The sequence below is a fragment of the Panthera uncia genome, chromosome B1 (assembly GCF_023721935.1).
Source record: "Panthera uncia isolate 11264 chromosome B1, Puncia_PCG_1.0, whole genome shotgun sequence".
Classification (NCBI taxonomy): domain Eukaryota; kingdom Metazoa; phylum Chordata; class Mammalia; order Carnivora; family Felidae; genus Panthera; species Panthera uncia.
In genome coordinates, this window is record NC_064811.1 from 175,723,393 (window position 1) to 175,795,481 (window position 72,089).

Here is a 72,089-nt window from a genome sequence, read left to right on the forward strand (position 1 = left end):
CTGGCAACCACCATTCTACTTCCTGTCTGTGAATTTAGCTACTCCAGGTACTTGACATTAGTGGAGTAATAAACTACCTGTCCTCGTGTAGCGAGCTTATTTCACTTAGCGTAACGTCCTCAGGTCTTATCCGTGTTGTAGCATGTATGAGGGTTTCCTTTCATTTTAATGAGGAATATTTTTCCAAGGGTACGTATTTCCACATTTTGTTGATCCATTCATTCCTAGGAGAACACTTGAGTTTGGCGATTGTGAATAATGCTCTCGTGAGCCTGTGCAAAGATCTCTGTGAGCCCTTGCTTTCCCTTCTTTTCCATTCACAGTATTGAGTTGTAAATGAGGAAATTAAAAATGGAGGGAAAAAGAGCATTCTTTTCCTTGACAGGCTCTTTCTGTTCATCCTTCTGTCAGACTGGAGTCCCGCTATGCCTCTATAGAACTCAGCAGAAAAATCAGCGGCTGCAGATAATCTAAAGAAACTGCCTGCTGAAAAAAAAGCATGCACAGGCTCAAATTCCATCTCCACACAAGGAAGAAAGCTAGTTTTTCTGTCTTCACTACCATATGCATTGATCATGGATTTTGCAAGTGAAAAGGGCTGGCATCTAGAACATCAGAATCTGAGTCAAGTCAATGGCCTTCAGCAGCACAAAGAACCAGGAAATCAGCAGCAGGAGACTGAACAACAGAAGGCTCCATGTGACCAAGAACATCTTTGTAACACAGGGGAATGAACTTCCTGGAAACAGGCAGCAGAACCAACCAACAGCCATCTGTTGATTTGGAAACTGAGATGAAAGGAGACAGGCTACAGGACTGTGGGCCTTCCAGATACTGAGAAAAATGTTCTTTTGGCTGTAGAAGTAGATATCAAAGTCAATGTCAAGAACATTGGTACATCTGATCTCAGCTTAGATAATCCCTTTTTATAACTTAAAAAAAATTTCTTTAATGTTTGTTTATTTTTGAGAGAGACAGAGACGGTGTGTGAACAGAGGAGGGGCAGAGAGAGAGGGAGACACAGAATCTGAAACAGGCTCCAGGCTCTGATCTGTCAGCACAGAGCCCGACACGGGGCTCGAACCCACGAACCGTGAAATCATGACCTGAGCCGAAGTCAGACACTTAACTGACTGAGCCACCCAGGCGCCCCCAAAGTATAACTTTTTACCTGAAAATTTAAGCACCTTTATTTCCACTAGGGATTTATAGTCCTGGAAAGTAATGTTGACATGTCTGGAACGAATAAGGGATTGCCACCTCTCCCTCTCTAAGTCTCTGTGGCATATGTCAGCCCTCTCTGGAGTCAATAAAAAAACGAATTCATTTGTAACACCTTGAAGGAACTTGATAAACTTTTGGTCATTAGTAATAACCAAGCTTCAGAAAATACATCTGCAGAGGTTAATCTGCCAATCTCTCAGAAATGGTAGCTGAGAGCCCAATAGGTATTAAGGAGCTTTGAGAAAAATGGACCCAAAGTGAATATCTTACAGCTTTCCAGAATGAACAGTGCCCACAAGTCTGTTCTCACCAGACCGCAGCTGTATCAGTGGGGACTGAAATATTAACAGGCAAGTCCACACGAAAACCTGCACACGGACGTTTACAATATAAACACTTTTAAACTGCAAATAACCAACACATCCTTCAGCAGGTGAATAGATCAACAGTGGTATATCCATATGATAGAATGATATCCAAAGATAAAAGTATCTTTTAAGCCATGGAAAGACATGGTGGAACCTTAAATAAATATTGCTAAGTAAAAGAAATCATCTGAAAAGGCTAGATACGATATAATTCCAACTGTATGACATTCTGGAAAGAATAGTGTGTGATTCTGGACTGAGACAATAAAAAGGCCAGTGATTGCCAGGGATTTTTTGAGGGGGGAGAGGAGATCAATAATGGAGCACAGGGGATTTTTAGGACAGTGAAACTATTCTGAGTGGTACTATAATTATGGACACGTGACATTTTGTATTCAGCAAAACCCACAGAACAGTACAATACAAAGAGTGAACCCTGATATAAACTATGGGCATTTGTTAATAATAATGTATCAATATTGGTTCCTCAGTTTTAACTGATGCTTCCCAGCAATGCAAGATGTTAAATTAGGAATTGCATAAACTACGTCTTAAAAAAGTAATGCACGCTTTGCCTGCTGCTAGAAGATGCTGAAACTGTTACCTTCAGGGGTCCAGGTGATGGCATGTCAAGTGTAGGGAACATAGCTCCAAGTCATTGAAATGAACAAATGAGAGTTCTGTCATTTGTTCCCAGCTGAAACAGCTAATCAGCTACACTGAACCTGAAGTGCGAACTGTTCACCCAGGCTCTCAGCAGGTGAGGAGGATGCACGCAATGAGACTTCTGAACAAGCTACTTCCTTTCCATAGTGGTTAAAGACTTGGGTCAGTGGAGGCGGGGTGGGGGGTGCGGCGCCTGGCTGGCTCAGCTGGTTAAGCATCCGACTCTTGATTTCGGCTCAAGTCGTGATCTCACAGTTTGTGGTTTCAAGCCCTGCATTGGGCTCTGTGCTGACAGCATGGAGCCTGCTGGGGATGCTCTCCACCACCACCCCCCACCCCCTGCCCCTCCTCTGCTCTCTCTTTCTCTCTCAAAAATAAATAAATGTTAAAAATTGTTTTTAATTTAAAAAAGACTTGGGTCCGCGCTCACAGGATCCATCGATGGACCTGAAACCAGAGAAAATGCTGGTCCTGAAGCTGCACAGCCAATCACCTAGTCCCTCCAACTGTCTGCCATTAATTTTCCCCACTGCAGACATTGACTGGATTCTCCATGCTGGCTCTCTTCCACAGGAAGCTCTTAAGGCCTTGCATCAAGTTGGCAGAAATGCAGACCGAGCTCTTCTTGCTTTTGTAGTGAGGCATGCTATAGTTCCTACAGAACTATGGCAAAGTGGGCTAGACCATACACCTTAAAAAAGCTATATAGATACCCACGCACACCCAGATGTATGCAGCATATAGAAACCAGCGAGCAGAAGGTCGAGCTGGATATTTTTAAAGATATTTTTTTTAGCCAAAGTAATCTGTGACCTTTTGTCTGATAATTTGTTCCACTCATGCAAATTTGGGCCTCTTGAAATGTACTGGCAGTGCGTGCATACGAAAGCTTTTTGTTCTTACGAAGATGACATATCCTTGCGTAAAACTGATGGTTTTATGGGGCGCATATCACCTTACAGTGATAGTGAATCTTTGAAAAGCAGAAGCCACTAGAAATCGCACCACTGGTAGAGCTGAAGGCAGATCAACGTAATACTGGCTCTCTGTGCTGCAGGCAGGGTATGCCCTCTTGACTCAGCGGTGAGCTTGTAAACTTTCAAGCACACAGTTTGGTGTTCTCAATGATTCCCAGTGCTCTGTGTATTATGATTCATCCACTAAAACAGGACATCGAAGAATACTTGAACAATAAAGCAGTGGAGGAAAACTCTGTTCTATTTTGACGTGGAAATTTTGATCATAGGTAAACAGTAATCACTAAAGCATTTATGCAGGTTATTGAATACTTTGTGCACCAACTACTCTGGACAAAGCCTGTTTTCCTGGATCTGTTTATTTAAACTAGACTACAGTGTGGTAAGCTGGGCCACTGGGCTTGGAGAATCAGTACATGTGGATTCTAGTCCTTCATCCTTGAGAAACACAAGGGCGCCTGGGTGGCTCAGTCAGTTAAGCGTCCTTAAAAAACTCACATAGGTTTTTTTTTCCTTAAACAGTTGACTCTCAAGTATTTATAAGTGACCCTAATGGCATTAGTTTTCGCCTACGATGACATAGAGCCTAAACTTCTTTCCACGCGCAGCTGACGTTTTCCTCGACCCCACCTCAGCACGATGCTATTCCCTGTTGGCCTTTATACCCTGCCTGCCCGCCTCCCAGGTCTTGCTCAGGGTCGGTGCCCTTCACTGGGGCAGCACATTAGCTGTGCCAGGCTTCCTGCCTGCTGGATGACCAGCGGCTTCAGAAAGAGTACATTCTGGTCCGTGTGCTAACGGTCAGTCCCGGGGGTGCCAGCGGAATGACCATCCTGTGCAGTTCAACCACAGCTGTTCTGAGACCTGTGATGCTGCTGTAAAACCTGGTGATGGAAGCCTGTGGCAGGAAAACCCGAGAGACTGTTGAGATGGAGTGGTGTTCCAGGGCAGGGAGGCCGCAGCGGGTTGACAGGCGAAGGAAGGCCAAGGAAGTAGGCAAGGCTCGCGGACCCCTCTTGGAAAGGAGGAGAAGGGGCGTCTAACGCTGGCGGGCAGATGCAGGGCTGGGCGTGGCTTGTCTTGGTGTGTGGTTTTCTGTTCCTGGTTCAGGAGAGGAGACGGTGGCTGTGTGGGCGAGGACAGGAGGCCACTGGGGGAGAGGCTGCAGAGAGACAGAGGGTTGGCTGACGGCCAGGAAAGAGGAGCTCAACAGAGAGATGCTGGCCTTTGAGAGGCAGCCGGTAATTCTGGGGGGCGCGGGATGGACAAGACTTGGGGTGGCAAGGAGGGAAACTGAAGAAATGTGCATTTTCTCAGCAAGGTAGGAGCAGAGTTAGCCTGATAAGGCGATGTTTTGTCAATAGCTGAGGTTGTTCCGGGGAAACTGAGTTAGGTTCCCAATGTAAACAATAAAACTTTAAGCTTTGGTTTTAGATCTACTTGCCCATTTGGGGCCCTCACTTTCTTGTGCATGAGCTCTGCACCATCTCCTTTTCTAACAATTTAGGAGGCCATAAAACAAAGATCAGGTGACTGAAGCAGACTATTGGCCTTTTTCTGAGGAAAAGCTACATTAAAAAACTCCAGTCGGGCGTCTGAGTGGCTCAGTCGGTTAAGCGTCCGACTCCCGATTTCAGCTCAGGTCAGGATCCCCGGGTCTTGAGATCAAGCCCTGCATGGGGCTCTGCACCGAGCATGAGGCCTGCTTGGGATTCCCCCTCGCCTTCTGCCCCTCCCCCACTCCTCCTGCTTGTGCACAGCACACTCTAAAAACAAAAACAGAACTAAAAACCTCCACTCATTACTGTCACCTTCACCGTTTGTGCTTTTTAAAAACTACCTTTGTAAAATATTGTTAATTCACCTTTTTTTAACCTTTCGGGTTTCAACATCATGGGAACTGGGGGTGTGTGTTACAGCTGATGGTGTCTCATCAGCTTTCTTGGCAAAATAATTGTGCCTATGACAAAATAGAAGGTGTCTTAGGATGGGCTACCATAAGAGAACACCACAGACTGGGTGGCCTCAACAATAGATACCTATTTCTCACAGTTCTGGAGACTGGAAGTCCCAGATTGAGGTCCCAGCCAGTCTGGTTTCTGGTAAGAGCCCTCTTCCTGGCTTGTGGATGGCCACCTTCTTGCTTGTCCTCACATGACCTTTCCTCTATGTGCACATCAAGGAAGAGTTCTTCAGTGTATTTTCTTGGATTTTTTTTTTTTTAAGTAGGCTCCACACCCAACATAGGGCTTGAACTCTTGACCCCAAGATTGAGAGTCATATGCTCTACTGACTGAGCCAGCCAGGTACCCCTCTGCTCTGTTTTCTTATAAAGATGTAAGGACATTAATCCTATTGGATTAGGGCCCCACCCTTATGACTTCATTTAATCTTAGTTACCTCCTGATATATAAGCCCCAGCTTCAAACACAGCCACATTGGGACTTAGAGCTTCGACATATGAATTTTGGGAGAGACACAAACATTTAGGCCATGCTATATAGCCAGCACTAAGATGGAGATAACTCCATCCACCACAGGAGTTTCAGGTTAAATCTTTTGTCATATTTACTCTTAATTTTTTAAAATTTAGAATCAGAACTCATATTGACTTTTTAAGGAGATTATGATAAAACCCTGCGAAGGTTAAAAAAATGGTATTTCTAATTCTAAATGAGAAATAATAGACTGTATCCTTATAGGCTTATCTCCGAAGAGACAAACACGGTTATAAAATGGGGGATGAAAATTGGAAAAAAATGAAACTTTCCAGAACAGTCTGGTTTATTCTGGGCACAGACTTAATAACTCCTGCTGCTAGAAGAGGTACAATTTACTGCCACAGCAAAGCTTAAAATGTCAAACATATTCTTACAAAACACAATGCAAGCTGCCTGCAAATTAGACCATTCTTTCAGCTGGTATGTCTCCTATTTCTGTGCATCTTTCATAATTGCGGCACTTAGAACGGAGAGCCTCTGTGCGTGGTGTAAACATTCAAACCCTACCACCACATCACTTTTCATATGCATGAAGCAGGGGTGGGTCGCTGCCGACAATACAGGGAACTCCAGGATCAGAGCTATTAGGAGCTCAGTGTAAAAGAAACAAAACTATCCTTGAAGCAAAGGCACAGCAAGGAGAGTGTCAGGGAGCTCTGGTTACAAAGCAAAAGCCTGCCGATCAGACGGCCAGGCCCCGGGGACTCAGCAGGAGGTCACCCGTGCTGCCAGCCTCTGCCAGCATCCAGGTCACGACTCAGAACCAAGAAGGCAGAAGAGCGGTCAGTACAGATGTCACCAAATTGGCTTATCCAGAAACGGTCAAGAAGTACTCAAAACCTAATCCTATTTAATGTAGATGCACTCTCCTAAGCCCCAGAGAGCAAAGTTCTCATACTCAGCCTCTATGTGACCAATTAAAAAAATATGTTATTTATAGGATATTTAGAAAGACAATAAAAATAGGTGGTATATGTTAGTAAGGTTATGTAAGGCGAAATCGCCTTACATAAAGGCGATTAAAATAAATAATATCTTTGTCAACCTCCGCTAGTTTTCATTTTTTAAAATTTTACAGGGAGAGAGGGGCAGAGGGAGAGAGCAGGTTCCAAGCTCAGTGATCCTGTGACCCTGGAATCATGACAGGAGCTGAAATCAAGAGTCGGATGTTCAACCGACTGAGCCACCCGGGCACCTGAACCTCAGCTATTTCTAATGTTAAATTATGTGATATAGGTTTTTATTAAAATTGATCTACATTGGGGGTGCCTGGGTGGCTCAGTCGGTTAAGCCTCCAACTTCAGCTCAGGTCATGATCTCGTGGTCTGTGAGTTCGAGACCCGCATGGGGCTCTGTGCTGATAACCCGGAGCCTGGAGCCTGCTTCGGATTCTGTGTCTCCCTCTCTCTGTCCCTCCCCCACTCATGCCTCTGTCTTTCTCTTTCTCTCAAAAGTAAATAAACATTAAAAACAACCTTTTCTTTTAATTGGTCTACATTGGAGTTCAGTCCGTATTTATTTAGCACAGGACTTCTCAGCCTAACACAGGAGATGGATGGCGCATGCTAATCCCTTCCACCACTCTGGCTTCAGGGGGATGAATCATCCTCTCCGAGATGGGCTTAGCCTGTTTGTTCAGGAGTTGGGCACAGTGGGAAGGTGCCTGCTGGAGGACTCAAGGCCTCCTTTCTCCAGATCACAGGAGCGAGAAATTGAGTTCACAACATGTTCATTACCTTGTTTACCTTTTACAGTGTCTCTTTCGATTTTTGCATTATGTGAATATAATCCTCATACAACAAAACGCATTTTAGGATCACGTAGCATTCCTCCTCAGTACAGACACCAGTGGTTAATAGTCCTGAGGTATGGGAGGTGTCTGTAATAAAATTCTAGATAGCATGAAAATAAACTTAAGGTACATGAAAAATCGGATCAAGAAGCAGGAATGTTCTATGGGTTTCATGTTAAAAAAAAAAAAAAACTGCTTCACTCTAGGGTTCTGAGTAAATCATTTCCTGTATTTGTTTTCTCTCTGAAATGGTCATCTAAAGAGATATGTGTGGTGCCCAGAAATCTTTGCTGAGTTAAACTTAATACTGGTATGTTGGGCAAAAGCATATGTAAAAAACCACCCAAAGGCTCAGGAACAAATGGATTCCATAATGGGACCAGGCACTGTCACAGCTCCGTCTTTGCCTCAGGACCCTAAGGCATCAAAGTCTTGTGCTCGACTCCTGCTTTCCCCTACCATGTGCACACAGCCTGAAGCTCATCAGACCACAGTGAAGGTATAGGGACAAGGACAGTGACCATGTGCTCGCCCTAGAGGTTTTTCTTGTGATAGAACTGACATTAAAATGTTAACATTTGACCGATTTCGATTATATTGAACTTTTCTTCACTAATGCACTACACCTAAGTGTATTCCTTTCTACAGAAAGCTGCCCTTTACCGTTGGTAAATTCTGGGGAAGACAAGGCCTCCTGAGTTTTCCGCTTTTCTTGTTAATTAAGTGGGAAGTTGTCACTCTCAAAGTATTAGAATCACGAATCCACTCAGAATGCCAGAAGAGTATTAAATACATTTTCAGAACACTGTCTTAATTCCATAGAGTGATTGTCAATATGAGTGTAGTAACGGGGACTAAGCTGCTAACAAATCTTAAATTTGTTTTGAAGCATTGTTACAAGTCATTGTATAGGCTGAAGGACCTTGCGTGTAATACAGCTTCTCAAAAAAGACAATAATAAAGATGAGTTTCTATTTTATTTTTTTAAGTTTATTTATTTTGAGAGAAAGGAGGAGAGAGAGACAGTGAGGAGGGGAGGGGCGGAGAGAGAGAGAATCCCAAGCAGGCTCCCCACTGCCAGCACAGAGCCTGACGCGGGGCTCGATGTAGGGTACGAAGCCACAAACCGTGAGATCATGACCTGAGCCAAAACCAAGAGTCAGACGCTTAACCCACTGAGCCACTCAGGCACCCCTAATGAATTTCTATTTTAAATGAGATGTCACCCCAAACACAAAAGACATACACACTAAAAGATTATAAAGGCCTGCAGAAGATGAGGCTGGGAAGAGGAACAGAGTGGACAGACCTTCCTGATTTCGGTTCCTTTAATCTAGAAAGCCACTGGCTTGCTCTGTGGAATTTTCCTCTCACAGGCAAACATTAATCCTTTAGAAATTTCTGATTGCTTTGTCCTAGAGAGCTACTCTAGCTCCTAGTTCACTACCCAAGTCTCTACCTGTTCTCTACTCTGAGGTCTGGGGACATAAGAAGAAATTCGAGTCTGGCATAGAATGTCAGTGCTTGAAAGTTATGTTGCACTTTGGGGATGTTAAAGTATGTTTCTATATGGCAGTCAGTCTTAGACGAGGAAGGGCACTTTATACCTAAGACAAAGTAACACATTCCTGGAGAAGCTAAGCAACTTGCCCAAGGTCGCGCTGAAGTGACAGACCTGGGCCCTGGGTATTCTCGCAGTACAGTATTTTCCATCACACCAAAATGCCCTGAGTTCTACTTCTGAAGTTTTATTTGTGAGGTTTAATGTATTGATGTTCCAGTTTTCGAGCTGCATATTTTATTGACTGAATGAATGTAAAGGAAAAACACGCTCCTGGGAGTCTTCTCTACTCTGAGTACAATGACTTCACCATTTCACTTCTCCTCGCCAGATGTGATTCTGTGACAGCAGCTGGGTGCCCTACAATTTAGCTCAGTTGCAAAAACATCTACCTGGAGGTAGCCTCAGATCCCACACGTTAAGGGTTCAGTCCCACAAGATCCCCTGTCCCCCACGTCAGGTGCCAATTACAGGTCCAGCTTGTCACCTGTGCTTCTGACAGGCTATACGTGAGGCGTTCCCACAACCCCTTCTTGCTGGAGTAGCTCATAGAACTCAGGAAGACACTTTATCTACTAGATTACTGGTTTATTTTAAAAGATATAACTCAGGAAGAGCCAGATAGAAGAGAGACTGAGGGCATGGCCCAGACCTCATTAAGGCGCCAAACTTCTGTCCCCTCGGAGATTGAGGTGCGTGCCCTCCTGACACATGCCCTCCTGACACTTGTCAACCAACCTGGAAGCTCTCTGAACTGTATCCTTCAGGTTTTTTTGAAGGCACGATTGATGAAATCATTGGCCATTGGTATTTTTTTTCTTTCTAAGGTTTTATTTAAATTCAAGTTAGTTAACCTATAGTGTAGTATTAGTTTCCGGAGTAGAATTTAGTGATTCATCACTTACATACAACACCCAGTACTCATCCCAACACGTGCCCTCCTTAATGCCCATCATGCACCTAGCCCATCCCCCCACCCAGTGCCCCTCCAGCAGCCCTCAGTTTATTCTCTATAGTTAAGAGTCTCATGGTTTGCCTCCCTCTTTGTTATCTTATTTTTCCTTCCCTTCCCCTATGTTCATCTGTTTTGTTTCTTAAATTCCATATATGAGTGAAATCATTATGATATTTGTCTTTCTCTGGCTGACTTATGTCACTTAGCATAAATACACTCCAGACAGGAAACCAACAAAAGCATAGAGGACAACACAGGCAGCAACCTCTTTGACCTCGGCCATAGCAACTTCTTTCTAGACACGTCTCTGGAGGCAAGGGAAACAAAAGCAAAAATGAACTATTGGGATTTCATCAGATGAAAAGCTTCTACACAGGAAAGAAAACAACAAAACTAAAAGGCAACCTACAGAATGGGAGAAGATATTTGGAAATGACATATTGGATAAAGGGCTAGTATCCAAAATCTGTAAAGCACTTACCAAACACAACACCCAAAAATAAATAATCCAGTTAAGAAATGGGCAGAAGACGGACATCTGGGTGGCTTAGTCAGTTAAGTGTCTGACTTTAGCTCAGGTCATGATCTCACAGTTTGTGGGTTCGAGCCCCACTATGTGCTGACAGGTAGGAGCCTGGAGCCTGCTTTGGATTCTGTGTCTCCCTCTCTGTCCTTCCCCTGCTCACACTGTCTCTCTCTCTCTCTCCTAAAAATAGATAAACATTAAAAAAATTATTGAAAAAAAAAAGAAATGGACAGAAGACACAGACACTTTTCCAAAGAAGACATACAAATGGCCAACAAACACATGAAAAGATACTCAACATCACTCATCAGGGAAATACACATCAAAACAACAATGAGATACCACCTCACACCTGTCAGAATGGCTACAATTAACAAGTCAGGAAACAACAGATGGTGCCAAGGGTGCAAAGAAAGGGGAGCCCTCTTATGCTGCTGGTGGGAATGCAAACTGGTGCATCCACTCTGTAAAAGAGCATGGAGGTTCCTCGGAGAGTTAAAGATAGAACACACAATGGCCCAGGAGTCACCCTGCTAGATATTTATCCAAAGGATACAAAAATACTGATTTGAAGGGGCACATGCACCTCAATGTTTACAGTAGCACTATCAACAATAACTCAAATTATGGAAAGAGCCCAAGTGTCCAGTGACTGATGAATGGATAAAGAAGATGTGGCGTATGTACAATGCAAATTACTAAGCCCTCAAAAAGAATGCAGTCTTGCCCTTTGCAGTGACATGGATGGCCACTGATGTTTGAACTTAACCTCCGTTCCCTCTCTCTTCTCTGGAGGTCTGGGGGATGGGCCTGTAGTTCCAACCCTCTCCTCCCCTGGCAAGCAGCCCTTCCTTAGGGGCTTTGCAAAGGTTACCTCGTTAACATAAACTCAGGTGTGGTTGAAAGGGGTTTGGTATTTATCAATAACAAAAGATACCCATTTCACCTTTAAGCTCTGGAGCCACTGCAGGAATATCTCGGGGAAAAAAACTAAATATTACAACAAAAGATGTCCCCAGGGCTCTTATATAGGAAATTACAATGGTTTTAGGAGCTATGTGTCAGGAACAGTAGTCAAAGACCAAGTATATGGTTTTTTTTTTTTAATTTTTTTAACATTTATTTCTGAGAGAGAGAGAGAGAGAGAGCAGGAGCGGGGGAAGGCCAGAGCAAGAGAGGGACACAGAATCTGAGGCAGGCACTAGGCTCTGAGTTGTCAGCACAGAGCCTGATGGAAGCTCGAACTCAGGAGCCGTGAGATCATGACCTGAGCCGAAGTCGGACGCTTAACCGACTGAGCCACGTTTCTTATTATAAATCACAATATCACACCGAATGACTATCTCATGGATTATATGCCCTAACGTACAAGAAAAAAAATTGGAGAAACCCCCACTTACAAAATTACTAAACAAGAAAATGGGGTGGGAAAGAAGGAGGAAATGGATATTGCGGAGAATTTTATAAAAGTCAACTCTTCATTTTCCCCTGAATCTATTGGCAGGTAGTTATAAAATTTATATATTATAAGCCTATTTTCATGATCAGATTTATTTTGTGTTTTATGTTTAAATGAAATACTTCCTGTTCATTTATCCAACCAAGATGATTGGGCACCTGCCATACGCCTGGCCATTGTGCAGAGTGCTGTGTGTATCCATAAGTGAACCAAAAACATCGGATTCCATGGTGTTTACAAACTAGTTGGGGGAGGCAGGCAAGCAACAACTCCAGCAGGGTGTGGAAATGGAATGTTCTTGTTTTCACTAATGCCAGAATAGAGAAGTACTGGTGTCAGGTTGGAAAAATGGAGGCCTCACTACTTACGTGAACAGAGGGAATTTGATACAGGGAGCTGGTTAAAGAGAGATTAGAGAGCTTTACATGCACAGTGGGGACAAATGAGGTAGGACAGCAAGAGGACCTGCAGTTGCCACCGAGTGTTGGGGGAACAAAGAGAAGGGAATGGGCTTTTCGGAACCCGGCAGCTTGGAGGAGGGCCCTGGACCTGGGGCCAGACCTGGGTGGGAACTCAGAGGGGCCCGGAGTCGGGGCCAAGACTTCCGAGAAGGGGGCCCTGGCCAGCTAGTGCTGCCACCTCAAGAGGTCCTGCAAAGGGCCCTGAGCAGTCGGGACACAGATCTCTTGGCGAGGCCACGGCGTCTGGGGTCGAGCGTAAGCCTGAGCAATAGAAAGGTTGGTAGAAGCAGCCTGTGGCAGCAGGCCAAGGGGGACTGTTTGGGAAGTACCAGCGCTCTCCCTGAGGGTGGATCACAGGTGTTTGCCTTAGGGGTGCCTCAGTGGCTAAAGGGTGGGACTTCAGCTCTGGTCATGATCTCTTGGTTTGTGAGTTGGAGCCCGGCATCAGGCTCTGTGCTGACAGCTCAGAGCCTGGAACCTGCTTCAGATTCTGTGTCTCCCTCTCTGTCTCTGCTCCTCCCCTGGTTGTGCGCGCTCTCTCTCTTTCTCTTTCTCTCTCTCTCAAAAATAAACATTAAACATTTTAATTCAACAAACAGTTCAAAAATTTTTTTAAAAAGGTGTTTTCCTTGGACCAGATGTGGGCCACACAAGACAGATGGCATTGGCCCACCGGCTGCACACGATCTCATCCAGAGGGGCAACAAGACGGCAGGTGAAAACGCAGGAGGCGTAGAGCAGGTGACCAGCTGCCGAGGGGCCCTCGTAAGCTGCCAGTGGGACGGTGCACTCGTGTCGGGAAACTGCAGGTCTGAGGTCTGCAGCAACGAGGGTCTGCAAAGAACCAAGGAAGTGTTCCATGGAGGCCATCAAATGCTCCAGGAAATAGAGAAGCAGCCGTTAGTTCCCACCATGCCAGGAGATCACAGACACCAGCTCACACCAGTCCCTGTCAGAAAGGGACTTTTCTGGCTCCCCGACATCTTCTTGCCAGGAGATGCCACCACAGCACTAAAGGTGTGAAGCCAGCTGGACCTGGGAGTAACAGAGGAGCTCCAAAACAGAGGCCACCACGCTCCATCTTTCCTGCCACTGGCCTCATGACGACAGCAGGTCCGAGCCAGCCATGAGAAGCTTCAGATTGGAATGAAATGCGGACCGTGATCTTCTACTGGACGAGGAGTCTTCGTTTCAGAAGTAAGGCTATTTGAGAACAAAGAGGCTTGGAGAACGAGAGCAGCGGAAGTATGAGTGCCACAGAATGGGTCTCCAGGGACATCAAGTCACCTGCAAATCCCCCTTGTCCCACCCGACAGTTCTGCAAGTAAATGTTTCAGGTGGCGGCGAAGGCTGTGGCCGTAACAAAGCAGAGTGTTGCCGTCCGCAGTGCTGTCTGCTCTGTAGTCAAAGCAATGACTTGGGGTCAGTGGAAAGTGAATGGCACTTCGATGCCACTGCATTATTGGTAAAACAAAAGCATTTAACCTCTTTCTTGCATAAAAGGGGGACAACAGCAGCAAAGCTTTTTTTTTTTTCCCCCTGAAAGTAGCCCCCCTGACCACTCCACTTGCTGGTTCTAGTATTGTGGTCTAGGATTGACAGTTGTTTTATGATCAGCACGATGGCAGAAAATTGTGCAATAAGAGGGAAGCCAACAGACAGACACAGTGTTTTTGAAGAACTTTGCCATAAAAGGAAGCAGCGAAATTAGGGCTTAAACTGGGCAATGATCTGTGGTCATGCCTGGAAGGGTTTTTTTTTTTAAGTTAAGAGATATTGAAGCATATTTTTATACCGATGGGAAAGATACAATAGCAGAGGGAAAATTGATGGTTGGGAAGCGAGGGGAGAGACCTGCAGGAAGGAAGCGTTGAGCTGTCAGCATACAGCTGATGGGTTTGCTTTATAGGCAAGTATGGACAGCTCATCCCTTATCTCTCTTCCAGGAAGACGGAGTTTATTAGAACAAATGCAAGTAGGTTAGCAGCTGTACTTCCGTGAGCCCATGGAAATCGGAATGTTACACATGCACACCCAAACAAGTTACTTCGTAGGGATAGCAAGTATTTTGTTGAACATATCACTGTCGAATATATGTATTCCCCAGTCTAAAATTTAGAACTCATTTGGGACTACGTCAGATTTAAGACACAATCCTTTCTGCGTCCAAAGACACAATCAACAGAGTGACAGGGCAACCGGTAGGATGGGAGATGTTATTGGAAAGCACATATCTAAGAGGTGTATAGCCAGAATATATAAAGAACTCCTACAACTCAACAAGGAAGAAAGAAAAAAAAAAAAAACCTCAATTGCCTGACTTTGAAGATGGGCAAGAGATTTGAAAAGACATTTCTCCAGAGAGGATATAAAAATGGTCAACGTGCATGTGAAAGATGGTCAACATCACGAATTATTAAGAGAGATGCAAATAAAAACGAGGTATCACTCCACACCAATTAGATACTATTTTTTTTTTAAAAAAGAACAGAAAATAACTTGTTGGGAGGATGTAGAACCCATGCACACCATCAGTAGGAATGTAAAATGGTGCAGACACAATGGAAAATAGTATGGAGGATCCCCAAAAAATCAAAAATAGAACTACCCTGTGACCCAGCAGCCCATTTCTGGGTTTTTATCCAAAAGGATGGAAAGCAGAATCTTGAGGAGCTTTTGTACACCCATGTTCTAGCAGAATTATTCACAATAGCCAAAAGGTGGAAGTCACTCAAATGTCCATTAAGGGATGAGTGGATAAACATTGAGGCATGTACATGCATTGAAATATTATTCAGCCTTAAAAAGGAAGGAAATCCATGGATGAACCTTGAGATCATCATGCCAAGTGAAACAAACCAGTTACCAGACAGGGGCGCCTGGGTGGCTCAGTTGGTTAAACGTCTGACTTCAGCCCAGGTCATGATCTCACAGCTCGTGAGTTTGAGCCCCGCATCGGGCTCTGTGCTGACAGCTCAGAGCCTGGAGCCTGCTTTGCATTCTGTGTCTCCCTCTCTCTTTGCCCCTCTCACACTCATGCTCTGTCTCTGTCTCCTTCAAAAATAAGTAAACATTAAAAAAAAAAAAAACAAGACAGATACTGTATGAGCCTACTTATATTAGGTATCTAAAGTAGTCAAATTCTTAGAAGGAATGGTGGTTGCTAGGGATTGGGGGTAGGGGAAAAGGGTAGTTATTTAATGGGTAGAGACTTTCAGTTTTGTAGGATGAAATGTTTTGGAGATCTGTTGCAGAACAATGTGAATGTACTAACACTACTGAATTGTACACTTGTAAATGGTGAAGATGATAAATTTTACATGATTTCATCACAACTAAAAATAATAAGATTTTTTTTTAATTTATAACTTAATTTATAATTGTAATTAATTTTTTTAAATTTTTTTAATTTATAACTTTAAATTTATAATTTGCCTCTTTCTTTTTAAAAGTTGTGAATCAGGGGCTCCTGGGTGGCTCAGTTGGTTAAGCGTCCGATTTCGGCTCAGGTCGTGATCTCGCAGTTTGTGCGTTCGAGCCCCGTGTCGGGCTCTGTGCTGACAGCTCAGAGCCTGGAGCCTGTTTCAGATTCTGTGTCTCCCTCTCCCTCTGCCCCTCCCCTGCTCACGCTCTGTCTCTCTCTGTGTTTCAATAATAAATAAATGTTAAAAAAAATTTAGAAGAAAAAAGTTGTGAATCAAACAAAAACACTTTTTAACTGATGCTTCTAGCTGTTTTGGGAGCTCATTCATTCCTTTAGTTGGCAATTTTCTGCCACCACCAGATCTGCCGGATACAGTATTATGTGTTAAGAGATATTATGGATGAAGAGATACGTCAGGTATGGTCATACAGAGCTGAAAGTCAAGTTGGAGGAAACAAACACATAAACTAGTGAGTGCCAGGTTTTTCCAGTTCCATGTGACCCATGGTTCCTAACTGTAAGCAATAGAAACTGGCTCTGGCACTGATTAGGAATTTACTGAAAGCATATGGACGTCCTAGAAAGAGAACCAGACTTGGAAAGTAAGTACACCTTAGTGCAGCTCCAGAACTCAAGACCATGAGGTCCAATTGTCAGCGTGACCAGTGACCGGGACCTACTGCCACAGATTCAGAGTTCTGCCACACGAGGCTCCCCTGCCATGGTAATCCCTTGTGTGTGAAAACCTCTAAACCCGCAAACCCAGAGGCATAACGGAGAGAAAAAATTTAAAAATTGATTAGATTGAATTATTACTGGCATTGCTCTACATTTTCACTCCACTCCTACCTCACGTTTCCTGGACCGAAGACCCAGAGGAAAAAGAGTGCCACATATCACATAGATCAGAATAATATATACAAAGCCACATCTCAAGGTCAGAAGATGTTGTTTTCCACTTGTACCTTAAATGAGTCTTTCTTAGGCCATCCTCCCATTAGAATAGCCAAGGATTTCTAGGTGATTGGGTAAGATCAGTGATGGGGCATCATTTATTACTTTACTTCTTTCATTGTAAGGTAAATTTTTTGGTCCAGAAAATTCTTGTGTGAAATACCATGTATTTGTTTCATTAACACCATGTGAGGCACCCAGAATGGACCAAACAATGGCCACCATGGGGCCAGTACTGATGTGTATCTATGTAATAAGGGGAGGTACAAGGGAGCATGGGGAGGTCAATCCAGCTGGGGAACAGGAAAGGCTTCGTAGAGAATATGGCACAAGCTGACCCTTCAAAGTTAATCATGTCTTTCAGGAAGTCTATGGGAGCAAGGTTTATCCAGGCAGAGGGAACAGATGCACAAAAAGCATGAAGACATCAAAGGTCTAAAGCATTCAGAGACTCTTAGGTCCTAAAGGTAGAGCAGTGGCACTGGATAAGGAGTTTGTCCTTGACTACAAATAAGCTAAGTCACTGAACCGATTTCCTTAACCTTTATCGTAGCAAGTTTCTCAATGAAAGAAACAATCATTGATCTATGTTCTGGTACAAAGTTGCTGTTTGTACATGGTACAGTTTGCTGACTGGCTACTTTGAGTGGAACATCATGGGGGGAAAAGCAGGGTAGTGGGCTGGGGTCAGATCGCAGAAGGCTTTGGGACATGCTGAGGTATTTGGACTCTCTCTTCCAGTCTGAAGAGGAGTGAGACATGACCATGATCGTGCTGTTGAGGTTGAATTTCAGAGCACAGAGCTGTGAAGGCTGAGGGTCTGGTGGGTTTGGAAACCGTTGTGTTAATCTGATCCCCAAAACTCAGTTCTTTATTCCAGTGTTGGTTTGCGATCAATCTGTAGTAGCAGAATGAAAAAATTAAAGGACGTTCAGCCAGTTTCTCACAAAACTAAAGTTTATTCAATTTTAAAGGACTTCTTTAGTTCGAAATTATGGCTTCCCAACTTTTGGGGGGGGGGTAAATTATCCATTCTTCTGTGCAATTATGGTGACAGTAAATAATAGCCTTTAAAAATGTGTGTGTGTGTGTGTGTGTGTGTGTGTGTGTGTGTGTGTGTCCTAGTCTTCGAGAAAAGAACCAACTGGTCCCTCTTGTTCTCCAGATGCCCTTCTGAGTTTTTGTGGGTTTTTTTTGAGGGGGGGGTTGTCTGTGAAATCCACAAGAGTGGGAACTCCAAGCTGAGGCAATGGAGAAGAAGGTGGGAGGCACATGAGAGGAGAGATGCAGGTTCAATCTACAGGATAAGATGTTTGACATTACAGATCTTACTATACTTCCTATGCATGTAACTCTCTTCCTGAACCTCAAATAATCAGATTTCTTTTCAGAACAACCTCATGCATACCTCTTTTGAATCAATTATATGATAAACATATTTAAGACTATATAATTGTCCTCACATTTATCCCCTTAATTCTGTTCTTAGAAAGTCATCGGATGTTGTCTTCTTTTATATTGATACTGTGGTCCTCATGTCAAACTCCTTCTTGCACAGTCATTTGAGCAAGAGGAGTGTGGGATTTCTCGTCACCTGACCTGCTGAAACCTTCTTTCCTTAGAGGAAGGAAGATGGGTCATGTTCCACTTCTCCACTGATGTTGCCTTCCGTAACTCTGGAACAATCCTCTTGCAAGCTGCCATTCTGGAGATCCTATATTACCTTTATCTGAACACAGACTAGAGCTGGTTTTGTCAAACCACCAGCAGCAGCAAATGCCTGGCATAAGCAGGGTGCTGTGTTTTCCTTTTTTCTTGAAGCTCACACTTGATTTTCTGGCAGTCTCTAATCTACAAAATCAAAATGAACTGTAATGGAGTTCAATGAATCTGGCCTAGTCGTTCATTGCCTGTAGACGAGCAATCTTCGACAATGGATCTCATCATCAATATTGTGCTGTGAGTTCTTATTTCCTACTTTGTATTCTCCTCCTGTGACCACCCCTCTCCCTCGCATACTCATGCTCCTCATCCAGATATCACCTTCCCTTCCTTCACTGAGATGCTGGAGATAGTATCTTGCTCCTAAATGAAGTCAACTTAGACATGTAATCTTTGAAATTTTTCAAGGAAAACAAAGTATTCTTTGGGAATATGTGCCCTCTTTCCCCTTCTTAGATATACTTCCCTCAATGTCCACATTCTTTCAACATACATTTACTCTGGGGTAACCTTTGGACCCTGTTGGGCTTACAGAGAGGGTCATATTCTCCTACTGCTACACATTGTGTTATTTGGAAGCCCTGACTTTGTTCTGCTCATGAGATTTTAATTGGAAATGCCTGTTGTTCCCTTTCCTACCATTTCTACTGTAATCTCTCTGGTGTATCATTAAGGGGTTCTGTATAGGGTAGGGAATATTCATGAGAACAGCATCCTCTTTCCCTTGCCTTATTACAGAGAGGGGATAATACTCAAAGTGTCAGTACAAATCATGAAAGCTAACACCGCTTGCTGTCTATATTTTTCTATCAGTAAAGCATGTGCCTGCCTTGTACTGTTATCATTCAGCTTTTCTGTGTTACTCTCGTGTTAGCCTATAGTTCCTTGAGAGGAGGGACCACCCTCTCCATCTTCTGCTCTTCTCATAGCTACCAAAGCAACTGTTGCCTAGTCAGGACTCAGTCAGTATTTCTTGAATTAAATTTAATTATGGTGGAGCTCTAACAGCAGCCCATGGCTAGCCTTTCTTCTACACCTGTTGTTTCTTGTTTTGTTAATTTTAGCCATTCTGACAGGTATGAAGTGGTAGCTCATTATGGTTTTGATTTGCATTTTCCTGATGATGAGTGGGCATTCAGCATCTTTTCATGTGTCTGTTGGTGATGTGTATGTCTTCTTTGGAGAAGTGTCTGTTCAGGTCTTCAGCCCATTTTTAAATCGGATTGTTTTTGGAGGTGGGGTTAGGGTTAGGGTCAGTAGGGTTAGGGTGTGGGAATGCATAAGTTCTTTATATATTTTGGATACTAACCCTTTATCCGATATGTCATTTGCAAATATCTTCTCCCATCAGTAGGCTGCCTTTTAGTTTTGTTGATCATTTCCTTTGCTGAGCAGAAGCTGTTTGATTTTGACGAAGTCCCAATAGTTTATTTTTACTTTTGTTTCCCTTGCCTCAGGGGATATATCTAGAAAAATCTTGCTATGGCTGGTGTCAGAGAAATTACTGCCAGTGCTCTCTTCCCAGAGTTTTATGGTCTCAGGTCTCACATTTCAGTCCTTAATCATTTTAAGTTTAATTAAGAAAGTGCTCCAGTTATATTAGTTTACATGTAGCTGTCCAGTTTTCCCACCACCATTTGTTGAAGAGACTGTCTTTTTCCATTGGATGTTCTTTCCACCTTTGTTGAAGACTAATTGGCCATACAATTGTGGCTTTATTTCTGGATATTCTCTTCACTATTTGTCTATTTTGTGCCAGTGCTATACAGTTCTGATTGCTACAGCTTTGTAATAGAGCTTGAAGTCTGGAGTTGTGATACCTCGAGCTGTGCTTTTCTTTTTCAAAATTACTTTGGCCGTTCAGGGTCTTTTGTGGTTTGACACAAATTTTAAGATTGTTTGTTTTAGCTCTGTGCAAAATGCTATTGGTATTTTGATAGAGAATGCATTAAATCTGTAGAAAGACATTTTAACAATATTTGTTCTTCCAATCCACGAGCATGGAATGTCTTTCCATCTCTTTGTGTCGTCTTCAATTTCTTTCATCAGTGTTTTATAGTTTTCAGAGTACAGGTCTTTCACCTGTTTGTTCCTAGGTATTTTATTGCTTTTGATGCAATGTAAGTGGGACTGTTTTCTTAATTTCTTTCTGCTGCTTCATTATTAATGTATAGAAATTCGACAGATTTCTGCACATTGATTTTGTATCGTGAGACTTTACTGAATTCACTTATCAACTTTGGTAGGTTTTTCGGTGTAGTCTTTACGGTTTTCTATATCGAGTATCATGTCATCTGCAAATACTGGAGGTTTGACTTCTTTACCAATTTGGATGCCTTTTATTTCTTTTTCTTGTCTGATTGCTGTGGCTAGGACTTTCTCCTGTACTATGTTGAATAACAGTGGTGAGAATGGACATCCTTGTCTTGTTCCTGACCTTAGGGGGAAAGTTACCAGTTTTCCCCCTTGAGGATGATGTTTGCTGTGGGTTTTTCATATGCAGCCTTTATTATGTCCTCTTACAATTGTATTTTTGTGGTGTTGGTTGTTATTTCTCCTATTTCATTTGTAATTTTACTTCTTTGAATCTTTTCTCTTTGTTTTTTGATGAGTCTGGCTAGAGGTTTATGAATTTAGTTTATCTCTTCAACGAACCAGCTCCTGGTTTCATTTATCTGTTCTACTCTGTGTTTTTTTTGTTTTGTTTTTATGTTCTATATTATTTATTTCTGCCCTAATCTTTATTATTTCCTTCCTTCTGCTGGTTTTGGGTTGCTTGTTGTTCTTTTCCCAGATGCTTTAAGTGTAAGGTTAGGTTGTTTATACTGAGATATGTTCCCTCTAAAACTACTTTGTTGAGTGCTTTTATCATGAATGGATGCTGTACTTTTTCAAATGTTTTTTTTCCGCATCTATTGAAATGATCATATGGCTTTTTGTCTTTTCTCTTATTGATGTGATGTCTCATGTTGATTGATTTGCAAATATTGAAACGCCCTTGCATACCAGGAATAAATCCCACTTGGTCGTGAATGCCTTTTTAAAATGTATTGTTGGATATGGTTTGCCAGTATTTTGCTGAGGACTTTTGTGTCTATGTTCATCAAAGATATTGGCCTGTAAATCTCTTTTTTCCTGGTGTCTTTATCTGTCTTTGGTATTAGGGTAATGCTGGCCTCATAGAATGAATTTGGAAGTTTTCCTTTCTCTTCTCTTTTTGGAATAGTTTAAGAAGAATAGGTATTAACTTTTCTTTAAATGTTTGGTAGAGTTGGCCTGTGAAACTGTTTGGTCCTGGACTTTTGTTCATTTGAAGTTTTTTGATTACTGATTCAATCTCCTTGTTGGTAATCAGTGTATTCAAATTCATTGTTTAGTAGCATATTATTTAGCCTCCATGTATTTGGGTACTTTCCAGACTCTCTTGTGGTTGATTTCTAGTTTCATAGTGTTGTGGCTGTAAAATATACATGGTTTGACTTCAGTCTTCTTGGATTTGTTGAGACTGTTTTGTGGCCTGCCATGTAAACTATTCTGGAGAATGTTTCGTGTGCCCTCGAAATGAATGTGTATTCTGCTGTTTTAGAATGGAATGTTCTGAATATATCTATTACGTTCATCTGTTCCAATGTATCATTCAAAGTCACTGTTTCTTTATTGACTTTCTGTTTTGATGATCCATTAATATAAATGGGGGTGTTAAAGTCCCCTACTATTATTGCATTACCATTGATTACTTCCTTGTGTGTTATTAGCTGCTTTATGTATCTGGATGGTCCCATGTTGGATGAATATTTACAATTATTATATCTTCTTGTTGGATTGTCCCCTTTATTATTGTGTAGTGTCCTTTGTCTCTTGTTTCAGTCTTTGTTTTAAAATCGATTTTGTCTGATATAGGTATTGCTACTCTGGTTTTCTTTGGACATCCATTTGTATGATAAACGTTTCTCCACCCCCTCACTTTCAATCTGCAGGTGTCTTTAGGTCTAAAATGAGTTGTCTGTAGGAGGCATATAGATAGGTCTCATTTTTTTATCCATTCTTTCACCCTGTGTCTTTGGATTGAAGCATTTAGTCCATTTCCATTCAAGGTTATTATTTTATTACTTGTTTTGTCATTATTTCTGAAGTTTTTCTCTGATCCTTTCTTCCCCTTTTTTCATGGTTTGCTGGTTTTCTTTAGTGATAGATTTGTCTTTATTCTTTGCATAGCTGTTGCTGATTTTTGATTTGTGGTTACCATTAAATTTCTATATAACCTCTTTGGCATGTAGCAGTCTGCATCAAGTTGATGGTTAAGTTTGAATCCATTCTTTACTCGTCTCCTCTCCAGGTTTTAGGTATATGGTTTCATATTTTACATCTTTTTCTGGTTCCTTGACTGATTTTTTACAAAAATATACATTTTCATTGCTTTTGCTTTTCCTCCTTTTATATGTCAGTTTTGGTCTTCCCTTTCCACTGAGAGTCCCTTTTAATATTTCTGATAAGGTTGCTTTAGTAGTCATGAACTCCTTTAGTTCTTGTTTGTCTGGGAAACTCTTTATCTCTCCTTCTATTCTGAGTGATAGCCTTTTTAGATAGATACTTGGCTGCAGGTTTTTACTATTCCACACTTTGACTATATCATGCCACTTCTTTCTGGCCTGCCAGGTTTCTGCTGAAAAAACTGCTAGTTTTCCCTTGTAAATGTCTTCTTTTGTATTGTTGCTTTTATTTTTTTTCTTTATCACTACATTTTACCTTTTTAATTACAATGTGTCTTAGTGTGTATCTGCTTTTCTTGATTTTTGTGGGGGGGTTGTCTGTGCCTTTGGATCTGGATGTCTGTTTCCTTCCCCAGATGAAGGAAGTTTTCACCTATGATGTTTTCAAATACATTGTCTCCCTCTTTCTCTTTTTCTTCTGGGATCCCTATAATAGGAATGTTATTACATTTGATGGAGTCACTGAATTCCCTAAGTCTATTCTTGTTTTGCATAATTCTTTTTTCTTTTGTTCAGCTTGATTACTTTCCATTACCCTGTCTTCCAGATCATTAATTTGTTCTTCTTCTTCTTCCAGCCTGCCATTCATTCCCTCAAGCCTGTTTCTTGTTTTGTTTATTGAACCCGTTCTCTGCTGTGTTATTCTTAATCTCTGTGTGAAGGGTCTCACCAATGTCTTCCACTCTTTTCTCAAGTCCACTGAGTACCTTTCTGATCATTACTTTAGATTTCCAAAGGAGACTTTCAAATTCCAATAAAATTTTGTCGTTTCTCTTGTTGAAATACTTAAGTGGTTCCTCATTATGTTCAGGACAAAATCCAGACTCCCTAGAATGCTAAACTAAGACCTATGAGATCTGACTGCTACCTACTCTTCCAGTCCCTCCTGTCCTTTCTCCTTTCCCCAAGATGGAGAGTTAAGAGTGTGAACTCTGGAATCTAACTTTCTAGGTTGAGACCCTGGCTCTGCCACTTACTGGCACCGTAACTTTGGAAAGTCACTAATATTCTCTTTGCCTTGGTTTTCTTACTGTAAAATGGGGGACATACTAGTTCCTGTTTCATATAGTTATTGGGTAGATTCTTTTTTTTTTTAACTAAGGCACCCAGGTGCCCCTTTACAATTATTTTTATTTTTATTTATATATTTTTTTCAATATATGAAATTTATTGTCAAATTGGTTTCCATACAACACCCAGTGATCATCCCAAAAGGTGCCCTCCTCAATACCCATCACCCACCCTCCCCTCCCTCCCACCCCATCAACCCTCAGTTTGTTCTCAGTTTTTAAGAGTCTCTTATGCTTTGGCTCTCTCCCACTCTAACCTCTTTTTTTTTTTCCTTCCCCTCCCCCATGGGTTTCTGTTAAGTTTCTAAGGATCCACCTAAGAGTGAAAACATATGGTATCTGTCTTTCTCTGTATGGCTTATTTCACTTAGCATCACACTCTCCAGTTCCATCCACGTTGCTACAAAGGGCCGTATTTCATTCTTTCTCATTGCCACGTAGTCCTCCATTGTGTATATAAACCACAACTTCTTTATCCATTCATCAGTTGACGGACATCTAGGCTCTTTCCATAATTTGGCTATTGTTGAGAGTGCTGCTATAAACATTGGGGTACAAGTGCCCCTATGCATCAGTACTCATTTATCCCTTGGGTAAATTCCTAGCAGTGCTATTGCTAGGTCATAGGGTAGGTCTACTTTTCATTTTTTGAGGAACCTCCACACTGTTTTCCAGAGTGGCTTCACCAATTTGCATTCCCACCAACAGTGCAAGAGGGTTCCCGTTTCTCCACATCCTCTCCAGCATCTATAGTCTCCGGATTTGTTCATTTTGGCCACTCTGACTGGCGTGAGGTGATATCTGAGTGTGGTTTTGATTTGTATTTCCCTGATGAGGAGCGACGTTGAGCATCTTTTCATGCGCCTGTTGGCCATCCGGATGTCTTCCTTAGAGAAGTGTCTATTCATGTTTTCTGCCCATTTCTTCACTGGATTATTTGTTTTTTGGGTGTGGAGTTTGGTGAGCTCTATAGATTTTGGATACTAGCCCTTTGTCCAATATGTCGTTTGCAAATATCTTTTCCCATTCCGTTGGTTGCCTTTTAGTTTTGTTGGTTGTTTCCTTTGCTGTGCAGAAGCTTTTTATCTTCATAAGGTCCCAGTAGTTCATTTTTGCTTTTAATTCCCTTGCCTTTGGGGATGTGTCAAGTAAGAGATTGCTACGGCTAAGGTCAGAGTGGTCTTTTCCTGCTTTCTCCTCTAGGGTTTTGATGGTTTCCTGTCTCACATTCAGGTCCTTTATCCATTTTGAGTTTATTTTTGTGAATGGTGTGAGAAAGTGGTCTAGTTTCAATCTTCTACATGTTGCTGTCCAGTTCTCCCAGCACCATTTGTTAAAGAGACTGTCTTTTTTCCATTGGATGTTCTTTCCTGCTTTGTCAAAGATGAGTTGGCCATACGTTTGTGGGTCTAGTTCTGGGGTTTCTATTCTATTCCATTGGTCTATGTGTCTGTTTTTGTGCCAATACCATGCTGACTTGATGATGACAGCTTTGTAGTAGAGGCTAAGGTCTGGGATTGTGATGCCTCCTGCTTTGGTCTTCTTCTTCAAAATTACTTTGGCTATTCGGGGCCTTTTGTGGTTCCATATGAATTTTAGGATTACTTGTTCTAGTTTCGAGAAGAATGCTGGTGCAATTTTGATTGGGATTGCATTGAATGTATAGATAGCTTTGGGTAGTATTGACATTTTGACAGTATTTATTCTTCCAATCCATGAGAACGGAATGTTTTTCCATTTCTTTATATATCTTCTTCAATTTCCTTCATAAGCTTTCTATAGTTTTCAGCATACAGATCTCTTACATCTTTGGTTAGATTTATCCGTAGGTATTTTATGCTTCTTGGCGCAATTGTGAATGGGATCAGTTCCTTTATTTGTCTTTCTGTTGCTTCATTAGTGTATAAGAATGCAACTGATTTCTGTACGTTGATTTTGTATCCTGAAACTTTGCTGAATTCATGTATCAGTTCTAGCAGACTTTTGGTGGAGTCTATCGGATTTTCTATGTATAGTATCATGTCATCTGCAAAAAGTGAAAGCTTGACTTCATCTTTGCCAATTTTGATGCCTTTGATTTCCTTTTGTTGTCTGATTGCTGATGCTAGAACTTCCAACACTGTGTTAAACAACAGCGGTGAGAGTGGACATCCCTGTCGTGTTCATGACCTCAGGGGGAAAGCTCTCAGTTTTTCCCCATTGAGGTTGATGTTAGCTGTGGGCTTTTCATAAATGGCTTTTATGATCTTTAAGTATGTTCCTTCTATCCCGACTTTCTGAAGGGTTTTTATTAAGAAAGGGTGCTGAATTTTGTCAAATGCCTTTTCTGCATTGATTGACAGGATCATATGGTTCTTATCTTTTCTTTTATTAATGTGATGTATCACGTTGATTGATTTGTGAATGTTGAACCAGCCTTGCATCCCAGGAATGAATCCCACTTGATCATGGTGAATAATTCTTTTTATATGCTGTTGAATTCGATTTGCTAGTATCTTGTTGAGAATTTTTGCATCCATATTCATCAGGGATATTGGCCTGTAGTTTTTACCGGGTCTCTGTCTGGTTTAGGAATCAAATACTGGCTTCATAGAATGAGTCTGGAAGTTTTCCTTTCCTTTCTATTTCTTGGAATAGCTTGAGAAGGATAGGTATTATCTCTGCTTTAAACGTCTGGGAGAACTCCCCTGGGAAGCCATCTGGTCCTGGACTCTTATTTGTTGGGAGATTTTTGATAACTGATTCAATTTCTTCACTGGTTATGGGTCTGTTCAAGCTTTCTATTTCCTCCTGATTGAGTTTTGGAAGTGTGTGTTTAGGAATTTGTCCATTTCTTCCAGGTTGTCCAGTTTGTTGGCATATAATTTTTCATAGTATTCCCTGATAATTGTTTGTATCTCTGAGGGATTGGTTGTCATAATTCCATTTTCATTCATGATTTTATCTATTTGGGTCATCTCCCTTTTCTTTTTGAGAAGCCTGGCTAGAGGTTTATCAATTTTGTTTATTTTTTCAAAAAACCAACTCTTAATTTCATTGATCTGCTCTACAGTTTTTTTAGATTCTATATTGTTTATTTCTGCTCTGATCTTTATTATTTCTCTTCTTCTGCTGGGTTTAGGCTGTCTTTGCTGTTCTGCTTCTGTTTCCTTTAGGTGTGCTGTTAGATTTTGTATTTGGGATTTTTCTTGTTTCTTGAGATAGGCCTGGATTGCAATGTATTTTCCTCTCAGGACTGCCTTTGCTGCATCCCAAAGTGTTTGGATTGTTGTATTTTCATTTTCGTTTGTTTCCATATATTTTTTAATTTCTTCTCTAATTGCCTGGTTGACCCACTCATTCGTTAGTAGGGTGTTCTTTAACCTCCATGCTTTTGGAGGTTTTCCAGACTTTTTCCTGTGGTTGATTTCAAGCTTCATAGCATTGTGGTCTGAAAGTATGCATGGTATGATTTCAATTCTTTTATACTTATGAAGGGCTGTTTTGTGACCCAGTATGTGATCTATCTTGGAGAATGTTCCATGTGCACTCGAGAAGAAAGTATATTCTGTTGCTTTGGGATGCAGAGTTCTAAATATATCTGTCAAGTCCATCTGATCCAATGTATCATTCAGGGCCCTTGTTTCTTTATTGACCGTGTGTCTAGATGATCTATCCGTTTCTGTAAGAGGAGTGTTAAAGTCCCCTGCAATCACCACATTCTTATCAATAAGGTTGCTTATGTTTATGAGTAATTGTTTTATATATTTGGGGGCTCCCGTATTCGGTGCATAGACATTTATAATTGTTAGCTCTTCCTGATGGATAGACCTGTAATTAGTATATAATGGCCTTCTTCATCTCTTGTTACAGCCTTTAATGTAAAGTCTAGTTTGTCTGATATAAGTCTGGCTACTCTAGCTTTGACTTCCAGTGGCATGATAAATAGTTCTCCATCCCCTCACTCTCAATCTGAAGGTGTCCTCAGGTCTAAAATGAGTCTCTTGTAGACAGCAAATAGATGGGTCTTGTTTTTTTTAATCCATTCTGATACCCTATGTCTTTTGGTTGGCACATTTAGTCCATTTACATTCAGTATTATTGAAAGATATAGGTTTAGAGTCATTGTGATGTCTGTATGTTGTATGCTTGTAGTGATGTCTCTGGTACTTTGTCTCACAGGATCCCCCTTAGGATCTCTTGTAGGGCTGGTTTAGTGGTGACGAATTCCTTCAGTTTTTGTTTGTTTGGGAAGACCTTTATCTCTCCTTCTATTCTAAATGACAGACTTGCTGGATAAAGGATTCTCGGCTGCATATTTTTTCTGTTCATCACATGGAAGATCTCCTGCCATTCCTTTCTGGCCCGCCAAGTTTCAGAAGAGAGATCAGTCACGAGTCTTATAGGTCTCCCTTTATATGTTAGGGCACGGTTATCCCTCGCTGCTTTCAGAATTTTCTCTTTATCCTTGTATTTTGCCACTTTCACTATGATATGTCGTGCAGAAGATCGATTCAAGTTACGTCTGAAGGGAGTTCTCTGTGCCTCTTGGATTTCAATGCCTTTTTCCATCCCCAGTTCAGGGAAGTTCTCAGCTATGATTTCAAGTACACCTTCAGCACCTTTCCCTCTCTCTTCCTCCTCTGGAATACCAATTATGCGTAGGTTATTTCTCTTTAGTGCATCTCTTAGTTCTCTAATTTTCCCCTCATACTCCTGGATTTTTTTATCTTTTTCTCAGATTCCTCTTTTTCCATAATTTTATCTTCTAGTTCACCTATTCTCTCCTCTGCCTCTTCAGTCCGAGCTGTGGTCGTTTCCATTTTATTTTGCAGCTCGTTTATAGCATTTTTTAGCTCCTCCTGACTATTCCTTAGTCCCTTGATCTCTGTAGCAATAGATTCTGTGCTGTCCTCTATACTGTTTTCAAGCCCAGTGATTGATTTTATGACTATTATTCTAAATTCACTTTCTGTTATATTGTTTAAATCCTTTTTGATCAGTTCATTAGCTGTTGTTATTTCCTCAAGATTCTTTTGAGGGGAATTCTTCCCTTTGGTCATTTTGGATAGTCCCTGGAGTGGTGTGGGACTGCTGGGCACTTCCCCTGTGCTGTCTTGAATAACTTGTGTTGGTGGGCGGGGTCGCAGTCAGACCTGATGTCTGCCCCCTGCCCACCACTGGGGCCACAGTCAGACTGGTGTGTACCTTCTCTTCTCCTCTCCTAGGGGCAGGATTCACTGTGGGGTGGCGTGGCCCGTCTGGGCTACTTGCACACTGCCAGGCTTGTGGTGCTAGGGTCTGGCGTATTAGCTGGGGTGGATCGGCAAGGTGCACGGTGGGGGGGGGGGTAGCAGGCTTAGCTCACTTCTCCTTAGGTGATCCACTTCAGGAGGGGCCCTGTGGCGGCGGGAGGGAGTCAGACCCGCCACCGGAGGGGTGGCTCCACAGAAGCACAGCGTTGGGTGTTTGCGCAGAGCAAGCAAGTTCCCTGGCAGGAACTGGTTCCCTTTGGGATTGGGCTGGGGGATGGGTGAGGGAGATGGCGCTGGCGAGCGCCTTTGTTCCCCGCCAAGCCGAGCTCTGTTGTCCGGGGCTCAACAACTCTCCCTCCGGTCGTCTTCCAGCCTTCCCTCTCTCCAAGCAGAGCTGTTAACTTACAACCTTCCAGATGTTAAGTCCCGCTTGCTGTCCAAACACACTCTGTCCGGCCCCTCTGCTTTTGTCAGCTGGACTCAGGGACTCTGCTTGGCCAGTGGGCCGCCCCTCTGCCCCGGCTCCCTCCCACCAGTCCGTGGAGCGCACACCGCCTTTCCGCCCTTCCTACCCTCTTTCCGTGGGCCTCTCGTCTGCGCCTGCCTCCGGAGACTCCGTTCTGCTAGTCTTCTGGCGGTTTTCTGGGTTATTTAGGCAGGTGTAGGTAGAATCTAAGTGACCAGCAGGACGCGGTGAGCCCAGCGTCCTCCTACGCCGCCATCTTCCTTATTGGGTAGATTCTAAAAGTTAACGTAGGTTATATGCTTAAAACAGCCTGGATGATAGTAAATTATGAATGCGTGTGTGTGCGTGTCTTGCTATTATTAATTTACTTGAAGTTCATCAAAGAGAGTGTAATAGGTCTTGTTTCTTTTTTGCATATGCTGTTTTCTATGCCTGGAATCACCCACTCCCCCTTTATCTGACTTACCCTCTCTCTTCTGAACTCCTGCTCTGATGCCAGCCTTTCAAGGGAACCCTCACTGTCTGCCCCTGCTCCAGGCTGGACGAGTTACCTGTCCTATGCGCTCCTATAGTACCTGGATCATAATATTCATTACACCAGATATGGGACCAAGGTGTTTGTGGTTTTGAAGAATTTTAAGTGACCTAAAGGGCTATGATGTTTAGTAATTTGTAGTGGGGTTAATTATATATATCATAAGACTATTAGGATTAAATAAGGTACAGCATACGTTTGGGGATTCAGAAGCTCTCAGGATATATCCATTCCTAAAGTCAAGTTTCTACCACATTTTCGTTTTCTAGTTCTTTGTATTGTTTCTCATATTAAATTTTGGGTTCCTGAATGGACAGATTGTTTTATCTCTATCCCTAGTGCCTTATATGTACCAGAAACTTAACTAATATTTGCTGAGTGAATGTGTAAAAGAATGAATTTTTATGTATCTCAAAACTGACTTGGCCCTTAAGCCATAATTTTGAGGTGCTGACCCATTTCCCCAGGGAAGAGCACACATGGCTAACTGCAAAATTTCAGAAGGTTTGAGTTACAAACCTTTGCCCTAGAAGATAGTTTCCTATTTATTCAGGAAAAAAGGAGAAGATATACATTTTTTAATACTAACTACTCTAGAGATAGATGGCTAATATAGTTAAAGGACTCATCTGAATTCAACATTTTAAACGGAATATACTACCCTCTTTTGTCTTTGCCCAGCAACTTCTTGGAGAAGATAAAATGATTCACACATTTTTAACAGAAGCAGATTTGGATCATAACTTAGTAAACGTGAGGAAAGTCAGTTATATGTATAGGTGTTGGAAGGATGATTTGGGCATAGAGAAATCTTCCCCACCCCTGGTCCCACCCAAGTAGTTAACAGATGCCTTCTGCACTGTCTACAATTCCTTTCGTTAGCTACTTTTACTGACCCATCTTCAGTGGTGTATCTGAGAGGGTTAATTCATTTAGGCACTAATGCCTGAAGGAAAGGCATAGCCAGCCAAGTTGGCCGATGACAATGGAGTGTTTAGGTCAGGACATGGAAGGGTGAATCCTAGCAGAGAGCACTTATTTTGGGGACCGGCATGAGGGCTCGGTAAACAAACGTCATCTCCTTTAGGATAAAGGTAGGCTTTAAAACCGCATGAGGAAAGATGAGATCCTTTAATAGCTCTTTCAAGACCCTTCTTAAATGTTCTTCCTAAAAGTCAGGGTTTGTGGTTCTCGGTGGCACAGAGCATATACCTGATATGACTGAGAGATGACTGTGGCTTAAATGTATAGGCATATTCTGAAGACCCAGAAGCTTTCCAGAGCACATCCCGATCAGTGATAATTAGATCCGGACCAAGATTGGGGTGGAGTGGAGAGCAGGGGGAGGTTGGGGGAAGCCACATGCATGCCCCACCCCCCGCCATCCTAAGAATCACTGTATATAAGAGGTGCAGCGTGTGGTAGTGAGGTATTCACACAAAGAATACGAAGACTAGGGAAAATGGTGGAGAACTGTGAGCTACATTAAGGTCCATTTGCTTCATTTACAGATAAGGAATCCGGCCCGAGGTATTACAGAATTGGCTTTTCTGCCACACCAGGCATCTCTCCAGACCTTATTTTATACCCCAAGACTTATACATTGCAAAATGCTTTTTGGCATACAAGGTCCTTTTAAGTAACTAAGTCTTCTGATGGGTTTCATGACAGACCCACTGTACTATGTACTATGAAAAAAGAAAAATAAATGGGAACAACGAAGAATAGGAGTAATTCTTAAAGTGATGTGGAAGTAGCTGGTATTCTGAACAAATACTGAGCAAACAGTACTGGAATGATTTAATGCAGTTTAGTAATACTGTCTGAAATAGTATCCATTTCATTAAGCCATGGGATTCAGAGTTGACTCTCCAGGCTGGTAATTTTTCTAGGAACCAGATGAAATCATTCAATGTAATTTGGGGAGACAGTACTGTATATTTTATAGAGAGCTTAGGAATTAATTCAGAAACTGCTCTTACAGTTCTGGCATACTCCATGTATGAACAGTTCTTTCTAATCCCATCTTCCCTGGGTAGTTTATGTGGAGGTCAAGAGGTCACCCTGGGCTGTAGCTGGTTCAATATTTTTGTTACGTAAAACGACATTCAGTATTTGTGTTTTTCCTAATAGGGCTTGTGTTCACTTGAACGACTCATGCAGAATTGCTTCATCGCGTGAAGGACCCCGCTGTTTGATTTCCCTCCTACTACTTTTCCTTTACATCACACACCAAGAAAGTCATGAGCAAAAATCGTCACTCTCTGAGGGTAGAAACTACCATGATTCACAAAGACAAGAAGTAAGTTTCCTGTCATCACAAGATGACTCAGGTTAGTAGCTTTTGTTATTGCAATTCAAATAACATGAGGGTGTAGGGCTGTATGCAAACCTAATTAGGCCCCGTGTCTCTACTTTTAAATTTATGATGATGTGATATAAAGGAAGCTGGAGTTTATTTTTGCACTAGGCAATAAAAACCAGTTTGAAAATAGTTGTACAGGGTAAGTTAAAATTGCAAGAATATATTTAGTATCTTTTTAGAGAGGAAAATGCTTTTCTCGTAAAGAGCGTTATTAAATGATCATTTTTATCATAGAAAAGTTTGCAAGCTGTACTTGGAGGTAATATGTAGATGTTAAGTTTTAAGGATTGTGGATTAAAAGGTTAAAAAAAACAAACCACAAAAACTCAAGTATTTTTTTATAATCAAATCTTTGAACTGTCCTGACCCAACTTGTGTTGTTGTGTTAGAATTGCAGTTTGAGTAGGTCTTTGAAAGTTAAAGCAGTGTTGTGTTCTCTTTTTTAATATTGTGTCTTCTGTGGGATTTAGAAATAGGTGAACAATTTAAATGCTTATGCTTGCTTTTAGTTACAAAAACGTGACTTCTGCATGCCTACGGTAGGTCTGTAAAACAAGGGTCTACCGGGACAGGAAATCCTGAAATACAAAACACAACTAGGAAAGCTCGGTCTTAGCCCTGTTTCCTCCCAGTGCCTGTTGCCCCCTGCAGGGCATTTATGATTTCCGATCAAAGACTCGAGCACCTGTTTGTCTGGAGTAAAGTATTGTTGCCTTGCAGAAGGAGCGAAGGAAAGAGCTTAATGATACATTGATTCTATGGTTAATATTGAGTGTCTGCTCTGTGTTGAGCATTATCCCAAGCACTCTGTGATATACACAAGAGGTCATGTTCTAGTTCCTGCCCTCCAAGAGCTTCGAATCTAGTTGGGCACATATACAAAGCTGAGAGTTCAAGATGGTATCAGAAATGTCCTAAGAGTGACAGAGATAATAAATATGCAGAACACAGAAAGAGTGGGGGAGCTGGTTTATACCTATGGCTCTCCATGAAGTCTTTATGGAGGCGGAAAAAGCTTGCTAGACATTGAAGGCCAGGTAAGATTTTGGAAGGGGAAGGTGATAGAGCATTTCAGATGACAGAGAACAGTCTGTTGGCTTTAGCAAAGACCTGAACGAGGAGCTCTTTTAAGACCCACTCAGGGAAGGGCGAGTAGAGGTCTTTGGGTAGAATCCAAGAATTTGAGATACGGTAGCACCAAGATATAAGACCTGGGAACACAGACTGGCACCTGGTCATGGAGGGCTTTGAATGCCAGACTAAGGAGTGCAAGATTTTTCCTACAGAGAGCAGAGGCCCCTGAAAGGTTTTCAACAGGGAGGGGATATTATTAAATGGCCATGATTAGAAAATTATCCAGCATTGGCAGGAAACAGAGATTCTAAACTGCTTTTCTTGGGTTCATGGAGGGAAAACGACAAGCTGCAGCCATGAAGCCAGGAGTAACACATATGCTGGGTGGTCCCTGCAGCCACCTCTTACTACAAGAGCACACAGTGTCTCCAGCAAGTTAATGAGGAGGAGGGGTGCAACTCCCAGTGTTATGGATGCCTGAGATGATGGGGGTGGAAGGCAAGGGGGACAGAGAGACCGGAAAGTTGTAACAGCAACTCATATACTAGGTTGTGGCAGAACAAAACAGAAAGGCAGGAGACGGAAAAGATGGCGGGACTACTGCACCCGTGATCTTCTCTTAGGCTAGCGTGGTTCCCACAGGACGCTGCCATCCCAGTGTCCCCAGTGCCCCAGGGCTCCGACAAGGGTCTCTGCATCTGTTTATGGCAAGTCCTGTCGGAACACCGGTGACCACGGTGCACTCCTCCACTGTGGCACCCCGAGGTGCATGTTGTGGTCGCAAAGACACGTTCAAGTCCGTAACGAAGTCCGTTGGCAGCAAACGTCAAAACAAACTCTCCCTCAGGCACGAAGGACGGATTTGTTGGGAGTGTACCGAGTAGCTGATAGAAGAAAGAGCTGCAAACCAAACCTCAGGAAAGGCAGCCCTTGGAAAAAACCCCGAGGATCTTTCCTTTAGGCTTGTGCCCTAAGTGATTGGGCTCCGACTACCTCTTATCAGTTTCCCAGGGGAGAGAGGAGGACTGTCCTAGATCGCATCACATGTCCACCCCTGGTGTATGTGACCAGCGGACCCCAGCATCACTTGGAATCTGAGAGAGGGGCAGTTTCTCAAAGGAAGAAAGGATAAGCAGAAGTTTTTAAAAGTATTTAACCTCTAGGGGCGCCTGGGTGGCTCAGTCAGTTGAGCGTCTGACTTCGGCTCAGGTCATGATCTCGCGGTTTGTGGGTTCGAGCCCTGTGTGGCACTCTGTGCTGACAGCTCAGAGCCTGGAGCCTGCTTCAGATTCTGTGTCTCCCTCTCTCTCTGCCCCTCCCCTGCTACTACTCTGTCTCTCAAAAATAAATGAAACATTAAAAAAAAAAGTATTTAACCTTCTAAAAGTTCTGGGATTTCAAATAATGGTCATAAGTTCATGGCTTCAGGCTTGGGGAGAAATCAACTCTTTTGCAGAATCTCAGATTCCCAATATTATTTTTCCACAACTACCTTTGGCAGACCCTCAGCTCTTCCAAACTGAAGTTTTACTATTAAAAAACAGACAGACAAATAAACAAGTATTAACCAGAAAATCACCTCCAGCAATCCCTTCATGCTTTAGGGTCCACACATTAGTGTCCTTTCTCCCTCCCACTCTCCTTTTTTGTCCTTTGGTAGCAGTCCATTCTTCTGCTACCACATCAAGTGGCCTGAAGCGATTTGATTTTTATGCCCTAGCGGTATTAGAAACAGGGCCTTAAGAAACATAGTGCCGTGCCCAGCTTTGGGTGATCTTTGAATTGATGCTTCTTGTAAGTGCACTTTAACTGAGTTCTAGGGCGGCGATCCCCACTTCTAGTGCACTCATTTGGGGAAGTGTTACTTTACATACAAGCAGGGCTCACGATTTCCTTTTTAACAATTTCCAGTTACACTGGAAATGAACATAATATATTAAACGCCAACGTAATACAATTCCAGACTTCTAGAGCAAGGGTTTTTAAGCTTCTTTGGCATTATTTTGAACGTTAATTTTTTAAAACAAGGGTCCAAGCAAATCTCAGTTACAAGTTGTCAGAGTCTAACTTCTATGATTAATGGTAATACATTCTATGAACAATAAATATTAGAATGTATTAACTTTGTTCTGAGCCCTAATTGAAATAGATATAAAATTAATAAAAACATAAAATTCCATATTCTATCTCTTCTTTCCTATTTTTTTTTTTTTTTTTTTAACATTTATTCATTTTCTGAGAGACAGAGCGAGACAGAACATGAGCAGGAAAGGGGCAGAGAGAAGGAGACACAGAATCTGAAGCAGGCTCCAGGCTCTGAGCTGTCAGCACAAAGCCCGATGCGGGGCCTGAACTCACCAACTGAGAGATCTTGACCTGAGCCAAAGTCAGACGCTTAACCGACTGAGCCACCCAGGCACCCCTCTTCTTTCTTATTTTTATCCCTATAAAATTGGACTCTTAGATCTTTGTCTACTTTTCCTCCTTTCCATGTCTTGATTCTTTTGTATTAACATATAGGAAGCACACAGTCATCATTTGATATATATTTGTCTTCCTTTTTCTTCTCTTTTTCTCTTCCCCTAGTGCCTTTCTCCTTTTCCTTGTCATTCTGTGTTTCTCCTTTAAAAAGAAAAACTGTATTGGCACATATTTCTGGCTCCTTTCTTTGTTTTGGGGGAGAACCCTGTTTCTTCTGTTACGTATGCGTTGTTCAGGAGATTAACTGTCCAAGTATCAGGCTCCAAATTGCTGTTTCCTTGGTTCCAAGGCTTATAAATATTATGAAATCATTCAGAAAGATTTTATTCTCCAATAAGCTCAGCAGGTTTTTCCAATAAGTGTACTCACAGACAGCCACATAAACAACTGGCTAAACATTCCAGCTGATCGACATAGGAGTAATAAATCAGGGAGTTTCAGTTTGTCCAAACATTTCTAACAAAGTACTGAAGTAGCTGAGAAGTGTGCTAATGACTAACAGTCACAACAGAACGAGGTAATTAGAGAATGATGGTAAGTAAGAATAGGACCCACACACTGTTATAAGCTGAGGATAAGGCAGCATCCTTCCTGGATTCTTTACATAATTTCTGTTCCCATCCATTTATTGAGATCCCTAATCCTCATATATCAATTAGTTGTGACTTGGAGGCTGTAGCTAACATAATTCATCCTTAATTTCACATCGAATGTTTAGAGAAAGCTATTCAGTATCTAGTAAACACACGAATCTAATGTTGGTAAAATGAGTTTCTTTTCTTGAGTGGACCAATGGGGTCACTGACCTGCTGCCATAATATCACATCCTTTCTAAGAGCAAATATACTTTTTTTTTCACTGGTTACTGGATAATCTGACATCAGACATCATCTTAAATTATTAAGAAATCCTCAGTTAATTTCCCTATACTGTCTCCATAAGGGTTGCCAGCAAGGTGTTTGTGAATCAGAATTATTGTGTGGGTTGTTGAGGTCATAGTGCTTGGGTTCACATCGCAAGCACTGGGTTTATCTATGTTTCGTTAGGTCTTTTTTATGTTCTTCAATAAAGTTTTATAATTTTATTCCAAGAAAAAAGAGAAAAGAAATCCTCAGTTAAATTTCTTCTGAGCTAAAAACGCGCTCCGCAGTTTTTTGTACATACTATTACATAATCTAATTTCATGGGGATACTGCCTTGAAATCAAATCCCCACTCATCTTTGAACCTAGTGATCTCCAGTTTCTAGGTGTCCCCAAGAAGGCACTAACTGAGTGGCATTCATTCATCCTGGGAGTGGCAGGACACAGCTGAGAAAGAATACTCTGCTCAGCTTTGAGTTTTAAAATGCTTTAAAGTACATAGTAAGACAACTGTCTGAAAGTGAAAGGGTTTTCTTAAATTGAAATATAGAGAAAAGTACATGTAAGTGTACACAAAATAAGCACACTTGTGTAACCAGAACCCAGATCAAGAAATAGAATATTATCCGCACCCCAGGATGGTTCTTCCATGCTCCTTTGCAATTACTACACCTCCTGGTAACCATTATCCCACTTCTAATGGCAAAGATTTGTTTTACCTGGTTTTGTACTTTCCATAAATGGAGTCCTACACTTGATACTCTTTGTGTCTTTCTCTTTTAACATTACATTTATGAGACTGATCCATCTCATTGCATATAGTCACAGACTTTTCATTCTTGTTGCTCTACAATATTTCATTTCATGAATCCATTACAATTTATTTGATCATTCTACTGATATTAGGCATACAGATAGTTTCCATGTTTGCGCTGTTTTGAAGAGTGCTATGTGGAAATTCTGTCTCTTGGTGAACATGTGTGTGCATTTCTTTTGGATATGTATACACATACATAAAGAGTAGAATCTCTGAGCCACAGGATATGCATAGGTTTGGCTTTGGTTGTCACTTGCCAAATAATCTTCCAAACAGGCTGACACAGTTTACACTTTAACTAGAAGCATATTCTAATTCTGGCAGCCCCATGTTCTCACCAACACTTCATATTCGCCATTCTCTCATGTAAGTGTCACACTGTGGTTTTATTCTGCAACTGCCTGTTATGAATGAAGATGAGAACCTTTTCATGTGTTTCCTGCCCATCTCCTGCCCACTGTGAAGTTCTGGGGGTGGGGGGGAGGGTTGCCCATGTTTATATTGATTTATCGGTCTCTTGATTAATGATGTGGAAGAATTCTTTGTATTCTGGATACAAGTCCTTCGTCAGATGTACGTACTGTGACTATCTTCTCACATCCTGTGGGTTGAATTTTCACTCTCCTACTAATGTATTAGTTTTAATACAGTCTAACTTATTTATTTTCCCTTTTATGGTTAGTGCTTTCAAGGACCTGTTCAAGAAATCTTAACCTACCTCAAGATTCTATAGATGTTCTCTTCTTCTAAAAGCCATATTGTTTTACCTCATAGCAAGAGGCTTTAATTCAGAAATATAGTCAGTAGGTATTTTGAGATGGAATTAAATAAGAAAAAAAAAAAAACCAAGTGTGTTTTCCATTGAGCCAAAACATGGAACACTGCAGAGAAAATAACGGTGCAGAAGGAAACTCAGGATAAAAATGTAACAGAAGTTCCCGTCACAAACAAAAGACAAATCCCTTCTGGTGATTGGGCCATGAGTTTAGAGGCTATTAGCTCAGTCTCTGAGCTGACTTTCCAGGAATGGTTACTATAGACACTGTTCTGATGATACGCAGCTATAGTGAATCCTCCCTAGGGACAAGGAGCCACTCCTGGGGATGAGACAAGGTCTCTCAGAGTTCCCTGTGTTCTCTGTAGGTCAAGTGCAATGTCTCATCTCCTTGATGAGAGGCTAGGAAAATCTTTTTTCGTGAAGCCTTTTCAACTCCTCTGAATATTTTTACTGTTTATACATTTGTGTGGTAGGTGTATAGTTTGACAACAATCGCTAGAAGTATTTCATCTTTCGGTGCTCACATCAAATCTCAAGGTTGCGTTTGGAATTGTGGGTATTGGACATATGTCTCGGTGTGCACCCATACATCCCTGTTTCTTTACCCAGAAACATGGCATTAAGAAAAACTAAAAGGTGGGAGGGATGGCTTACAGAGGGGCGCAAGGAAACTGTGTGGGTGATGGCTATATTCATTATCATAATTGTCTCATGGTGCCCAAGGTATGTCCATCTAAAACTTACCAAATTGCACACGTTAAATATGTGCAGTTAGTCATATGTCAGTTGTACCTAAACTGTTAAAAATAAATAAAAAAAATTAAAAAAATATATAGTTTATTTGGCTGGAGTTTCATTTTCCATTTACTCATTAAATGTGGTTAGACCTGTTATACTTAAATCTAGTGCTAGGCAAAGATGTATATTTAATGTTGTTTCTTTAGTTCAGAATCTGGTAGAGTTACTTAAGTCATTGTAATACTTGGTAGACTATGAAACACATCGATTTAGGGATGAAGGAAATTACATTTATTTGAGAAGTTTGGAGAAAACCACAGGCAAAAGTCACTTCTTGGCTCACAATATTAAATTAAGTTTTAAAAAGTGGGATATAGTACTATATCCTGTTTTCTCCCAATTTTGTTATATCTATAGTAAAGAGGAAAATGTTAATGTGTATGAAGAAAAAAGTAGGATAGACTCACATAGTCACAAGGTCCCTTTTAATAACATAGGATTGATAGTCTGTTTTATCATTACCTATTCGGCATTTATGATGAGCTGTTTATTCCCCCCTTTTTTGGCTTAAAACATACATCCTGTCTGTCCATCAAGAGAAATCGCTCGGGGTGGGGGTGGGGGGGTGTCCTACATCATGCTATTTCCATGATTTTGCAGAGACACGCAAAGGGTACTGGAGCTATAGGCCAGCTCATAAAGCTTCTCCCCAGGTGTAATCCACATCTTTTCTGATATTTAATGGTCAAAACAAGACACATGGCTTTGCCTGAAGGAAGTTGAGTGGGGAAGTGCTATCCTGATCACATGCCCAGAACAGGACATCTAAACATTTGTGACTTCTTAATGATGACCCGGTGGCTAGAAGAATTGCTGATGTCCTTCTCTTTGTACCTCTCTCCATGGGAAATACATCAAGGCACTGACCTCTTTTGTTAGTTTCCTATCACTTTCTCGCCTCTCTTCCATTTTCTAAGGACTACAAACTAGAAGTAGAACAGAAAAAGAAAGCTCTTGGTAGAAGTAATGCTGAACGAGAGAGGACTCTTGTGCTGGCCAGGTCAGAAACTCAACAAGAGTAAGCACAAAGGGGAACAGACGGACCCTGAGTTGGGTAGGAGGAGTAGCCCCCAGGACTGCAGGAACCAAAGTTTCCGGGAACAGAACCAGGATTTTATGCTTGCCATGATTCTTTTTCCCACCGCATTGGTCTCTCGTCTATTCACTTTGCCTCACTTCATTCTCTTCTACCTAAAGACAGATCTTTGCTATGTGGGGAAAGTTAGCCACTGGCAGCCCGACCTTCACATCTTGACAGCTCTGTGATGCCAGAGGTGGGGCCACTTGTTCTTTAGCTCCACACGGAGCTATCTCAAGGAAGGACTCTGATTGGCTCACCTTGCTCGCCTTGAACCAATGATTGTGTCCCGGGATAGAGATACCGTGATTGGCCAGGCCTGGGTCCCCTGCTCATCCAGGGAGGACAAGATACCAATTATCGGAAGAAAGGGGGTTGTGACAAATAAAATAATAGCTACTCTAAAAGATATGCCTAGGGGCGCCTGGGTGGCGCAGTCGGTTAAGCGTCCGACTTCAGCCAGGTCACGATCTCGCGGTCCGTGAGTTCGAGCCCCGCATCAGGCTCTGGGCTGATGGCTCGGAGCCTGGAGCCTGTTTCCGATTCTGTGTCTCCCTCTCTCTCTGCCCCTCCCCCGTTCATGCTCTGTCTCTCTCTGTCCCAAAAATAAATAAAAAATGTTGAAAAAAAAATAAAAAAAAAATAAAAAAAAATAAAAGATATGCCTAGAGGGATCTTTTAAAATTATAAAACCAGGGGTGCCGGGGTGGCTCAGTTGGTTAAGCCTTGGACTCTTGATTTTGGCTAAGGTCATGATCTCACCGTCATTGGAGGAAGCCCAGAGTCAGTCTCTGTACTGGGCATGGAGCCTGCTTAAGATTCTTTCTTTCTTTCTCTCCCTCCCTCCCTCCCTCCCTCCCTCCCTCTGCCCCTCCCTTACATGTGTGCACTCTCTAGAAAAAAAAAATTAAAAATTAAAAAAAATTTTAAAAATTGTAAATCCAAACATGTTACCTACCTCCCCCAACCCATCTACCAACTTAAAACTATTTTCTACTTTCCATTGCACTTAAAATAAAATCCAAATTAGTGCTTTGAATTTTCAGTGCATTACTACATCTGACTTCTCCTTACCTTTCAAATTATTTTCCCTTCTCTCATGACTCACCAACAAGGCATCAGCTAGCTACAAGGGCCTAGAATTTGACAGCCCACAGGTTAAAAAGCCTGGCTAAACCTAACCCTATCTCCCTAGCTTCACCCTGAACCCCACTCGTATTTTATAGTACCAACCTCACTAGTTTAATCACATGATCTAATCCACAAGGAATTTGCTTATATGCATAAAATTCATATGGAAAATATTGCAGGAAATTTAAATCCAGTGTTAAAAATGTCACCTTGGATAGTCCCAGCTCCACAAATCAGTTTCACAGCTAATCATTCTGCAGTATATACTCTTAACTGTAAAATACAATAAAAACAAAGTGGACTTACATTGTTCACACACTTTAAAAGAGCTCCTTGTTTACGGTAGAGGCCAGGCAGTTTGGAAGAGGACTTAGTGAAAGGTCTCCAAGGGGTACTGTTCAGATACTACAAATTCTGATCTTGCAGGTAGAGCCAGATTGAAGATAATTATGTTTATGTTGACTGCCAATTACCATGTGCAAGTAAAAGAAAGTAAAATTTATTTGTTTTAGGGTTCCTCCAAATTGTATTGCCAGATCTGATTCCTTGAGGGAAAAAAAAAATTTAAGCAGACGTAAGTCTACTGAGATGTTGATTAAAAAGAAAAGCGCTCAGTGTTTGGGTTTTTCTGGTGTGTAGGCAGTTATAGCCGGCCATATGTTTACTTTGTAAATTCCAGTTGAGGGTGCAATATAAGCTGTTTCAGTTTGGGTGGAAGTTTTGTCAGACCTCACAAATGAGATTTGTACTCTGTTAGGAGTTTGCCAGATTTTCTGCAGGGGCTGTGGGCAGCCCGTAGTAATTAAGGATAGTCTACTGCTCATTTGCTTTCTTAGGAGTCAATCCTGAAAAGCTCTTCCTTGCCATAGAATGGATGATGGAATTGAAATATCATCATTTGGTGATAATTATAGTAATAACTGTTTGGGGCAAGCATCACCAATGGATAGGATGCTACAACTAGTGGATGAGAGTATGAGAAACAGGATATTTATGTTGTCTCAAAGTATCTCTCCACAAGATATTTCTTTCTTTCTTTTTTTTAATGTTTATTTTGAGAAAGAGAGAGAGACAAGTAGGGAGGGGCAGAGAGAGAATCCCAAGCAGTCTCTGCTATCTCGGTGCAGAGCCCTATGCAGGGCTCAAACTCACGAACTGTGAGATCAATGACCTGAGCTGAAATCAAGAGTCGGATGCTTAACCGACTGAGCCGCCCAGGCACCCCTCTCCACAAGAGATTTCTTAAATGCAAAGGAGGGTAAGAAGGGAGGTACTTTGCAATAACTAATCAGATACCATCTTGCTCAAGCGCTTTCTACTTTCCAGGGTGGGACTGGTGAGGGGGACGGAGGGTGGGGAGCGGGACACACAGGCTGTCTAGAGTCTAGAGACTGTACCCCTCTCTTGTCACTCTTTCATCTTCAAGTTTGTGAGTGTATCTCTTCCCACACTCCCCAGGGTCACTCCCTTTTCTACCAAACCCAGTGCCACCCTCTGGACTCAGGATTAGTCAGTTCTGCTTGTGTTTGTTCGTTATTGAGCATCTGCCGTGTGCAAACTCTGGCAGATTCGGCATTAAATAAGGCGAGCCCTTGAACTCTAGCATCTTCCAGCCAGTGCTAGAGGCAAGTATCCAGTCAATGATTATAGCCCTCTGTGTCGGTGGCAGCGTGCACGGGATGCACGGGAGTAAAAGGGGCAGGAGCAAACTAGCTGATACGCACCAGTGGGGCCAAATGGGTTCTTAAATGATTGAAAATACTTTCATATTGATTGGTAAAAAGCTACAAGCTGAGCCCCTGGCCACTTCCCTGGGATACTCTTCACTCACATGCCACAAGAGAATAATTCAAAGATTAAACCTAACCCAGCAGGGGCCTCTAAGACTGCTCTTTCATTTTCTCACTCCTTTCTGATTTCCTGATCCTGCATGAGAGGTCAGAGAAGGCTTTCTGCAAGAGGTGATGCTCGTGTCAAGAATGAACGGAAGTTAGCCAGGCAAAGCATAAGTATCCGTTCAGGCCCCTGGATGAGAGAGAGTGTGTCGCGTCTGAGAAACCATGGGGCACTGAGCAATACAGCCTCATCTGATGCTAGGGAAGGGCGGTGAGAAATAGCTTCAAGAGATAAGTTGAGGCCAGATCAGAAAGAGCCTTGTATGCCCTACTAAGACACCTGAACTTGACTGGACAAGCTATAAAATGCCTTTGAAGAAATCTAAGGTGGAAAACAACGTTATTAGATTTCTGTTTTAGGAAAACAGTTGTGGATAGTTCCTTCCATAAGTGAAGGAAAGGGATTGAGGGGCAACCAAAATCTGTCCCCCCAAAATCTGTTTACGGCTATGAAAGTAATTCAGACAAGAGGCGAGCACCTTTTCTAAAGCTGGATCAGTAGGGAGATTGAGAAATGGTTAGCATCCAAAGACGTTAAAAAGGTCGAATCAATAGGGCTTTGTGATTGGATTGGAGTGATGAGCTACCTGTTATAAAATTTTAAAACTTCTGTAGCATTAAATAGAATGATTTTATCCAGGGTGAACCATTTGGTGAACCTTTTGTATATGCTTCCAGAATTAAGAATTGATCTTGTACAGGAACTCACACTGACTGGCTCATTTCCAAACCATTATTTTCTGAAGATATGCAGGTAAAAACTATGCATTTGCTAGTCTTTGGACAATTATGGTGGGGTTACAGTGCAGATTTTGTTATTTTCAGTTAAAAAAAAAAAGTATAAGGACAGTATGACCTTGGCAGTTGTAGGTTCCTAATCTTAGAAAATCTGCATCCTCCTTCAGCTCCTTCTGCTGTGTACTCTGACCGGCATTTCTTGGGGGCGGCCCCATTCCCAGGATGGATCATGAAGCTGCCCAGCTGGAAAAGCAGCACGTACATGATGTGTATGAGGGCACCGCACCTTACTTCAATGACCTGCAGAGCAAAGCCTGGCCTCGCGTCCGCCAGTTCCTCCAGGAGCAGAAGCCGGGCAGCCTCATCGCTGACATAGGTAACCCCGGGGTTGTGCCACATAGTCTGAAATATATTCTATTGTGCCTTTCCTTTTCAGATTCATTTTACATTTTTGTTCTACCCAGAAGTCGAAAATTGTGTCCTTGGCCTGCCAGGACCTAGAGTATTCACTTTATAGCAGAAATTCATCAAGTCAGAAAGTTAGGAAACTTCCTGAAAGCTACATTTATACAATGGTGACCTTTTCAAGAACCTCTGCATACATCCTCCCTCGAAATCGACCTGACATTGAATGAATAAATCATGACAAATGACTGCGGGTGAAACTGACCGTTTGAAATGTAGAGCGACTCACATTTGTAAATAACGTTTTGGTGGCTCACCTTGAGCAGCTCTCATGCCTTCTACAGAAGAGCCAGAATTGTGGGACTACAAAAGAAGTCCTATAACCTCTTATTAATCTCATAGATCCTTTCCCTTAACTATTCTGTAGGTCTTTCATTATTGGAGCATATCTTTAATTAGGTCATACCTTCATAATCACTGATTTGCCTGGAAGACTTTGGCTCAGTGTCTTTCTGAATCAGTGGTAAACCACAACCCAGTAGATCTAAGACTAAGTTTAAGACACGGTAGGGTTTCTATTTGAGGCATGTCCATCTAAAACTGTTTCCAGCAACTGCATGCAGACTGTGCCCAGAAGTCATAAATTTCTGTAGTTGTAAATTCCATCTGATTTGCCATTTACTGTAAATACTTATTCTAAATATTAGCAAGAGATATTAGTATTAGTCCCAGTGCCCAGGACTTTTAGCATGTTAAGGATGGTATAAGCAGTGTGGAATTTGGGGAAGGGGTGCATATCACGTAGAAATGGAGAGTCTCTAAAAAATCTAGCATGTCATTTTTTTTTTAATTAAATGTGGTTTCAGAAGATACCTCGAGTTTGGAACTCTTACCAACCACAATGTTAGCAAAATGCCAGAATATTAAAATAGGACAAAAGGAACCATTTAATAAGTGACTTTGGGATAACAGTATCATCACATGCTACATTCTCATATCTTACACCAAAAATTCCAAAGATTTGGGTATAAGAAAATGAAATCATTAAAGGACTAGATGACTGACAATTAGATTTTTTTTTTTTTAATATCCACCTAGGACAAAGCCCCTCTGTAACACCAAGTCAGAAATCATAAAAGAAAATACAGTTGTTATTATTCACAGTCCCTATGTCAAGTTTATAAAACTGCCATGAACACTGAATTCGTGCATACTGAATTATGGTCCCTAAAAGAAATGTAGGATTAGGGTTCCTGTGAGCCTCTGGTCACATTTTTGTCAACTGATCAATACCTAACCTTGTTTCATGTGTATATCTATTTGAAGACACATTTACTATATAGTATAGATTCATTAACATTGAACTCAAGGCCAACACACTATAACTCAAGCCTGAACAAAGTTTACTTAACATGTATATCTTGTCCATAAGGCTCGTGATAGCCTTCTTGGGCTTAGGAACCCTACACACCACTTGAGCCCTATGCTCAGAGGCCATTTTAAACAATGAAATCATTGCGCAAAGCACAAAAATGCAAAAAAAAAAAAAAAAAAAAAAAAGTGCCACTAAATAGACCACATAAAGGACCCTTGTTGGTAGGGTGAGAACCAAAATAAGACATGGGTAATGGGCCCCTTAGACAACTCAAATTTTTCCAAAATTTTTGCTGTTCTATACGCCGGCTTATTGGTAACCACCGTGTAGGTGCTTGAGTATTGATTTGGGGGTAACAAATAAATTTTATCCAGCACGTGAACATGCAAATACAGAACCTGTGAGTAATAAAAATGGACTACATCGATATCTTTGACCATATAAAAATTTAAAAGTTCTACAAGGCAAATATCTAGACAAATATATAAGTTAAAAAAAAAAAACAGACAACTGAGTAAAAATATCTGTAACTTATCTAATAAAAATACTGGATCATTTGCTTCACCTACAGAGCATTCTTCAAAGTCAGTACAAAAGAATATGGTGAACAATTCAAAAGAAATAGTGAGGAAATATGAACAAACGATGAAAAAAAGGAGGAATCCCAATTGCTGAAAATTTTTTTGATAGGTAATCCACTTACATGGCTCCGTAACAAAGGTACAAAGGGGCGTACAGTGAAAAGAGCATCCCGTCCCAGTCCTGTGGCACCAAGTAACCCATGCCAGAAGCAGTTGGCTTCTTGCATAATCTCGAGAGAGTTCACTTAAGTATAAGCATATTTGTGCATACAGGTGTATATATGGGTGGGTTTCCTTCTTTGATTATGCAAATGGTGGTATGTTCTACAAACTGTTAGACACCTAACTTGTGTTTCCTTTAATATCTGGTGGAGATCATTCCATGTTTGTACTTACAGAGCTGCCCAGTATTAAAGCTGCACACCATTCTCTGATAAATAGCACCGTACTGACAGATATATGGTGTTTGCCATATTTTGCTACTACAAATTATGGTACAAATAATATTCCTTGGGTGCCCCTGTGAAAATTCATAATAATATCCAGTAAATATTTGTTTACCCATTTGTATCTTTCAAATTTTGTGCTTTTACATTTTTACTGTTCAATAAATCAATGGTACTGTTTTGATTACACAAGGGGATAGGTTTTAAAATAAGAGTGAAGTTAAGAAGTAAATGAAAAAGAAAGACAAAAGCCCAAGGAGAGTAGAAGAGAAGAAAGTAAGCTAACACGACTATCTCCAAAAAGACATTTTTTTTTTCTTTCCCAGGTTTTCCACTTGGCTAAAATCAATGGTTTGTTATATTGGTTAACTTGACTGGTTACTAGATTAGCAATCCATAGTTAATTACTAGTAAAACTTTGCATAAATAATCAATATCTGGCCATAATCAGGTTCCAGTTGCCTACAATTTTCTAGGCTGTTTTCACTATTTAAGTGGTGCAACTTTTAGTCGACTTAGATTTTATTCACCACATCACCCCGTTCCCCATCATTCCATCACCAAGAGTTCCTGATGGAAACTAAGTCGTCTGGGCCAGTAACAGGAATCAAGTGAGCAGAAATTACAGCCTAAGTGAAAAGAACTTCGAAGATTCAAAGACAGCAGAAATCCAAAGTACTCTCAGGAAATACTATGATCTCTTCAATCATGACAATATGGCTACCTCAAATGGGCTAGTCGCTTAAGGACATTAGATGGTTCATGGAGGGTGTTCTGGGGTTTGAGATCTTTGTTTAGATTAGTTTGGAAAACAGGAAGAAGACCAGAGCCAGATTCTTTTTCAGCAAGGTTACCTTTTTACCTGATATCAGAGACAACCATCTGTCCTAATAGTATTAAAAATGGTATTTTTGTGTACATAACAAAAATTTCCTTTTCAATAATTAAGATTCCCTTTGCCTCTTAACTCTATGTATTTATTCCCAGTCTCTGTAGTAAGATTTAATTTACTAAGTCATTCCCTATTTACCATTCCTTCACGGAGTCAATAAAAATTTAGAACTCTTGCTCCATGGCAAGCACCATGCCTACAGAATAAAACGTATCCCTTCATCTCTGCTTTCAAGAAATGTATATAAAATGGGAAATAAGTAGGCTTTACTCTTGTCTTTCCTATGGGAAAAGAGAATTCTGTTTCAGATAAAGGTCTTAGCAAAAACTCTTAATTTAAAAAAATGTAGTTGTTCCTGCAAACTCGAGAGGAAACATTCAAATTAGTTATTTCTAGCAAACACTCGCCCACCATGCACCAAAACATTTCGTTGAATTGAGGCAATTATGTTTTCTTCTTTGAGTGTGGTACAGAATAGAAAATAGAGACGAATGTAAGCACGCACTTTGTTAGCTCTCTTCAATACTGTGAAAGGTTATCATTTAATGAGATTCTGTAAAGCAGCATGACTTGTGTACTGGAGCTTGCTGCCGTATCAAAAATGTTTGATATACTTCTTGCACATTTAAGATAATGGGGTCACTAGGCTTGGCAGGAGTTCTGATTTCCTCATTAGGATAAAATCTTCCCCTCTCTATCGTCTCAGTGTAGGCAGTTGGAAAATAAATAATTGCATCATGTCTGCGAGATCCACCACTATGCTTCAAAATGAATGCCATCAGAAATGAAAATGGGATAAATTGAGGGTGCCATGGGCCCTAGATGGTGATGCTGAGATTTGACAAGGACTGGGTTGCCTCAGTATTTCCAGACGCCCTCTGAACACCTCCCTCTAGTTCTAATGGTCCATGAACCTGTTCTTTCTGTTTTTACTTTTTAATTCCTGAATTAGTGTACAATGTTATATTAGTTTCATGTGTACAATGTCGTGATTCAATAAAAATAACCTCAAAATAACCCCCAAAACAAAAACAACACAGCGATTCAACAGTTCTATACGTTACTCAGCGTTCCTGACGATAAGTGTTACTCTTAATCCCCTTCACCTGTTTCACCCATCCCATCTGATAACCACCAGTTTGTCATGAACCTGTTCTTATCAGTCGAAGGTAATTTTCTCTTTCATTTTTCTAAATGTATCCTCTGAGCCAATTAAAAATAAAAAAGCAAACACATTTGCCAGATTATTTTCCTTCAACCAGGACCATCATCTTTGAAATATTCAGGATTGCAATTTTAAAGTACTTTGTGAATCCTATTTTCCTCATAACTCCCCTCAAATATTGGTTACTTTTCCTCATAAGTATTCTTAGGAACAGTGGCTATGACATCTAAAATATTTCTAAGACCCCAATCACATTAAAATGAGACATTGGAAGTCTTGTTTTTATTCACGTACTTGCCACCGTCTCAGATGGCATCATCGATGAACTTTAATTATACTTTTGGTGTCTCACATAATTTTGAATGGCCTGCCATTTTGGAAGCAGCAAACTAATCATGCTTGAAGAGTGGTAGATATTTTTTCAGGGATATCAGCTCCCATGATATCTTTAAATATTTCTGAAAAAGGAATTCACTGCTATGTCCGTGTTACAATCTAATACTAGGTATCAGACCCCAGAAGGTCTTGTTTCAAGATGGTTACTCACTCCTGTTACTTCCCTCTTCATTGTAGTATCAGATCTGATTGATCTAGATCTTTGGGTTGTGTAAATATTGAATTACTTGGGTCTCTGCCAAATGAATGTCATAAGTGGTCTGTTTAAGAAGAAAAAAATAGCTCTAAAGCTTGTATGCTGAGTCAACAGAGATCATTTAAAACCAAGAACTGACAATAGATTGGATAAAAATTTCTCGAAATAACCTTTTCATTCAAATTCAAATTCCAAATTTTTGAAAAACGTGTGTTATGGTATAGATTGTTTTGTTTATATCCAATGAAAACGGTTGGCAGTAGTTTGTTTTATGCAGCCAGTAAATGTTAAGAATGTTTGGAGAGATAACATGAGAATAAATGCCATCACGTACGGACTTCTGCATAATGAAATATGTATGTGAAGGTAGTTTTGTAAAGGCCTGGGCACCATTCCTAGGGTACTAGGAAACTCAGCCACTGTCATGAGCCAGCTAACAGTTTTTGGTTGTGCTAGTGGGCCAATCCCTATGGACGTTACCTCATTAAATGTTCAATAAATGTTATTTCTTTTTCCCTATCCTTTTCCATCTTCTGTTATGGATGAACATATGTAAGTGCCCTCTGAAGATCTTTCTTTGGCTTTTGTGAATCTTCAAACCATGTTGTAGTCTGTCTCGGTTAGTTAATACAAAGTTGTTTCTATTCCTTGTCGGAAGACAAACTGACCATGTTCCACTTTCCGGGAGGACAGTATGTAACACAGGTTTTTCTCTTACAGGTTGTGGGACTGGAAAGTATCTTAAAGTGAACAGCCAGGTGTATACCCTGGGCTGTGACTACTGCGGGCCATTGGTAGAGATTGCCCGGAGTAGAGGATGTGAAGTCATGGTATGTGACAACCTTCATCTCCCCTTTAGGGACCAGGGCTTCGATGCCATCATCTCCATAGGAGGTAAGGCAGCCTGGTCACACGTTCCCTCTTCACCAGGACAATAACATTACATGAATGGTGGAGGCCATTCTCACAACTCAACATTCATTCTTTGTAGAAACGTCAGTGTGATTCATTTCATCTAATTTTTAAAAATATTTCAACTGGATCATTTGACTAATCCCAAATGTACATAAGGTGCTACATAGGATTGTTTTCACTAGTTAAACCTTCAAACTGGTACTGTGTTCTGATGACTCATTCCAATTTCTTTTACTTATGAGTGAGAAAGTATTAGAGGAATTTTAGTCATCGAAATATCTCATACTGTTATACTGAAAGGGAGCCAGGCTCTCCCAATGCGAAGTAGAACTTTAGAAGTCTTATTACCTACTTCAGGTCATGACTGTGTCCTTTATTAGCAGAACACTGTAAAACTCATGCACTGAATGTCACCTGGCAGGATGTGTCATCCAATCTGCTACTCACTGGTGCATGAGGGCACCGGGGAAGATGGCCCCACCCGGTCCCGGACTACATTAGTTTTACATCACTCGGCTCTCTTACTGCCAGAGATTGTTCATACTCTAGGGAATATGTTCCTCATATTTTCCCAACAAGTGTGCCCCATAAAAACACACAGTCCACAAATGAAAAGAAACAAAGACCTGTGCCTGAAATATACACAGATATGGCTCATTTTACTCAATACATGTAATCCTGAAACTTAGACTTTTAGTCCCATTGAAACGTGCTAGGGAACCTTGCACCAAGTTCTTTTGCAAAGAGGAAAATCTTTTGCAAAGCAAAGGATTTGCTCTAATACACTTAAAATTAATCTATTTGACTATAGATAACACACAAAGCAAGGTGATCCTATATAAAGCTGACTAGATAAAAACTGGGAGATAAAAATTCACGAGGAGACTGCTCTCTCCTGAAGGAAATGAGGACTTAATCTATTCAACAACAGATGGGGACTATATCTTTGCACAGTGAGGGGATGCAGGCCTGGAGGCCACAGCCTTGAAACTAGTCAGGACTGGCAGGAGGTGGTTGCCGTGGAAACCTGCGGTAGGCCAGCCCTACTTAGTTGCAGTTGAAACGGTCAAGTCCATTTTGGGCATGAACATTATGAGGAGGGAGTCTTGTTACACCAAGAAACTCATTAAAGTGTTTTGACTCTTTAGTGGAAAGAAAGCTTTTGGGTTGGACATTCCACCTAAAGAATGAGAAATCAGGGAGAGGTCAGAGAAGTGTGTTCTTTGTTGTGTTCCTTTACATTAGTTTCAGAGGCTAAATGTTCGTTTACATGAGTTTCAAGGCTGTGCCATGAGCCACTGTGGCGGGCACGGGGATAGCGCCCGGCTGTCCGACTTCTGGCAAATGCTCCATGTGTACGTGGTTAGGTGCTTCTCTGCTTCCAGCTTAAGTCTCCTGCTTTGTCCGCAGAAGAAATGCAACATACCTGGTTGCCGTCTTCCGAAGAAAAATGCTTCCTTAGGTGGAAACACACCATGTATTTTTCGGAACTGTAACTGTATTAATGTGACGTGGTCGTTTTCAGTGAGGTTTCACGTTTAGAACTATATTATGAACAATTTTGATAGTCTGTCTTATGTCCGTACATATTTACTTCCCTATTTAGAATTTTTATGCTGGCACTTTTGCTAATCTTAGCATGAAGAAATATACATATAAAGAGACATGCTTTTTCCATGACTCCTAATAATAATTTGAGAGGTCAGCACCGTATCTAATTATACATTCCACATGTTTTTCTGACAGCTTGGAGAAAGAAACACTCTTTCCACTTAGTTTGAGAATAGCTTGACAATTCTATGAAAATTTAGCAATATATTACAACAGTGCCAATTGACTACTTATTTTATGCCAGTCATTCTCGGCATGGGGTTATGGTGCCCCTTTCACCCTTGGGGGACACTTGTCAATGTCTGGAGACATTTTTGGCTGGCTCAACTGGATGTGTGTACAACCTCCTGTCATCTAGTGGCTGGCCCCCTGCAACAAAGAATTATCTAGCCCACAATGTCAGTAGTGTTGAGGTTGCAAAACTCTGCTTTACGCTTTCAGTTAAAGGAGACCTGCACATTGGAAAAGTTAAATGACAGCATATCATAAAATATCAAGAATTAACAAGACTTTGAAGATGATCTTCTGTAACTTCCCATCGAATTCTAGAATCCAGTACTTGAATTCAACCTACCTATTTTTCTGGGGTCTTAGCAGGAACATGTGGCTATAGTATACATAAATTGACCAGTATTTTTTTAAGTTTGTTTGTTTGTTTGTTTGTTTATTTATTTATTTATTTTGAGAGAGAGAGAGAGAGAGGAAGAGAGAGAGCAAGCAGGGAAGGGGCACAGAGAGGGAGAGACAGAATCCTAAACAGTCTCTGTGCTGTCAGCACACAGCACAAAGCCTGAACTCACGAACTGTGAGATCATGACCTGAGCCGAGATCAAGAGTCAGACACTTAACCGACTGAGCCACCCAGGTGCCCCTATTGAATACTATTTTTGCCTTTAAGTTGTGATTATGCTTTTTAAACAAAAGGGGATTCTTTTTTTTAGCCTTTAAAAACTCAATATAGTCTCTGGGAATGCAAGCTGGTGCAGCCATTCTGGAAAACAGTAGGGAGGTTCCTCAAAAAACTAAAAATAGAACCACCCTACCACCCAGCAATTGCACTACTAGGTATTTATCCAAGGGATAAAGGTGTGCTGTTTCAAAGGGACACATGCACCCCCATGTTTATACCAGCACTATCAACAATAACCAAAGTATGGAAAGAGCCCAAATGTCCATCAATGGATGAATGGATAAAGAAGTTGTGGTGTATGTGTGTGTGTATATGTGTGTGTGTGTGTGTGTGTGTGTGTGTCTGTGTATACACACACACACACACACACACAAATGGAGTATTACTCAGCAATCAAAAAGAATGAAATCTTGCCATTTGCAACTACGTGGATGGAACTGGAGGGATTATGCTAAGTGAAATTTGTCAGAGAAAGACAAATGTCATGTGACTTCAATCATATGAGGACTTTAAGAGACAAAACAGATGAACATAAGGGAAGGGAAGCAAAAATAATATAAAAACAGGGAGGGGGACAAAACATAAGAGACTCTTAAATACAGAGAACAAACTGAGGGTTACTGGAGGGGTTGTGGGAGGGGGGATGGGCTCAATGGGTAGGGGCACTAAGGAATCTGCTCCTGAAATCATTGTTGCACTATATGCTAATTTGGATGTAAATTAAAAAAAAATTAAAATAAAAAAAACTCAATATAGTTTCCTGACATTTATAATTCATAAAAATGCATCTTCACATCCCATTTCGGTTACATTTATAATCTTTTTACATAGAATATATAGATGCATATATAATACATTTTTTATATAATGAAGAAATCTTCATTTGTAAAGTTTTTCAAAAAAAAATTGGCCTAAAAGTTACTTAGTATTACATGTTAAATATAAATATAAAACAATATAAAAGATTCAGGTATTTCCTGGGTGATATTATGCTATTAAAGTTAATCATACATAACAGATGTTTAAGGAACTATTATGAAAACTTTCTTCCTTTAAAAAAAGACTTCTTTTGAAGCCCAGAATTCTAAAATGTTGAAGACATAGGAATCTGCTAAAAAGAGATTACTATATTAAAGTGGTCCTATTTTAATTTTTTTTTCTTTTTTGGCCCCCAAAAGGAACGCAGTCAACTGTCATTATTCACAGTAATTATATTCTATGAAGTCTCCTCGAACAGTTAATTAGCGAATATGGAGCCATTGCTCCCAGGGGAAATAAAGGACTAAGTTCCTGTGAGCCTCTCATTGCTGCATTTTTTGTCAACTGATTTGTACACAACCTTATTTTACATGTATTTCCGTTTAAAGACAATTTATTCAATTTTGAACTCCTGGCAACAGCCCGAACGAAGCTCATCTAACAAGACGTACCCTAGCCTTCTCACACTCAGGAACCCCACACAGCATTTAAGCACTATGCTCAGGGATCATTTTAAACAGCGAAATCACCAACAAAAAGCACTAAATGCAAAGACCATGGCACTAAACAGACCACCAAAGGACACTTGTTGACAGGGAGAAAGCCAAAACAGGCAAGTAGAGGTCGCCTTGTTCAGCCTTAGATGGAAACACGCACATTGGGAGCTCTGTGCCACCACACGCATGTCAAGAAATGACCAGGAAAACACTGAGAGTGCTGTTTTGGGGGCTACAAATACATTTTGTCAAGTAGCAAAATTTGCAAATATGGAATTTGCAGATAACAAGGGATGACCATATGTAGAAAATACACCCATAGACATTCTGGAGTGGATTAGGTGCAAGTCACGGGAGATATTCACGGCCATGAATAGTCATAGATATGAACATTAGGATCATCCTACCTCTGTCCTCACCTCTGTGCCTCCTTTTAGCTCAGTGACCAAGACTCTGCCTCTAGAAATGTAAGCTTTCAAATTAACCATTAAAAAGGGCTCTCTGGTGGGGCGTCTGGGTGGCTCAGTCAGACAGGCGTCCAACTTGGACTCAAGTCATGATTTCACGGTTCCTGAGTTCAAGCCCTGCGTTGGGCTCTGTGCTGACAACTCAGAACCTACAGCCTGCTTTGGATTCTGTGGCTCTCTCTCTGCCCCTACCCTACTCGTGTTCTCTCTCTCTCTCTCTGTCAATAATAAACAAACAGTAAAAAAAAGTGGCGGCTCTTTGGGAATTGGAGTGAGGAACAGTCTGAGGCCTAGCAAAGTCAAGTGATTGGTCAAAGATCACAAGGTGAGTTGCTGTCAGATCTAGGATAAAATATGCTGGCGTCCTGTTCGTCCAACCCATTTTCGCGTCATCGTACGTCTGGCTTCTCACGCCTCTGCATGGCAGGACAGTGGACGCCAGGGCATGTGTGCTGTGTGAGACTGTGGGGACGAAAACCTGATTGGTAACAAGACCGCGTGTGCCTGTTGACTGATCTTCCTTTGACAGCTTTCTCTATATAAGAATCTCATTTCAGATATTTACCATCTCTCTGTGGCAGGTAAACTAGAGATGTATTTGCCTAACACCACCGCTGCCCGCTGGACCATGGTGAGGGTTTCAGGAACCCTCCTATCCTCTGTCTCTCGTCTTACTACTCATACCTGAGCATAGTGTCCAGACCTCCCTTGGGACTAACTTCCTTCCTGAGACACGGGGCAGGCCTTACCCCTCCATGTGGAAAAACAATCTGATTTTTTCTCTTGACATAGTACTGGGATTGGACTCCTCTCAGAACTCATAGACTGGCACTTTCCACACACTGTTTGATGAAAACACGCCTAATATTTTCATCATTAGATTGGATAAAGACAGTCTTACTTGAATTCCACTTTAACTTTGCAGGGATTGGAAGAAAAACAATGACCTCTATATGTTGATTTTTAAAAACACATCCACAGCCACTTTATATTAATATTTAAAAAAAATAATAAGCAATCATTTGGACTTTTGCTAGGCTGGCTTATCTTTGCATTATCTAAGTAAGAAGACAATCTTTAGCATTTTTCTCCACTTCTATTTGCTGTATTAATTTTATTAACATTGATCAGTGGTGTTAATCTTTTGGTGCATAAGAAGTACCAATTATTTGTTAAAGAATTATCTCATAGTCTTCCACTGGGAACACTTACCTAACAGTGCTCCCATGAAAATTTCCTTAATTCACATTGGTCATCCTTCTACTTAACAAATTCATAGGATTCAGGAACTGGAAGGATTTGGAACTTACAATTTATCTATGTATTTAGACAAATTTTTTTAATGTTTATTTATTTTTGAGAGAGAGAGACAAAGAGCAGAGCACAAGCAGGGGAGGGGCAGAGAGAGAGAGGGAGACACAGAATCTGAAGTAGGCTCTGTCTGGGCTCTGAGCTGTCAGCACAGAGTCGGACGCTGGGCTTGAACCCGCGAACCATGAGATCATGACCTGAGCTGAAGTTGGATGCTTAACCAACTGAGCCACAGAGGTGCCCCCACATTATTTAAGTGTCTTATTATAGATGAACAAACTTGAAATCCATATACGTTACATAATTACCTAAGATTGTGTAGTAAGTATAGGAGCCAAAGATAAGAATTCTATCTCCCCTTAAACAAGGCTTTGCTATACCCACCATGTGCCCTGCCCTGTAGGAAATAAAGAGGTTTTATTGTGTGTTGAAATTGCATTGTATGAAATTGCATTATATGTAAAAAGTAGTGTATAAATTTGAGAGTTTCTGTATGTGTATACACACTGAAGTCTCGTTTCTTCTTTTTCAGTCATCCATCATTTTTCTACAAAACAGAGAAGAATCAGAGCAATAAAAGAAATGGCCAGGGTCTTAGTTCCTGGAGGCCAGCTGATGATTTATGTTTGGGCCATGGAACAAAAGAACCGGCACTTTGAGAAGCAAGATGTGCTTGTCCCGTGGAACAGGGCCTTATGCTCCCAGCTCTTCTCAGACTCCAGCCAGCCTGGGAGAAAACAGCAGTGTGGACATCCGGAAAGAAGCCATCCCTACCATCCTCCTTGTTCTGTCTGTAGCTGCTCTGTTTGTTTTAAAGAGCAAGGTCATTCCAAACGGTCCCACAGCATGGACTATGAACCAATGATGGCCAGAGCCTGTTGTGCAAATATCTCTGAGGAAGGAGAGGAAGAAAATGGATTCTATAACACATTCGGAAAGTCTTTTCGTTCCTGGTTTTTCTCTAGGTCTTTGGATGAATCAACTCTGAGGAAGCAAGTTGAGAGAGTGAGGCCCCTGAAAACTACAGAGGCTTGGGCCAATAGCACTATATCGATCCAGCCTTCCAGACACTCCAGTTTAGACTTAGATCGCCAAGAGCCATTGTCAACAAGAGAGCAAACTTCAGATGAAGATGTGTTTGTGGAGACTTCGCAAAAACAGTTGGAGTGGCTGAGAGCACCAGCCACAAAGAAACATCTGCGTGGAGGCCAGCAAAGAGAAGTTAGGAGAAATGGAGATGGGAATTTTCTGGAAAGCACCAACACCAATGCGAATCGTGTGAATGCAGGTGATGTAGAAGAAGGCGACCCTTCTAGTAAAATACTGAGAAGGATTTCTGCAGTCGACTCCACAGATTCCAACCCAGATGCCACAATGTCTGTCGAAGAACAACAGCCCGACGTTTTGGATTCCAGAGCCTTGATGCGTTATTACCATGTGTTTCGAGAGGGCGAGCTCTACGGCCTGCTGAAGGAGAACGTGTCGGAGCTGCATGTTCTGAGCTCCGGGAACGATCATGGCAACTGGTGTATCATTGCCGAGAAAAAGGACAACTGCGATTGACCAGATCATGTTAGACAGTTCCTCCAAAAGATGGACCATGGTCTTTTCACAGGGTTTGGTATGGTTACCTGAATTTGCATCCAACTTTATTATTTTTAATGCATTTTTACTTTGCTTTGTAGAGATGATGACTTGATCATCTTTTAAATATTTGGATGAACACAGAGCCTGGCATGTCAAGCATTTGACAAAGGGTATTCATAAATTATTAATATAAAAGAAGCAGCAGTATAAAATGAACTTCAATATGGTGAGGATTTTCTTTTCCCTGAAAGGCGAAGTTATGATAAAGATACACGTGTATCATTTTTCAGTATTACGCGCAGATTCTGAGAGACAATTCTGGTTGTTGTCTTTTTTTTTTTTTTTTTTATTACTATTGAAGTAGAGTCAACTTACGACATACTAGTTTCAGGTGTACAACATAGTGATTTGACAATTCTGTACAAGATTCTCTTTTTAAGTATACCTTTTTAGAACAGCATTTTTATAATGAAGGGGGGTAATTTCTGCTTCTCTGGTTATACTTTAGACCTGTCTGCAAGATAACAGGTAAACCTTTTCCGTGGCATGCATGTAAATTGAATGAGGTGATAAATTATTTTGTTGCCAAGGCCTTCCTCATACTTCAGAAAAGCCAGAGATGGTAGAGAGAGACAAGTTGTTACGAGGGCTTTTCTAAATGGTAAGCGAACTTGCTTCCAAATACGTAAATGACAAGGCTTTCAGTGTTGCTCAGAAGGTTTTTAAAGGCACCGTCAGCAGGTAGGGAGTGCTATGTGTAGGTATCAGAAGTTGTTGCAAGTACCCCAGTGGTATCTTTCTGACCTTATTCGAAGCAGGAATGTCTACTTAGGATAAGACCAAGATTGACTAAGGAGTTTTCATCTAGAATGATGCTTTTCTTATGAACTGAAGGAGTACTTAGGAAATGAGAATCTGGTTGAAGCGGTTTTATTTTGGCTCTCAATATAAATAGATGGTTAAGGGGCAAGTTTTTGTCCTTGACAGAGGATCTGTTGTTGGATTTTTAAAAATCTGGGCATTTATCTTACTGCAAGCCACATTTTATTAGCCATATTAGGGATTTAGGCAGAATTAAGTCCTACGAATGAAAGGCTGCGTTTCTGACACTCTGTAGACAAACAGATTAGATGTTGTATGGTCACTACGCCTGTTCAGATTTAACCTTGGGTCTGTTTAAGTCCATGGGGGATCAGGAGACAGATATAATCAGGAGTCGACATTTGACAGAAGCCTTTTTAATTTATGGACCTCTGTAATCCTGGACAAAAATCCAATTCTTGTTTTGTATAACATTTCATCTGTCTTGGGTTCTTCTTCCTGCAGTGATTGTGCTCCATCTTGAAATACGATGCCACTTTCAAAGAAGCGTAAGGGATTATTTTTAATGTTTATCTGAAAATGACTGATGTATAGAACTCTCTTTTGGCTCTAAAATAAGACCACATCATCACCTTTTGGGTTGGTGAGGTTGTCTGGTAGAAATGACACGTGGGATTTGTATTGTTCAGTGCACAGTCTGCATTGGAGGGGCGATGAAAACAGACCTAGAAGTGGGATATAAATTAATTTCGTGTCTTCCATTAAATTAGGACATTAAACATGAGTATAAGCGGTTTTCTTGGTAGAAAGAAAATCTTCTCAGAGTTGGAGAAGTTCTTACAACGAAGGCTTGATGGCCTTTTTATTATGAGTGGATTTTTCCTCTCCCTGAAGCTTGTTGTCACATGCATCTTTAATCCCAGGCTTCTGCTAGAAATCTGCTTGAAGTCCTCTCTTTCTGGTGGTAGTGTGCCACTTATACAGAACCCGGTTTATCAGAGTGCACCAAAAAAGCTTTGCGCTAACCTGTGTGAGCGACCACCTACGCATACACCCTTCTTTACGTAAGAGGATTCTCTAGAATGGTTCTTGAGAAAGAGTTTCACATAGTTTTGACAGGACTGTAAATAAGAAGCCACTTAATAATAGCAATCTTTCGTTCTTCATCTGCTGAGCACAAGAATTCTATGCATCCAGACATTATCTTGTATGCAAATACTGAACTCTGTGGCTGATAAGCTCTCTTTGGTATATTCATGTGAAAAGCACTCTTAACTCTAACTTCTGCATTTGGAGATATATACATATATGTTGTTGAAGAGCCAAGCTAATGTAAATATCATAATCATTTAAAAATCTTGCTCTTCATTAAGGATTGTCCTCCAAAGGAAATACAAGTCATAAGCGAGTGTAAGCATACACAGTTTACTTATGAGTGTTCAGTCTGCCTTAACTTGCTTAATTATAAATTTTGCTGCTCTATCTGAAGTAATGTGAAAACTTGGATGCCATTATTAATACTGTATCAGTTTCTTTCCGGTTCACTGACGGCCCTACAGAGTCCCACTATCTGAAGTAACCGGAAATGTCTGGGAGATTACCGGAAGGTTCTTCCTTCAACACCTCTGCTGGCTTACTGATGCCTCGCTGACCTATTTAAGGATTACATGCAAACAGGCAAATGATTTGGGGTAAACTGCATTAACATGAGGGAAAGAATGCAATCAAAATATCATTATAGTGGGAATCATGCGTGTGACCTATGTAAATTATTTTTAAAATTGTCACTAGAGTGTCATGTAACTACCAAACCATGCGACGACTATCTCAGATTATCTTATTGGTCTGGTCTTCCTTACTTATCACACTGTTCTGTGCAGGATGGTGTAGGATTCTTATGTCTAGTTTTCCCTTCTGTTTCTTCCAAATTCTAGATGTCAGTCAAGAATTCCTCTGTATTTTAACTGACCATCAATTGAATGGGCAAAACTTGGAGGTAATCCAGAGAGAAAACAATTCACATGCAAATCATCCAGGAACATTAATGTCATTGCCTATTAATGGCCACACAAAAAAATAAGCACTGATTTTTTTTTTTCCAAAATAAAAATAAATGGGTTTGGAGGAGGACAGAGGGACTAATTGAGTTGTTGAACTTGGTCGGGTGCTGTGAGCACTTAGTTTGGAAGGGATGGAGGCATGGAGGTCTAACTACTGGCCAAGCAGACGCATCCTAGGAAATACAAATCAGGGCAGGCCTGAGCTTTTCTCTGCTATCGTGTAGAAAATATGAAATGATAACTATAAAAGCAGCTATCTTTTCCTAAAATCTAACAATTATTTTATCTGTAATCCTCACCACAGCCCTCTGAGATAAATATACTTATGGTTTCCATCTTGCAGATAAGGAAAACTGAAGCATAAAGAAATTAATTGCCTAGTATCACATGTGTAGTTAGTATCATACATCTAGTAAGCGGCAGGGTTGAGATTCAAAAGCAGGTAGGCTGGCTCCCAGCCTGAGCTCGCAAGCACAACACCATATATGCCCAGTCATGGTCAAGGCAGATTATAAGAGCCTTTCAAGGTAAATGTGATTAACCTCTTTACAAATGAACTTCAGCAGAGTTAAGCAATGATTTCACAGTTACACAATAATTCGACAGCAATCCCTTACATAGTTCCCCCACCTTTACACTTATTTTTTTCATCTGTGAGTCTGTTTCAATTTGATTTTAATTAAAAAAAAAAAGTCTTTGGTCACAAAATGCTCTGTGATCACGTCTCTTCAACTCTTCCCACCCTTCAATCACTGCATTACTGTTTTTCCATTTATAGGTCAGAAAAGGGAGGCTATTCAGGGAGGCTCCTTTTATTTGTTGACTGCACCCTGCTCTGTGCCAGATACACGGGATATAAGGCAGTGCAGGTCAGGTAGGTGTGTTGAGTATACGCAGGGCATTAAAATTAAGTGACCTGAAAGTGCCAGGCTGGAACAGTTTTGTGTCTGTTGTATACCTACGACCACGTTGTACTGTTTAGTTGAACTAATATATGAAACCCCCTCTTAAAGAATCACCATGCGTATCAGCATATGTAAGGCCTACCCTAAAGTAATCGTGGACTTAACGGAGCTTGCCCTTGGCACATGAATATCCTCCAACACAAGCATTCTGAGAAGCATATTTAAGAAAATAATGTGTCCGACAGAAAAAAAAATGCAGACTCCTTCGGATGGTATCCAGGCTCTTTGTAAACTGCCAACTATTTTTCAGCCTGATCTGCGGTCGCACCCACTTTTTTCTGTTCTGCAATCTGCTGCTTTAAACAACCTCTTTATTAGAAATTATATGACGACAAGTAATTAACGCATCCCCTAGATATAAACTTGGATTTCACATGCCATCATTGTAATTCTTCTCCAAAGAAAAACGCGTGGCATGGGCCTCACTCCACCGATTCAAAGGGCATATGAGGTAAGTGTTATCACACACCCATCCAGCAGATGGAAAAACCATGGGAGCAGAAAGGCGTTACAGCGGCTTCCGCAGACCCCAAACCAGAATGTTCCCCTCCTCTTTTCCCAGCCTTGACTCAAAACTATGATTACCGGTTTTTCACTGTACACACTCCCTATCAATTGTCTACAGAACTGGAGCAGGGACATTTGAAAAGACCTCTCACCAACCAAGAACGGAAATTACAATGCAGATAGAAAGTACTCAGGCATGGCATGGAAACACACACACACACACACACACACACACACACACACACACACACAGAAACCTAAGAGAGCTGATCGAAGAGAAAATACTGATTTGTCCTATTTTTGATTCCCCAAAAATTGGGTCCCCCAATATGGGATGCATTAGTAGGAACGTCAATCCTTTCATATTCTGTCCCCCTCTGGACGCAAGTCTTCCTCAGGTGACTAGGCACCTTGATGGCCTATCTGGGTGGGATTAGGGCTAACATGCCATCCATATGCCCAATCTGATGGGTCACTTGTGAGAACCGATTGTCAAACTGGATCCCTCATTTGGCAAATAAATACATATTTTGTCTCTTCTTCCACTGCAGCTGGGAAAAATAAAGCTTATCTCAACCCAATTAATTCGTAGTTAATCCGTATGAAACAATCTATTTTCTCCACGCGAAACTGCTTTTCTCTGGAGACTACCCCCACATAGAAAAGACGGTGGGTTACCACGGTTAACCTGTCTCCAGGGTCACTGAAGAAGTGACACTTATATTTACACTCACCCTGCAAGGAATTTGGTTGAATGACCAGCATTTCTGTAATGAGTTAACCATACCACTTCCATCAGATTTTCTAGTAACGTAGGTAGAGGGACTCCATTAGGGAAGGACTCACTCCATTCTGAAGGCTCACTAGCGTCACTCTAGTGGAGGTCTGAGAAAACTACACATGTGAAAACTGACCCATTTTCTTTAGATGTTCTTCTAAGTATGTGTTCTGTAAATGTATGTGTATACATATTTAGTGTTAGTTGTCAATAGTGACCAAGAAAAAGTAGTCCTCGTACTTGTTCAAACATTAAATTATCAATTACCGTAGAAATGCATTTCATTAATGGACTTTTTTTGTTTCAGGGAAATTGAAAAATAATTGTTAAATATTGCTGTGCTTCTTCTGATGTTGGCATGTCTATTTGTATCAAAAGTGCAAAAACTTTTTTTCCTACAGTTAAAATTTAGGTTTTCCCAGAAGCAGCTAGCAATAGTTTTACAAGCACAAACTGATGTAAAATATCTTGACTGTTGTAATAATCTGAAGATCTTTTATTTGCATTAACCAATGATGTTTAGAATTTTTTTTGAAATCATTATTTAAAACGGTGTAATTTGTATGCCTATGACATATATTAGGCAGTTTAAATTATGTGTAAGGGTACTTTTAAAAACTGTTACTAGATGACCAAAATTTTGCCTTTTATCTCCACTCTGAGTGTGACTGGACAGGCCTTGTCCCCCGTCAACTCAGCTAGCCACCTCTCCTTATATTTCAAAAGAATCGGGCAGATTCGTATTTGAATTCTATTATTGTCCAAAGGAAGCGACACGAACCATTTAATAAGAGATGGTCTTGAAAGGGTCAGTAAAAGAATATCATTGACTAAAAAACATATTTTAAGATGAATAAAAATGTGTTAGACTATCCCAAAGCGTGTGTGGAAACATGGTATCAATATCGAAATAACTTGATTTTTTACCTTCTCGGGAGGCCGGCACCTTCACTGCCCCACGCCACCTGCAGGCTGTCAGCTCCTTCTCGGAGTCAGTTGTGAAGTAACAGGGCTCTGTGCCCGCCACTGCTGTGGCCCTAACGCAGCTTGGCGGGGGTGCGTTCTAGCAGCATATGGTGCCCTGGCTGGGCGGGGGCGCAAGCCTGACCACCTCCCATTCCTCCCATCCTCTGGGACAGGATGGAAGAAGCTACATTTCCCTGAGCATCAGTTTGGCCCTCATGGTGGCTGCTCAGAGGCAAACCTATAAAGTCCTGAGAACAAAATACACTCTGTGCCAAATTTTTGGCAAGAATCCGTGAAACCTCGGGCATGTGTCTTGTACTCTTTGGCAGAAATATCTCCGTTTTAAAACATTGCTATTGGGGCGCCTGGGTGGCTCAGTCGGTTAAGCGTCCGACTTCAGCTCAGGTCATGATCTCACAGGTTCATGAGTTCGAGCCCTGTGTCGGGTTCTGTGCTGACAGCTCAGAGCCTGGAGCCTGCTCCAGATTCTGTGTCTCCTTCTCTCTCTCTTCCCCCTGCCCCTCAAAAAAATTGCTAGTTATTGTCCTTACAAACCATCACTTTGTCCATCTTTGTTCTCATCTTCCATTTAAAAAAAAATATTTAAGCATAAATTCAGATGAAGAGCTATCTCCTTAACAGATTTGTCAGATTTTAGTTTTTTCTATGGTTAGATCTGAAGGAAATAAAGTTTACTACCTGGCTTTTACTGTACACATCACTCCCTACTCAGTCCCCAGGGACAGGGCACGGAGAACAGTCCCTACGAAGCTGCACCCCTGAGCAGCCTCAGCCAGTGGAAAATTGCCAGATGTTTGAACCACCAGGGACCTTAGTTGCCACCGACTCCAAGGAGGGATTTGCCCAAGCCAGGACCCAGACCTGCATGTCCCCCACCACGCCACACTGTTTGCATTCCTTGTGGTCCTCTGCGTCCCCATAGATCTTTCAGAATCACTGCCTGAACTCCCTGCTCTGTGTTGATTTTCTTGCTCACCATCCTATAGCCCTTTCCACATAGGGGATTTTACAGCATTACATACCATATTTACCTTTAGCAATTAAAAACCTTTTTATTTATTTTCTTAATGTTTATTTTTGAGAGAGACAGAGCACAAGCAGGGGAGGGGCAGAGAGAGAGGGAGACAAAGAATCCAAAGCAGGTGCCAGTCCCTGAGCTGTCAGCATACAGCTCGACATGGAACTTGAACCCACGAACCGTGAGATCATGCCCTGAGCCGAAGTTGGATGCTTAACCAACTGAGCCACCCAGGTGCCCCCAAATGGTCTTGAATCACCCACAACTTTTTCCCTTATGTTTTTCCAATTAAAAAAAGGGGGGGTGGGGCCCCGGGGAGTTGACCAAGACCCTTCCAACTCCAGTCACTTTTCTGGCTGGTATCTTTGTTCTTCATGTCAGCCCCAGCCCCAACCTCTAGGAACAAACTTGCATTTGCATTATTTTTTGAGACAGAGAGAGAAAGAGTGAGAGAGAATGAGTGGGGGAAGGACAGAGGGACAGAGAGAAAGAAAGAGGGAGGAAGGGAGAACAAGTGGGGGAGGGCAGAAGGAGCAAGAAAATGCCAAGCAGGATCCACACTCAGCACAGAGCCCAACGTTGGGCTCAATCTCACGACCACGATTTCTTGACCTGAACTGAAATCAAGAGCTGGATGCCTAACCAACTGAGTCACTCAGGAGCCCCCTGCATTTGCCATTAAAAACATTTTTTTTCAATGTTTTTTGAGAGAGAGAGAGTGAGACTGAGCAGGGGAAGGGGAGAGAGGGAGACACAGAATCAGAAGCAGGACCCAGGCTCCGAGCTGTAAGCACAGAGCCCGACGCGGAGCTCAAACCACGAACCACAAACTACAAGAACATGACCTGAGCCGAAGTCAGACGCCCAACCCACTGAGCCACCCAGGCGCCCCTCGCATTTGCCATTTTAAAGGGCCTGCTGCAAACGGGTATAAAGGAGCTCTCCCACCCACCACTGACCCCCGGCCTGCCTTCTGGGGAGGAAGGATCTGGGTCTGGCTCTGGCTGACGGAATTCAGTTCCTGGGATCAGCTGGCTGTGGAGGGCCATGTCTCAACTTCACTTTGTCTTCCACCAAGAGAAGCTCTCCTTTTAGATCCTGTGGGTCTAAGTCCCTGCTCTCATCGTCCTCTAAGACTCCCAGGTGTGAAGAATAGGTGTTCATTTACTCGAGAGATTGTAACTACGTTCCCCCCTTATCTGCAAGGAATATTTTCTGGGACGCCCAGTGGATGCCTGAAACCACGGATAGTACCGAACCCTCCGTATACTATGCTTTCTCCTACACATATGCACCTAGGATAAAGTTTAATTCATAAACACAGTAAAAGATTAACAATAGCTAATAGTAAATAGAACTCTAGTGATATACTTTTATCAAAGTTATGTGAAAGTGGTCTCCCCAAAATTTATCAAAATCCAGCACTCACCCTTCCCGTGGCAACAGGAGATGAAAAACTGCCAACACGGTGAGATGAAGTGAGGTTCCTGACGTAAGTTTTGTGACACAGCACGAGGGTAGGAAGCAGGAGCGCCCGCTCCGGCCCGAGGTTGACCGTGGTAATGAAGCTGCGAAAAGCCAAACCTCGGATAAGGGGTTGGCTGTGTCTGACTGAGTACAGGTGAAATCGATGATGTGTGCTTGGTCCTCAGTGTTAACTGATCAAGGGCTAAAATGAAATCACCCGTGACCAATATTCAGCCATCAGTTACTACCTTTTTCTTTCCCTTGAAAAGAAAGGGGCCAGCGGATTTGGTTAAGTGTACAATGAAGGGCGTGACATTTTGAGGTTCAGAGAGAAATCCCTTCTGTGTTCAGAGTTCGCTCGCGCCGGAGGAGAACAAGACCGTGAAGTCAAGCCCATCCATGCCTTTGAGAGGGCGGAGCCCCCAAGGGTTTATCAATGGGGATGCTGTATTGAGAGGAGGCTGGAGCGGCCCCACTCCCAGGGAGCCAGATGGGGCAGTGAGCTGGCCCCCGACGCTACCCCGACATGATAGGGGATGGCCCCCTGTGTACCACAACCCAGAGCACTAGCCCCACGTTTGGGAACCTTGGCAAAGATTCCTATGCCCAGGCCTGCTACGTAGGCCTGCTACGTAGGTATGTGAGACCGGTGTGCCCATCCTGGGCGCAGGGAGGGTGGTGAGCTGTGGGTGGTCATCAGCATCAGAGGCAACTGAAAGATTCTCATCAAAAGAAATGCAGTTGGATCCCCAAATTTCGACGAAATAAGAAGACTCCGTGTGAAGCTGATTGTTAGGGCGTCCTAATCGAATCCCACACTCCTCTGTTTTATTACAGGGGCGAGGGGTGGGGAGCTGAAGTGACTTGCACATTCCCACACCTGCAGAGATCTTGCTCCTGTGGGGTGGAGGGGGCGGGGATGGTGATACACAGCCATCCCAAAGAAACTCACCCAAGCCATCTTGGGAGGCCTCAGTCCTCAAAACCGGGTGATATATGGATAACTTGTCTTTTTTCACTACTTTGTTCACCCAAGAAAGGTACTAAAAACGTGGGAACAGAAAGCTCTTGTTTTTCCATCATTGAAAAAATGGTGATTTAGGGCCACCTGGGTGACTCAGCCAGTTAAGTGTTTGACTCTTGATTTTAGCTCAGATCAAGCCCTGTGTCAGGCTCCACTCTGGGCCTGGAGTCTGCTTAAGATTCTCTCTTAATTAATTAATTAATTAAAAAAATAAAGATAGTGATTCAAAATCTCTTCATTTCTCTGTAGTTTGTGTTAAACAACTTCTGAACAATTTCTCTGGGCAAGGGGAATTCTAGATACTGTTAGAGATCTTATGAGAATAAGATACAGTTCCTGGTCCTGTGAAATTAAAAATAAGCAGGACCAATGTGCACAGTTCTCTCTTTCTGGAATATTCTTCCACTCTCCATTTGGTCCGATTTAATCATGGTTCCACCTCAGCTGAAATGTATATTGCTCAAGTGGGCCTTTGGTGCCCCTGCCCTAACCCAGACCAGATAGAAGTTATGGTCTCAGAGCCTTGTGTAGTCTTTCTTTTGAATTCATCATACCTACTTATTTCCTTAGCATTTCCTTTGTCTACCAGAGTACACATATCACAAGGGCCAGGATGTGGTCTGCCCCTCTCAGGGCAGAAGCCTACAGTGCCTAACAACAGCGTGAGGGGAAGGAATTACCAAGCCCCTTTACAGATGTCGAAACTAGGGCCTAAAGAGGTCTGGCTCCTGTCAGTCACAGAGCTCTCAGCTCGGGTTGTCAGTGCAAACCCCCTTGGTATACTCCCTACATGGGAAGGTGGCTTTTGTGAGAGGAGGTAAAGGGCAGAGAAGCCTGGAGAAGCAGGTTGCAGACCCTTTAAGGGCCTGAATGCCCTTAAAAAGGGTTTTAAACTTTAACCTATAATGCTACAGAGCCTTTCCAGATTTGTGAGCAGGTGCTCCGGAAAGATTACTCTGGAAACCGGCGGACGTGTGGGTGGGGAGGGGGGCCTGATAGCTGTAGCAGGGAGCGGAGACACAGCGAGGAGCTGGGACAGCAGGTTTAGAAATGAGAAGAAGATATGCAGACCTAAGGTAGAATGAACTAGAATCTGATTAGAGAACTGCTTGAAAGTAAGGAAAAAATGGCTCCTAGGTTTCCTCCTGGTTAAACAGACCCCGCCAGGCCGGCGGAGGACGGCGCTTCGGAGGCCTCCACAGTCAGAGTGTGGCTCTCGGGCGCCCTCTTCTGGAGAAGGAAGCCGGCTGCTGAACTGTGCCGTCAGCAGAACCCGCTGAGGCCGCCCAGTGGACACTAGCGGGTCTTTCAAACAAACACCTGCTAACTAACACGCTGTGAACCGGAGAGTGGACCCCAACAAATTGGCCTGTGCGGAAACAAAAGGCTGTCAAAGGAAACTGTTACATCTTCCAACACATACTATCCCAGACTTAGAAGCAGTTTAGGGACAACAGAAGAGAATTGTACTTGCCTGAAAGTAGATAATATTTATTTGTGTTGGAAAAGAGAAGGCAGAATTCTTCGGGGAATACTAAATATGTTTAGAAGAATTAAAGGACTGAACTCATGATGGCTCTTCAGCTGCTGAAGCTACCCTGGAATACTTCAGACTATCAACTGTTCAGATGCACAGGGTTCAGACAACTCAAAACTGTTACATGTGGAATTTGGCAAAGATGACCAACCCCAGGAGAAGAAAACAGGACTGAATGGGTGGGACTCACTCAGTGGGAGGGCTCCAGGGCTTTTCTCGCAGCCTATGCCCCACGATGCAGCGAGGTGTCTACCTCCCCACCCAGTGCCCCCCCAAACTCCACATCCACCCATGGCATATGCCTGGCCTGGGCCATTAAATGTGGCTGTCCACATGCTCAAGGTTTGTGAGCTTGAGCCCCACATCAGGCTCCACACTGACAGTTCGGAGACTGTTTGGGATTCTCTCTCTCCCTCTCTCTCTGCCCCTCCCCCACTTGTTTTCTCCCTCCCTCTCTCTCTCTCAAAATAAATAAAATTAAAAAAATAAAATTGATAATGGCCCTCCAGGACCTACAGCACTGGCCCCATTACCTTCTCATCTTCTCCCTTACTTAGCTTCCCTTGTTCCCTCAGCTCTAGATTTACTCCTTCTGTCCTGTCGTCCAACATTTCAGGATTCAGGTACCTCAGATACTGTGCACTTACTGTTCCTTCTACTGCAAGTGCTCTTCCCTGAAGTATAAACAATGTTCCCTCACTTTCTCCCAGCCTTGGCTCAGATGTCATGTTATCAAAGTGGTCTCCTTTGATGAACCTATCGGAAATTGCACACCGCATTCCTCCCCCACAAACCCCCACCCCCCACATACTCTGTTCCCCTTGCATGTTTCATTTTTCTCCATGGCCCTTATCATCTTTAAATATGACATTTTACTTGTATAGGTTATCGGCTCCCCTTATCCCCAGGATGTAGAGCTCCAAGAGAACAGGCATTCTGTCTGTCATTTTTCTCCACTGCTCTGTCTCTCACACCAAGAACAGTGCTGGGCATAAGGCAAACACTCAATAAATACGTGATGGGTTACTGTTGGTTCTTGGATTCGCAGTATCCAGTGTCTCCCGCACAGGGACAATGTGGTCAGCCTTGAGGTGACTGGGCGGGGGGGGGGGGGGGGGGGGGGGGGGGGGGGGGGCGGTGCGAGGCCCAGGGGGATCTCTGCAGCCTTTAATGACCTATGCCTTTCCTCCCAGACTGGGGAGTCTAGCGTGGGGATGAGAAAAAAAACTTGGCCTTTTACCTAGACAGGAGTTTTTGGAGTTGAAAAACCAAGACCTGACCACCTTGGATTTTAGGTTTTGAAGGGACCTCTTTCTCCAAAGGTGAGTGCGGTTCCCCATGGCATTCTGCCTGGAGAGAAAGTCCTTAGGGACCAAGTGAACCCCTATAGACAGCATGGTGAGCCTGGACCAGGAAGAGATAATGGAAGCAAATGGCTTCCTTTCTTTGGTGTTACTCCGCTCTCCTGGGGGCTCTCTTGCTGCTGTTAAGACTGACTGGCCTGGGTGGCTCAGTCAGTCAAGCATCTGACTTCGGCTCAGGTCACGATCTCATGGTTTGTGCGTTCGAGGCCTGTGTCGGGCTCAGTGCTGACAGCTCGGAGCCTGGAGCCTGCTTCAGATTCCGTCTCTCTCTCTCTCTCTGCCCCTCCCCCACTCACGCTCCATCTCTCTCTCTCTCAAAAATAAACATTAAAAAAAAAAAAGGCTGACTGACTTGATCAAGTTGCTTGACCCCTCCTGAGCATCCATTTTCTCATCTGTACAGTTTCTTCAGCTGTAAAATCAGGTTAACGGTAACAGTCCTGGAAAATCAAATAAGACACAAACGGAGTCTGAGTTTCAAAGTGTCAGGAAAGGAAACAGCTATCAAAGAAGGCCACTTACACAGGGCAAAATCTAATACTTGACCAAATGTGTGACACAGAAATTGTTTTGAGGGACAAACAGGACCACAAGACTAACTGTCAAGTAATGAAATTACATTTGTCCTTTCTCTTTCTAACTGTAAAATGAAACACATAGTCCTCTATTGGTTAGGAAAAAAACTTAAGGTTGAAAGAAACAGATAGGAAGCAGGCACTTATACCACCAACAGGTCAAGTTCCAAATTTCTAATTTGTACAAAGGCATTTTTCTGCTAACACATCCAACGAGGAACTAACTGCCAGATGGTCAGGGCCAGGTCAGGGCCAGGCTTAGGTAAACCTGGAAACTGTCTCCACCGATTTTCATCATGCTCCCCTCACCCCCGCCCCCACGCCGTGCCCACCGTAGTTCCTCTGCGTCCTGTGTGTTCCTACAAGCCTGGAGACTGGGACTGGGCTGTAGACCAACTTCCTGGGAGACATGTCAAGCCCACAGTGGCAAATTTCCAGAACTGGACCCTCACCTCACCAAACCAGGCAATCTCGCTTCCCCAGGCACAGCCTCTCAGTCCACGTGGACTCAACAGTCCGTGGGGATCTCCAAAGCCCCCCTGTGGTTGAACTCAGGTCTCCTGGGCTGTTTCACCGGCTGCAGCTCCACACAGCTATCAGTCACCTTAGATGCAAACCGGCTTTAAGGACCTTCCCGGGGCGCCCGGGTGGCTCAGTTGGTTAAGCCTCTGACTCAGGCTCAGGTCATGATCTCAAAGTTCGTGGGTTCGAGCCCTGCATCGGGCTCTGTGCTGACAGCTTTGAGCCTGGAGCCTGATTCAGATTCTGTGTCTCCCCCTCTCTCTGCCCCTCCCCTGCTCAAGCTCTGTCTCTCTCTCTCTCTTTCAAAAACAACAAAAAAAAAGACCTTC

The 72,089-nt window shown here is 42.0% G+C and overlaps 1 protein-coding gene across 1 annotated transcript; it reads left to right on the forward strand.

Moving 5' to 3' along the window:
• The first annotated feature begins 32,514 nt into the window (after positions 1 to 32,514).
• TRMT9B (tRNA methyltransferase 9B (putative)) lies at positions 32,515 to 58,549 on the forward strand. The gene is made up of 4 exons (XM_049631677.1): positions 32,515 to 32,718; positions 44,570 to 44,778; positions 50,579 to 50,752; positions 57,080 to 58,549. Exons 2-4 carry the CDS (start codon positions 44,625 to 44,627, stop codon positions 58,108 to 58,110), a joined length of 1,359 nt encoding a protein of 452 aa, XP_049487634.1. The 5' UTR covers positions 32,515 to 32,718; positions 44,570 to 44,624; the 3' UTR covers positions 58,111 to 58,549.
• The last annotated feature ends 13,540 nt before the right edge of the window (positions 58,550 to 72,089 follow it).

Excerpts from the sequence above, each read along its gene's own strand:
- TRMT9B (XM_049631677.1), top strand. The coding sequence starts at position 44,625 with ATGGATCATGAAGCTGCCCAGCTGGAAAAGCAGCACGTACATGATGTG. Across the intron at positions 44,779-50,578 it reads CAGCCTCATCGCTGACATAG|GTTGTGGGACTGGAAAGTAT; the intron begins GTAACCCCGGGG and ends TTTCTCTTACAG. Across the intron at positions 50,753-57,079 it reads TGCCATCATCTCCATAGGAG|TCATCCATCATTTTTCTACA; the intron begins GTAAGGCAGCCT and ends CTTCTTTTTCAG.